Source organism: Taudactylus pleione, unplaced genomic scaffold, assembly GCF_031769625.1.
Source record: "Taudactylus pleione unplaced genomic scaffold, aTauple2 ptg001609l, whole genome shotgun sequence".
Taxonomy (NCBI): domain Eukaryota; kingdom Metazoa; phylum Chordata; class Amphibia; order Anura; family Myobatrachidae; genus Taudactylus; species Taudactylus pleione.
In genome coordinates this window covers 1,508,038-1,580,126 of record NW_028286006.1, presented here as the reverse complement: position 1 = coordinate 1,580,126, position 72,089 = coordinate 1,508,038, and positions in this window count along the sequence as shown.

The following is a 72,089-nucleotide window of genomic DNA, read 5'->3' as shown; positions in this document are numbered from 1 at the left end:
CATTGGTTTCAATGCATTTTGGCCCTAAAATGAGCATTTGCTGTTTTCTGTTAAACACAACATGGGAGAAAAACCATTTCACATAATGTTTGTGGGTCTTGGTCTTCAACACAATCTGTGAAATTTTGAGATGTCTGTGTTTGCTACAAGAGGAGATATCACAAACTATGAGCTTTTGTTGTTTCCATTGGTTTCAATGCATTTTGACATAAAACGAGCATTTGCTGTTTTCTGTTAAACACAACAAGGGAGAAAAACCATTTCACATCACATTTGTGGTTCTTGGTCTTCAACACAATCTGTGAAATTTTGAGCTGTCTGTGTTTGCTACAAGAGGAGATATCACAAAGTATGCTCTTTTGTTGTTTCCATTGGTTTCAATGCATTTTGGACTAAAATGAGCATTTGCTGTTTTCTCTTAAACGCAACATGGGAGAAAAACCATTTCACATTACATTTGTGGGTCTTCATCTTCAACACAATCTGTGAAATTTTGAGCAGTCTGTGTTTGCTACAAGAGGAGATATCACAAAGTATGCGCTTTTGTTGTTTCCATTAGTTTCAAAGCATTTTGGTCTAAAACGAGCATTTGCTCTTTTCTCTTAAACGCAACATGGGAGAAAGACAATTTCACATCACATTTGTGGGTCTTGGTCTTCAACACAATCTGTGAAATTTTGAATGTCTGTGTTTGCTACAAGAGGAGTTATCACAAAGTATGCATTATTGTTGTTTACATTGGTTTCAATGCATTCTGGCTTAAAACGAGCATTTGCTGTTTTCTCTTAAACGCAACATGGGAGAAAAACCATTTCACATCTCATTTGTGGGTCTTGGTCTTCAACACAATCTGTGAAATTTTGAGCTGTCTGTGTTTGCTACAAGAGGAGTTATCACAAAGTATGCATTATTGTTGTTTACATTGCTTTCAATGCATTTTGGCCTAAAATGAGCATTTGCTGTTTTCTCTTAAAAGCAACATGGGAGAAAAACCAATTCACATCACATTTGTGGGTCTTGGTCTTCAACACAATCTGTGAAATTTTGAGCTGTCTGTGTTTGCTACAAGAGGAGTTATCACAAAGTATGCATTATTGTTGTTTACATTGGTTTCAATGCATTTTGGCCTAAAACGAGCATTTGCTGTTTTCTCTTAAAAGCAACATGGGAGAAAAACCATTTCACATCACATTTGTGGGTCTTGGTCTTCAACACAATCTGTGAAATTTTGAGCTGTCTGTGTTTGCTACAAGAGGAGATATCACAAAGTATGCGCTTTTGTTGTTTCCATTGGTTTCAATGCATTTTGGCCTAAAATGAGCATTTGCTGTTTTCTGTTAAACACAACATGGGAGAAAAACCATTTCACATAACGTTTGTGGGTCTTGGTCTTCAACACAATCTGTGAAATTTTGAGATGTCTGTGTTTGCTACAAGAGGAGATATCACAAACTATGCGCTTTTGTTGTTTCCATTGGTTTCAATGCATTTTGGCCTAAAATGAGCTTTGCTATTTTCTCTTAAATGCAACATGGGAGAAAAACCATTTCACATCACATTTGTGGAACTTGGTCTTCAACACAATTTGTGAAATTTTGTGTTGTCTGTGTTTGCTACAAGAGGAGACATCACAAAGATTGCACTTTTTGTTGTTTCCATTGGTTTCAATGCATTTTGGCCTAAAATGAGCATTTGCTGTTTTCTGTTAAACACAACATGGGAGAAAAACCATTTCACATAATGTTTGTGGGTCTTGGTCTTCAACACAATCTGTGAAATTTTGAGATGTCTGTGTTTGCTACAAGAGGAGATATCACAAACTATGAGCTTTTGTTGTTTCCATTGGTTTCAATGCATTTTGACATAAAACGAGCATTTGCTGTTTTCTGTTAAACACAACAAGGGAGAAAAACCATTTCACATCACATTTGTGGTTCTTGGTCTTCAACACAATCTGTGAAATTTTGAGCTGTCTGTGTTTGCTACAAGAGGAGATATCACAAAGTATGCTCTTTTGTTGTTTCCATTGGTTTCAATGCATTTTGGACTAAAATGAGCATTTGCTGTTTTCTCTTAAACGCAACATGGAGAAAAACCATTTCACATCACATTTGTGGGTCTTGGTCTTCAACACAATCTGTGAAATTTTGTGGTGTCTGTGTTTGCTACAAGAGGAGATATCACAAAGATTGCACTTTTTGTTGTTTCCATTGGTTTCAATGCATTTTGGCCTAAAATGAGCATTTGCTGTTTTCTCTTAAAAGCAACATGGGAGAAAAAACATTTCACATCACATTTGTGGGTCTTGGTCTTCAACACAATCTGTGAAATTTTGAGCTGTCTGTGTTTGCTACAAGAGGAGATATCACAAAGTATGCTCTTTTGTTGTTTCCATTGGTTTCAATGCATTTTGGACTAAAACGAGCATTTGCTGTTTTCTCTTAAACGTAACAAGGGAGAAAAACCATTTCACATCACATTTGTGGGTCTTGGTCTTCAACACAATCTGTGAAATTTTGTGCTGTCTGTGTTTGCTACAAGAGGAGATATCACAAAGATTGCGCTTTTTGTTGTTTCCATTGGTTTCAATGCATTTTGGCCTAAAATGAGCATTTGCTGTTTTCTGTTAAACACAACATGGGAGAAAAACCATTTCACATAATGTTTGTGGGTCTTGGTCTTCAACACAATCTGTGAAATTTTGAGATGTCTGTGTTTGCTACAAGAGGAGATATCACAAACGATGCGCTTTTGTTGTTTCCATTGGTTTCAATGCATTTTGACATAAAACGAGCATTTGCTGTTTTCTGTTAAACACAACAAGGGAGAAAAACCATTTCACATCACATTTGTGGTTCTTGGTCTTCAACACAATCTGTGAAATTTTGAGCTGTCTGTGTTTGCTACAAGAGGAGATATCACAAAGTATGCTCTTTTGTTGTTTCCATTGGTTTCAATGCATTTTGGACTAAAATGAGCATTTGCTGTTTTCTCTTAAACGCAACATGGGAGAAAAACCATTTCACATTACATTTGTGGGTCTTCATCTTCAACACAATCTGTGAAATTTTGAGCAGTCTGTGTTTGCTACAAGAGGAGATATCACAAAGTATGCGCTTTTGTTGTTTCCATTAGTTTCAAAGCATTTTGGTCTAAAACGAGCATTTGCTCTTTTCTCTTAAACGCAACATGGGAGAAAGACAATTTCACATCACATTTGTGGGTCTTGGTCTTCAACACAATCTGTGAAATTTTGAGCTGTCTGTGTTTGCTACAAGAGGAGTTATCACAAAGTATGCATTATTGTTGTTTACATTGGTTTCAATGCATTTTGGCCTAAAACTTGCATTTGCTGTTTTCTCTTAAACGCAACATGGGAGAAAAACCATTTCACATCACATTTGTGGGTCTTGGTCTTCAACACAATCTGTGAAATTTTGAGCTGTCTGTGTTTGCTACAAGAGGAGTTATCACAAAGTATGCATTATTGTTGTTTACATTGCTTTCAATGCATTTTGGCCTAAAACGAGCATTTGCTGTTTTCTCTTAAACGCAACATGGGAGAAAAACCATTTCACATCACATTTGTGAGTCTTGGTCTTCAACACAATCTGTGAAATTTTGAGCTGTCTGTGTTTGCTACAAGAGGAGATATCACAAAGTATGCGCTTTTGTTTCCATTGGCTTCAATGCATTTTAGTCTAAAACGAGCATTTGCTGTTTTCTCTAAAAAGCAACAAGGGAGAAAAACCATTTCACATCACATTTGTGGGTCTTGGTCTTCAACACAATCTGTGAAATTTTGTGCTGTCTGTGTTTGCTACAAGAGGAGATATCACAAAGATTGCGCTTTTTGTTGTTTCCATTGGTTTCAATGCATTTTGGCCTAAACTGAGCATTTGCTGTTTTCTCTTAAAAGCAACATGGGAGAAAAACCATTTCACATCACATTTGTGGGTCTTGGTCTTCAGCACAATCTGTGAAATTTTGAGCTGTCTGTGTTTGCTACAAGAGGAGATATCACAAAGTATGCGCTTTTGTTGTTTCCATTGGTTTCAATGCATTTTGGCCTAAAATGAGCTTTTGCTGTTTTCTCTTAAATGCAACATGAGAGAAAAACCATTTCACATCACATTTGTGGAACTTGGTCTTCAACACAATTTGTGAAATTTTGTGTTGTCTGTGTTTGCTACAAGAGGAGACATCACAAAGATTGCACTTTTTGTTGTTTCCATTGGTTTCAATGCATTTTGGCCTAAAATGAGCATTTGCTGTTTTCTGTTAAACACAACATGGGAGAAAAACCATTTCACATAATGTTTGTGGGTCTTGGTCTTCAACACAATCTGTGAAATTTTGAGATGTCTGTGTTTGCTACAAGAGGAGATATCACAAACTATGAGCTTTTGTTGTTTCCATTGGTTTCAATGCATTTTGACATAAAACGAGCATTTGCTGTTTTCTGTTAAACACAACAAGGGAGAAAAACCATTTCACATCACATTTGTGGTTCTTGGTCTTCAACACAATCTGTGAAATTTTGAGCTGTCTGTGTTTGCTACAAGAGGAGATATCACAAAGTATGCTCTTTTGTTGTTTCCATTGGTTTCAATGCATTTTGGACTAAAATGAGCATTTGCTGTTTTCTCTTAAACGCAACATGGGAGAAAAACCATTTCACATTACATTTGTGGGTCTTCATCTTCAACACAATCTGTGAAATTTTGAGCAGTCTGTGTTTGCTACAAGAGGAGATATCACAAAGTATGCGCTTTTGTTGTTTCCATTAGTTTCAAAGCATTTTGGTCTAAAACGAGCATTTGCTCTTTTCTCTTAAACGCAACATGGGAGAAAGACAATTTCACATCACATTTGTGGGTCTTGGTCTTCAACACAATCTGTGAAATTTTGAATGTCTGTGTTTGCTACAAGAGGAGTTATCACAAAGTATGCATTATTGTTGTTTACATTGGTTTCAATGCATTCTGGCTTAAAACGAGCATTTGCTGTTTTCTCTTAAACGCAACATGGGAGAAAAACCATTTCACATCTCATTTGTGGGTCTTGGTCTTCAACACAATCTGTGAAATTTTGAGCTGTCTGTGTTTGCTACAAGAGGAGTTATCACAAAGTATGCATTATTGATGTTTACATTGCTTTCAATGCATTTTGGCCTAAAATGAGCATTTGCTGTTTTCTCTTAAAAGCAACATGGGAGAAAAACCAATTCACATCACATTTGTGGGTCTTGGTCTTCAACACAATCTGTGAAATTTTGAGCTGTCTGTGTTTGCTACAAGAGGAGTTATCACAAAGTATGCATTATTGTTGTTTACATTGGTTTCAATGCATTTTGGCCTAAAACGAGCATTTGCTGTTTTCTCTTAAACGCAACATGGGAGAAAAACCATTTCACATCACATTTGTGGGTCTTGGTCTTCAACACAATCTGTGAAATTTTCAGCTGTCTGTGTTTGCTACAAGAGGAGTTATCACAAAGTATGCATTATTGTTGTTTACATTGCTTTCAATGCATTTTGGACTAAAACGAGCATTTGCTGTTTTCTCTTAAACGCAACATGGGAGAAAAACCATTTCACATCACATTTGTGGGTCTTGGTCTTCAACACAATCTGTGAAATTTTGAGCTGTCTGTGTTTGCTACAAGAGGAGTTATCACAAAGTATGCATTATTGTTGTTTACATTGCTTTCAATGCATTTTGGCCTAAAACGAGCATTTGCTGTTTTCTCTTAAAAGCAACATGGGAGAAAAACCATTTCACATCACATTTGTGGGTCTTGGTCTTCAACACAATCTGTGAAATTTTGAGCTGTCTGTGTTTGCTACAAGAGGAGATATCACAAAGTATGCGCTTTTGTTGTTTCCATTGGTTTCAATGCATTTTGGCCTAAAATGAGCATTTGCTGTTTTCTGTTAAACACAACATGGGAGAAAAACCATTTCACATAACGTTTGTGGGTCTTGGTCTTCAACACAATCTGTGAAATTTTGAGATGTCTGTGTTTGCTACAAGAGGAGATATCACAAACTATGCGCTTTTGTTGTTTCCATTGGTTTCAATGCATTTTGGCCTAAAATGAGCTTTTGCTATTTTCTCTTAAATGCAACATGGGAGAAAAACCATTTCACATCACATTTGTGGAACTTGGTCTTCAACACAATTTGTGAAATTTTGTGTTGTCTGTGTTTGCTACAAGAGGAGACATCACAAAGATTGCACTTTTTGTTGTTTCCATTGGTTTCAATGCATTTTGGCCTAAAATGAGCATTTGCTGTTTTCTGTTAAACACAACATGGGAGAAAAACCATTTCACATAATGTTTGTGGGTCTTGGTCTTCAACACAATCTGTGAAATTTTGAGATGTCTGTGTTTGCTACAAGAGGAGATATCACAAACTATGAGCTTTTGTTGTTTCCATTGGTTTCAATGCATTTTGACATAAAACGAGCATTTGCTGTTTTCTGTTAAACACAACAAGGGAGAAAAACCATTTCACATCACATTTGTGGTTCTTGGTCTTCAACACAATCTGTGAAATTTTGAGCTGTCTGTGTTTGCTACAAGAGGAGATATCACAAAGTATGCTCTTTTGTTGTTTCCATTGGTTTCAATGCATTTTGGACTAAAATGAGCATTTGCTGTTTTCTCTTAAACGCAACATGGGAGAAAAACCATTTCACATTACATTTGTGGGTCTTCATCTTCAACACAATCTGTGAAATTTTGAGCAGTCTGTGTTTGCTACAAGAGGAGATATCACAAAGTATGCGCTTTTGTTGTTTCCATTAGTTTCAAAGCATTTTGGTCTAAAACGAGCATTTGCTCTTTTCTCTTAAACGCAACATGGGAGAAAGACAATTTCACATCACATTTGTGGGTCTTGGTCTTCAACACAATCTGTGAAATTTTGAATGTCTGTGTTTGCTACAAGAGGAGTTATCACAAAGTATGCATTATTGTTGTTTACATTGGTTTCAATGCATTCTGGCTTAAAACGAGCATTTGCTGTTTTCTCTTAAACGCAACATGGGAGAAAAACCATTTCACATCTCATTTGTGGGTCTTGGTCTTCAACACAATCTGTGAAATTTTGAGCTGTCTGTGTTTGCTACAAGAGGAGTTATCACAAAGTATGCATTATTGTTGTTTACATTGCTTTCAATGCATTTTGGCCTAAAATGAGCATTTGCTGTTTTCTCTTAAAAGCAACATGGGAGAAAAACCAATTCACATCACATTTGTGGGTCTTGGTCTTCAACACAATCTGTGAAATTTTGAGCTGTCTGTGTTTGCTACAAGAGGAGTTATCACAAAGTATGCATTATTGTTGTTTACATTGGTTTCAATGCATTTTGGCCTAAAACGAGCATTTGCTGTTTTCTCTTAAACGCAACATGGGAGAAAAACCATTTCACATCACATTTGTGGGTCTTGGTCTTCAACACAATCTGTGAAATTTTCAGCTGTCTGTGTTTGCTACAAGAGGAGTTATCACAAAGTATGCATTATTGTTGTTTACATTGCTTTCAATGCATTTTGGACTAAAACGAGCATTTGCTGTTTTCTCTTAAACGCAACATGGGAGAAAAACCATTTCACATCACATTTGTGGGTCTTGGTCTTCAACACAATCTGTGAAATTTTGAGCTGTCTGTGTTTGCTACAAGAGGAGTTATCACAAAGTATGCATTATTGTTGTTTACATTGCTTTCAATGCATTTTGGCCTAAAACGAGCATTTGCTGTTTTCTCTTAAAAGCAACATGGGAGAAAAACCATTTCACATCACATTTGTGGGTCTTGGTCTTCAACACAATCTGTGAAATTTTGAGCTGTCTGTGTTTGCTACAAGAGGAGATATCACAAAGTATGCGCTTTTGTTGTTTCCATTGGTTTCAATGCATTTTGGCCTAAAATGAGCATTTGCTGTTTTCTGTTAAACACAACATGGGAGAAAAACCATTTCACATAACGTTTGTGGGTCTTGGTCTTCAACACAATCTGTGAAATTTTGAGATGTCTGTGTTTGCTACAAGAGGAGATATCACAAACTATGCGCTTTTGTTGTTTCCATTGGTTTCAATGCATTTTGGCCTAAAATGAGCTTTTGCTATTTTCTCTTAAATGCAACATGGGAGAAAAACCATTTCACATCACATTTGTGGAACTTGGTCTTCAACACAATTTGTGAAATTTTGTGTTGTCTGTGTTTGCTACAAGAGGAGACATCACAAAGATTGCACTTTTTGTTGTTTCCATTGGTTTCAATGCATTTTGGCCTAAAATGAGCAATTGCTGTTTTCTGTTAAACACAACATGGGAGAAAAACCATTTCACATAATGTTTGTGGGTCTTAGTCTTCAACACAATCTGTGAAATTTTGAGATGTCTGTGTTTGCTACAAGAGGAGATATCACAAACTATGAGCTTTTGTTGTTTCCATTGGTTTCAATGCATTTTGACATAAAACGAGCATTTGCTGTTTTCTGTTAAACACAACAAGGGAGAAAAACCATTTCACATCACATTTGTGGTTCTTGGTCTTCAACACAATCTGTGAAATTTTGAGCTGTCTGTGTTTGCTACAAGAGGAGATATCACAAAGTATGCTCTTTTGTTGTTTCCATTGGTTTCAATGCATTTTGGACTAAAATGAGCATTTGCTGTTTTCTCTTAAACGCAACATGGGAGAAAAACCATTTCACATTACATTTGTGGGTCTTCATCTTCAACACAATCTGTGAAATTTTGAGCAGTCTGTGTTTGCTACAAGAGGAGATATCACAAAGTATGCGCTTTTGTTGTTTCCATTAGTTTCAAAGCATTTTGGTCTAAAACGAGCATTTGCTCTTTTCTCTTAAACGCAACATGGGAGAAAGACAATTTCACATCACATTTGTGGGTCTTGGTCTTCAACACAATCTGTGAAATTTTGAATGTCTGTGTTTGCTACAAGAGGAGTTATCACAAAGTATGCATTATTGTTGTTTACATTGGTTTCAATGCATTCTGGCTTAAAACGAGCATTTGCTGTTTTCTCTTAAACGCAACATGGGAGAAAAACCATTTCACATCACATTTGTGGGTCTTGGTCTTCAACACAATCTGTGAAATTTTGAGCTGTCTGTGTATGCTACAAGAGGAGATATCACAAAGTATGCATTATTGTTGTTTCCATTGCTTTCAATGCATTTTGGACTAAAACGAGCATTTGCCGTTTTCTCTTAAACGCAACATGGGAGAAAAACCATTTCACATCACATTTGTGGGTCTTGGTCTTCAACACAATCTGTGAAATTTTGTGTTGTCTGTGTTTGCTACAAGAGGAGTTATCACAAAGTATGCATTATTGTTGTTTACATTGCTTTCAATGCATTTTGGACTAAAACGAGCATTTGCTGTTTTCTCTTAAAAGCAACATGGGAGAAAAACCATTTCACATCACATTTGTGGGTCTTGGTCTTCAACACAATCTGTGAAATTTTGAGCTGTCTGTGTTTGCTACAAGAGGAGATATCACAAAGTATGTGCTTTTGTTGTTTCCATCGGTTTCAATGCATTTTGGCCTAAAATGAGCATTTGCTGTTTTCTGTTAAATGCAACATGGGAGAAAAACCATTTCAAATCACATTTGTGGATCTTGGTCTTCAACACAATTTGTGAAATTTTGTGTTGTCTGTGTTTGCTACAAGAGGAAATATCACAAAGATTGCGCTTTTTGTTGTTTCAATTGGTTTCAATGCATTTTGGCCTAAAATGAGCATTTGCTGTTTTCTCTTAAAAGCAACATGGGAGCAAAAACATTTCACATCACATTTGTTGGTCTTGGTCTTCAACACAATCTGTGAAATTTTGAGCTGTCTGTGTTTGCTACAAGAGGAGATATCACAAAGTATGCTCTTTTGTTGTTTCCATTGGTTTAATGCATTTTGGACTAAAACGAGCATTTGCTGTTTTCTCTTAAACGCAACAAGGGAGAAAAACCATTTCACATCACATTTGTGGGTCTTGGTCTTCAACACAATCTGTGAAATTTTGTACTGTCTGTGTTTGCTACAAGAGGAGATATCACAAAGTATGCGCTTTTGTTTCCATTGGCTTCAATGCATTTTAGTCTAAAACGAGCATTTGCTCTTTTCTCTAAAAAGCAACATGGGAGAAAAACCATTTCACATCACATTTGTGGGTCTTGGTCTTCAACACAATCTGTGAAATTTTGAGCTGTCTGTGTTTGCTACAAGAGGAGATGTCACAAAGTATGCGCTTTTGTTGTTTCCATTGGTTTCAATGCATTTTGGCCTAAAATGAGCATTTGCTGTTTTCTCTTAAATGCAACATGGGAGAAAAACCATTTCACATCACATTTGTGGATCTTGGTCTTCAACACAATCTGTGAAATTTTGAGATGTCTGTGTTTGCTACAAGAGGAGATATCACAAACTATGCGCTTTTGTTGTTTCCATTGGTTTCAATGCATTTTGACATAAAATGAGCATTTGCTGTTTTCTGTTAAACACAACAAGGGAGAAAAACCATTTCACATCACATTTGTGGTTCTTGGTCTTCAACACAATCTGTGAAATTTTGTACTGTCTGTGTTTGCTACAAGAGGAGATATCACAAAGATTGCGCTTTTTGTTGTTTCCATTGGTTTCAATGCATTTTGGCCTAAAATGAGCATTTGCTGTTTTCTCTTAAAAGCAACATGGGAGAAAAACCATTTCACATCACATTTGTGGGTCTTGGTCTTCAACACAATCTGTGAAATTTTGAGCTGTCTGTGTTTGCTACAAGAGGAGTTATCACAATGTATGCATTTTTGTTGTTTACATGGCTTTCAATGCATTTTGGACTAAAACGAGCATTTGCTGTTTTCTCTTAAACAAAACATGGGAGAAAAACCATTTCACATCACATTTGTGGGTCTTGGTCTTCAACACAATCTGTGAAATTTTGAGCTGTCTGTGTTTGCTACAAGAGGAGTTATCAAACAGTATGCATTATTGTTGTTTACATTGGTTTCAATGCATTTTGGCCTAAAACGAGCATTTGCTGTTTTCTCTTAAACGCAACATGGGAGAAAAACCATTTCATATCACATTTGTGGGTCTTGGTCTTCAACACAATCTGTGAAATTTTGAGCTGTCTGTGTTTGCTACAAAAGGAGATATCACAAAGATTGCGCTTTTTGTTGTTTCCATTGGTTTCAATGCATTTTGGCCTAAAATGAGCATTTGCTGTTTTCTCTTAAAAGCAACATGGGAGAAAAACCATTTCACATCACATTTGTGGGTCTTGGTCTTCAACACAATCTGTGAAATTTTGAGCTGTCTGTGTTTGCTACAAGAGGAGATATCACAAAGGTTGCGCTTTTTGTTGTTTCCATTGGTTTCAATGCATTTTGGCCTAAAATGAGCATTTGCTGTTTTCTCTTAAAAGCAACATGGGAGAAAAAACATTTCACATCACATTTGTTGGTCTTGGTCTTCAACACAATCTGTGAAATTTTGAGCTGTCTGTGTTTGCTACAAGAGGAGTTATCACAAAGTATGCATTATTGTTGTTTACATTGGTTTCAATGCATTTTGGCCTAAAATGAGCATTTGCTGTTTTCTCTTAAACGCAACATGGGAGAAAAACCATTTCACATCACATTTGTGGGTCTTGGTCTTCAACACAATCTGTGAAATTTTGAGCTGTCTGTGTTTGCTACAAGAGGAGATATCACAAAGTATGCGCTTTTGTTTCCATTGGCTTCAATGCATTTTAGTCTAAAACGAGCATTTGCTCTTTTCTCTAAAAAGCAACATGGGAGAAAAACCATTTCACATCACATTTGTGGGTCTTGGTCTTCAACACAATCTGTGAAATTTTGTGCTGTCTGTGTTTGCTACAAGAGGAGATATCACAAAGATTGCACTTTTTGTTGTTTCCATTGGTTTCAATGCATTTTGGCCTAAAATGAGCATTTGCTGTTTTCTCTTAAAAGCAACATGGGAGAAAAAACATTTCACATCACATTTGTGGGTCTTGGTCTTCAACACAATCTGTGAAATTTTGAGCTGTCTGTGTTTGCTACAAGAGGAGATATCACAAAGTATGCTCTTTTGTTGTTTCCATTGGTTTCAATGCATTTTGGACTAAAACGAGCATTTGCTATTTTCTCTTAAACGTAACAAGGGAGAAAAACCATTTCACATCACATTTGTGGGTCTTGGTCTTCAACACAATCTGTGAAATTTTGTGCTGTCTGTGTTTGCTACAAGAGGAGATATCACAAAGATTGCGCTTTTTGTTGTTTCCATTGGTTTCAATGCATTTTGGCCTAAAATGAGCATTTGCTGTTTTCTGTTAAACACAACATGGGAGAAAAACCATTTCACATAATGTTTGTGGGTCTTGGTCTTCAACACAATCTGTGAAATTTTGAGATGTCTGTGTTTGCTACAAGAGGAGATATCACAAACGATGCGCTTTTGTTGTTTCCATTGGTTTCAATGCATTTTGACATAAAACGAGCATTTGCTGTTTTCTGTTAAACACAACAAGGGAGAAAAACCATTTCACATCACATTTGTGGTTCTTGGTCTTCAACACAATCTGTGAAATTTTGAGCTGTCTGTGTTTGCTACAAGAGGAGATATCACAAAGTATGCTCTTTTGTTGTTTCCATTGGTTTCAATGCATTTTGGACTAAAATGAGCATTTGCTGTTTTCTCTTAAACGCAACATGGGAGAAAAACCATTTCACATTACATTTGTGGGTCTTCATCTTCAACACAATCTGTGAAATTTTGAGCAGTCTGTGTTTGCTACAAGAGGAGATATCACAAAGTATGCGCTTTTGTTGTTTCCATTAGTTTCAAAGCATTTTGGTCTAAAACGAGCATTTGCTCTTTTCTCTTAAACGCAACATGGGAGAAAGACAATTTCACATCACATTTGTGGGTCTTGGTCTTCAACACAATCTGTGAAATTTTGAGCTGTCTGTGTTTGCTACAAGAGGAGTTATCACAAAGTATGCATTATTGTTGTTTACATTGGTTTCAATGCATTTTGGCCTAAAACGAGCATTTGCTGTTTTCTCTTAAACGCAACATGGGAGAAAAACCATTTCACATCACATTTGTGGGTCTTGGTCTTCAACACAATCTGTGAAATTTTGAGCTGTCTGTGTTTGCTACAAGAGGAGTTATCACAAAGTATGCATTATTGTTGTTTACATTGCTTTCAATGCATTTTGGCCTAAAACGAGCATTTGCTGTTTTCTCTTAAACGCAACATGGGAGAAAAACCATTTCACATCACATTTGTGAGTCTTGGTCTTCAACACAATCTGTGAAATTTTGAGCTGTCTGTGTTTGCTACAAGAGGAGTTATCACAAAGTATGCATTATTGTTGTTTACATTGGTTTCAATGCATTTTGGCCTAAAATGAGCATTTGCTGTTTTCTCTTAAACGCAACATGGGAGAAAAACCATTTCACATCACATTTGTGGGTCTTGGTCTTCAACACAATCTGTGAAATTTTGAGCTGTCTGTGTTTGCTACAAGAGGAGATATCACAAAGTATGCGCTTTTGTTTCCATTGGCTTCAATGCATTTTAGTCTAAAACGAGCATTTGCTCTTTTCTCTAAAAAGCAACATGGGAGAAAAACCATTTCACATCACATTTGTGGGTCTTGGTCTTCAACACAATCTGTGAAATTTTGTGGTGTCTGTGTTTGCTACAAGAGGAGATATCACAAAGATTGCACTTTTTGTTGTTTCCATTGGTTTCAATGCATTTTGGCCTAAAATGAGCATTTGCTGTTTTCTCTTAAAAGCAACATGGGAGAAAAAACATTTCACATCACATTTGTGGGTCTTGGTCTTCAACACAATCTGTGAAATTTTGAGCTGTCTGTGTTTGCTACAAGAGGAGATATCACAAAGTATGCTCTTTTGTTGTTTCCATTGGTTTCAATGCATTTTGGACTAAAACGAGCATTTGCTGTTTTCTCTTAAACGTAACAAGGGAGAAAAACCATTTCACATCACATTTGTGGGTCTTGGTCTTCAACACAATCTGTGAAATTTTGTGCTGTCTGTGTTTGCTACAAGAGGAGATATCACAAAGATTGCGCTTTTTGTTGTTTCCATTGGTTTCAATGCATTTTGGCCTAAAATGAGCATTTGCTGTTTTCTGTTAAACACAACATGGGAGAAAAACCATTTCACATAATGTTTGTGGGTCTTGGTCTTCAACACAATCTGTGAAATTTTGAGATGTCTGTGTTTGCTACAAGAGGAGATATCACAAACGATGCGCTTTTGTTGTTTCCATTGGTTTCAATGCATTTTGACATAAAACGAGCATTTGCTGTTTTCTGTTAAACACAACAAGGGAGAAAAACCATTTCACATCACATTTGTGGTTCTTGGTCTTCAACACAATCTGTGAAATTTTGAGCTGTCTGTGTTTGCTACAAGAGGAGATATCACAAAGTATGCTCTTTTGTTGTTTCCATTGGTTTCAATGCATTTTGGACTAAAATGAGCATTTGCTGTTTTCTCTTAAACGCAACATGGGAGAAAAACCATTTCACATTACATTTGTGGGTCTTCATCTTCAACACAATCTGTGAAATTTTGAGCAGTCTGTGTTTGCTACAAGAGGAGATATCACAAAGTATGCGCTTTTGTTGTTTCCATTAGTTTCAAAGCATTTTGGTCTAAAACGAGCATTTGCTCTTTTCTCTTAAACGCAACATGGGAGAAAGACAATTTCACATCACATTTGTGGGTCTTGGTCTTCAACACAATCTGTGAAATTTTGAGCTGTCTGTGTTTGCTACAAGAGGAGTTATCACAAAGTATGCATTATTGTTGTTTACATTGGTTTCAATGCATTTTGGCCTAAAACTTGCATTTGCTGTTTTCTCTTAAACGCAACATGGGAGAAAAACCATTTCACATCACATTTGTGGGTCTTGGTCTTCAACACAATCTGTGAAATTTTGAGCTGTCTGTGTTTGCTACAAGAGGAGTTATCACAAAGTATGCATTATTGTTGTTTACATTGCTTTCAATGCATTTTGGCCTAAAACGAGCATTTGCTGTTTTCTCTTAAACGCAACATGGGAGAAAAACCATTTCACATCACATTTGTGAGTCTTGGTCTTCAACACAATCTGTGAAATTTTGAGCTGTCTGTGTTTGCTACAAGAGGAGATATCACAAAGTATGCGCTTTTGTTTCCATTGGCTTCAATGCATTTTAGTCTAAAACGAGCATTTGCTGTTTTCTCTAAAAAGCAACAAGGGAGAAAAACCATTTCACATCACATTTGTGGGTCTTGGTCTTCAACACAATCTGTGAAATTTTGTGCTGTCTGTGTTTGCTACAAGAGGAGATATCACAAAGATTGCGCTTTTTGTTGTTTCCATTGGTTTCAATGCATTTTGGCCTAAACTGAGCATTTGCTGTTTTCTCTTAAAAGCAACATGGGAGAAAAACCATTTCACATCACATTTGTGGGTCTTGGTCTTCAGCACAATCTGTGAAATTTTGAGCTGTCTGTGTTTGCTACAAGAGGAGATATCACAAAGTATGCGCTTTTGTTGTTTCCATTGGTTTCAATGCATTTTGGCCTAAAATGAGCTTTTGCTGTTTTCTCTTAAATGCAACATGAGAGAAAAACCATTTCACATCACATTTGTGGAACTTGGTCTTCAACACAATTTGTGAAATTTTGTGTTGTCTGTGTTTGCTACAAGAGGAGACATCACAAAGATTGCACTTTTTGTTGTTTCCATTGGTTTCAATGCATTTTGGCCTAAAATGAGCATTTGCTGTTTTCTGTTAAACACAACATGGGAGAAAAACCATTTCACATAATGTTTGTGGGTCTTGGTCTTCAACACAATCTGTGAAATTTTGAGATGTCTGTGTTTGCTACAAGAGGAGATATCACAAACTATGAGCTTTTGTTGTTTCCATTGGTTTCAATGCATTTTGACATAAAACGAGCATTTGCTGTTTTCTGTTAAACACAACAAGGGAGAAAAACCATTTCACATCACATTTGTGGTTCTTGGTCTTCAACACAATCTGTGAAATTTTGAGCTGTCTGTGTTTGCTACAAGAGGAGATATCACAAAGTATGCTCTTTTGTTGTTTCCATTGGTTTCAATGCATTTTGGACTAAAATGAGCATTTGCTGTTTTCTCTTAAACGCAACATGGGAGAAAAACCATTTCACATTACATTTGTGGGTCTTCATCTTCAACACAATCTGTGAAATTTTGAGCAGTCTGTGTTTGCTACAAGAGGAGATATCACAAAGTATGCGCTTTTGTTGTTTCCATTAGTTTCAAAGCATTTTGGTCTAAAACGAGCATTTGCTCTTTTCTCTTAAACGCAACATGGGAGAAAGACAATTTCACATCACATTTGTGGGTCTTGGTCTTCAACACAATCTGTGAAATTTTGAATGTCTGTGTTTGCTACAAGAGGAGTTATCACAAAGTATGCATTATTGTTGTTTACATTGGTTTCAATGCATTCTGGCTTAAAACGAGCATTTGCTGTTTTCTCTTAAACGCAACATGGGAGAAAAACCATTTCACATCTCATTTGTGGGTCTTGGTCTTCAACACAATCTGTGAAATTTTGAGCTGTCTGTGTTTGCTACAAGAGGAGTTATCACAAAGTATGCATTATTGATGTTTACATTGCTTTCAATGCATTTTGGCCTAAAATGAGCATTTGCTGTTTTCTCTTAAAAGCAACATGGGAGAAAAACCAATTCACATCACATTTGTGGGTCTTGGTCTTCAACACAATCTGTGAAATTTTGAGCTGTCTGTGTTTGCTACAAGAGGAGTTATCACAAAGTATGCATTATTGTTGTTTACATTGGTTTCAATGCATTTTGGCCTAAAACGAGCATTTGCTGTTTTCTCTTAAACGCAACATGGGAGAAAAACCATTTCACATCACATTTGTGGGTCTTGGTCTTCAACACAATCTGTGAAATTTTCAGCTGTCTGTGTTTGCTACAAGAGGAGTTATCACAAAGTATGCATTATTGTTGTTTACATTGCTTTCAATGCATTTTGGACTAAAACGAGCATTTGCTGTTTTCTCTTAAACGCAACATGGGAGAAAAACCATTTCACATCACATTTGTGGGTCTTGGTCTTCAACACAATCTGTGAAATTTTGAGCTGTCTGTGTTTGCTACAAGAGGAGTTATCACAAAGTATGCATTATTGTTGTTTACATTGCTTTCAATGCATTTTGGCCTAAAACGAGCATTTGCTGTTTTCTCTTAAAAGCAACATGGGAGAAAAACCATTTCACATCACATTTGTGGGTCTTGGTCTTCAACACAATCTGTGAAATTTTGAGCTGTCTGTGTTTGCTACAAGAGGAGATATCACAAAGTATGCGCTTTTGTTGTTTCCATTGGTTTCAATGCATTTTGGCCTAAAATGAGCATTTGCTGTTTTCTGTTAAACACAACATGGGAGAAAAACCATTTCACATAACGTTTGTGGGTCTTGGTCTTCAACACAATCTGTGAAATTTTGAGATGTCTGTGTTTGCTACAAGAGGAGATATCACAAACGATGCGCTTTTGTTGTTTCCATTGGTTTCAATGCATTTTGACATAAAACGAGCATTTGCTGTTTTCTGTTAAACACAACAAGGGAGAAAAACCATTTCACATCACATTTGTGGTTCTTGGTCTTCAACACAATCTGTGAAATTTTGAGCTGTCTGTGTTTGCTACAAGAGGAGTTATCACAAAGTATGCATTATTGTTGTTTACATTGCTTTCAATGCATTTTGGCCTAAAACGAGCATTTGCTGTTTTCTCTTAAACGCAACATGGGAGAAAAACCATTTCACATCACATTTGTGAGTCTTGGTCTTCAACACAATCTGTGAAATTTTGAGCTGTCTGTGTTTGCTACAAGAGGAGTTATCACAAAGTATGCATTATTGTTGTTTACATTGGTTTCAATGCATTTTGGCCTAAAATGAGCATTTGCTGTTTTCTCTTAAACGCAACATGGGAGAAAAACCATTTCACATCACATTTGTGGGTCTTGGTCTTCAACACAATCTGTGAAATTTTGAGCTGTCTGTGTTTGCTACAAGAGGAGATATCACAAAGTATGCGCTTTTGTTTCCATTGGCTTCAATGCATTTTAGTCTAAAACGAGCATTTGCTCTTTTCTCTAAAAAGCAACATGGGAGAAAAACCATTTCACATCACATTTGTGGGTCTTGGTCTTCAACACAATCTGTGAAATTTTGTGGTGTCTGTGTTTGCTACAAGAGGAGATATCACAAAGATTGCACTTTTTGTTGTTTCCATTGGTTTCAATGCATTTTGGCCTAAAATGAGCATTTGCTGTTTTCTCTTAAAAGCAACATGGGAGAAAAAACATTTCACATCACATTTGTGGGTCTTGGTCTTCAACACAATCTGTGAAATTTTGAGCTGTCTGTGTTTGCTACAAGAGGAGATATCACAAAGTATGCTCTTTTGTTGTTTCCATTGGTTTCAATGCATTTTGGACTAAAACGAGCATTTGCTGTTTTCTCTTAAACGTAACAAGGGAGAAAAACCATTTCACATCACATTTGTGGGTCTTGGTCTTCAACACAATCTGTGAAATTTTGTGCTGTCTGTGTTTGCTACAAGAGGAGATATCACAAAGATTGCGCTTTTTGTTGTTTCCATTGGTTTCAATGCATTTTGGCCTAAAATGAGCATTTGCTGTTTTCTGTTAAACACAACATGGGAGAAAAACCATTTCACATAATGTTTGTGGGTCTTGGTCTTCAACACAATCTGTGAAATTTTGAGATGTCTGTGTTTGCTACAAGAGGAGATATCACAAACGATGCGCTTTTGTTGTTTCCATTGGTTTCAATGCATTTTGACATAAAACGAGCATTTGCTGTTTTCTGTTAAACACAACAAGGGAGAAAAACCATTTCACATCACATTTGTGGTTCTTGGTCTTCAACACAATCTGTGAAATTTTGAGCTGTCTGTGTTTGCTACAAGAGGAGATATCACAAAGTATGCTCTTTTGTTGTTTCCATTGGTTTCAATGCATTTTGGACTAAAATGAGCATTTGCTGTTTTCTCTTAAACGCAACATGGGAGAAAAACCATTTCACATTACATTTGTGGGTCTTCATCTTCAACACAATCTGTGAAATTTTGAGCAGTCTGTGTTTGCTACAAGAGGAGATATCACAAAGTATGCGCTTTTGTTGTTTCCATTAGTTTCAAAGCATTTTGGTCTAAAACGAGCATTTGCTCTTTTCTCTTAAACGCAACATGGGAGAAAGACAATTTCACATCACATTTGTGGGTCTTGGTCTTCAACACAATCTGTGAAATTTTGAGCTGTCTGTGTTTGCTACAAGAGGAGTTATCACAAAGTATGCATTATTGTTGTTTACATTGGTTTCAATGCATTTTGGCCTAAAACTTGCATTTGCTGTTTTCTCTTAAACGCAACATGGGAGAAAAACCATTTCACATCACATTTGTGGGTCTTGGTCTTCAACACAATCTGTGAAATTTTGAGCTGTCTGTGTTTGCTACAAGAGGAGTTATCACAAAGTATGCATTATTGTTGTTTACATTGCTTTCAATGCATTTTGGCCTAAAACGAGCATTTGCTGTTTTCTCTTAAACGCAACATGGGAGAAAAACCATTTCACATCACATTTGTGAGTCTTGGTCTTCAACACAATCTGTGAAATTTTGAGCTGTCTGTGTTTGCTACAAGAGGAGATATCACAAAGTATGCGCTTTTGTTTCCATTGGCTTCAATGCATTTTAGTCTAAAACGAGCATTTGCTGTTTTCTCTAAAAAGCAACAAGGGAGAAAAACCATTTCACATCACATTTGTGGGTCTTGGTCTTCAACACAATCTGTGAAATTTTGTGCTGTCTGTGTTTGCTACAAGAGGAGATATCACAAAGATTGCGCTTTTTGTTGTTTCCATTGGTTTCAATGCATTTTGGCCTAAACTGAGCATTTGCTGTTTTCTCTTAAAAGCAACATGGGAGAAAAACCATTTCACATCACATTTGTGGGTCTTGGTCTTCAGCACAATCTGTGAAATTTTGAGCTGTCTGTGTTTGCTACAAGAGGAGATATCACAAAGTATGCGCTTTTGTTGTTTCCATTGGTTTCAATGCATTTTGGCCTAAAATGAGCTTTTGCTGTTTTCTCTTAAATGCAACATGAGAGAAAAACCATTTCACATCACATTTGTGGAACTTGGTCTTCAACACAATTTGTGAAATTTTGTGTTGTCTGTGTTTGCTACAAGAGGAGACATCACAAAGATTGCACTTTTTGTTGTTTCCATTGGTTTCAATGCATTTTGGCCTAAAATGAGCATTTGCTGTTTTCTGTTAAACACAACATGGGAGAAAAACCATTTCACATAATGTTTGTGGGTCTTGGTCTTCAACACAATCTGTGAAATTTTGAGATGTCTGTGTTTGCTACAAGAGGAGATATCACAAACTATGAGCTTTTGTTGTTTCCATTGGTTTCAATGCATTTTGACATAAAACGAGCATTTGCTGTTTTCTGTTAAACACAACAAGGGAGAAAAACCATTTCACATCACATTTGTGGTTCTTGGTCTTCAACACAATCTGTGAAATTTTGAGCTGTCTGTGTTTGCTACAAGAGGAGATATCACAAAGTATGCTCTTTTGTTGTTTCCATTGGTTTCAATGCATTTTGGACTAAAATGAGCATTTGCTGTTTTCTCTTAAACGCAACATGGGAGAAAAACCATTTCACATTACATTTGTGGGTCTTCATCTTCAACACAATCTGTGAAATTTTGAGCAGTCTGTGTTTGCTACAAGAGGAGATATCACAAAGTATGCGCTTTTGTTGTTTCCATTAGTTTCAAAGCATTTTGGTCTAAAACGAGCATTTGCTCTTTTCTCTTAAACGCAACATGGGAGAAAGACAATTTCACATCACATTTGTGGGTCTTGGTCTTCAACACAATCTGTGAAATTTTGAATGTCTGTGTTTGCTACAAGAGGAGTTATCACAAAGTATGCATTATTGTTGTTTACATTGGTTTCAATGCATTCTGGCTTAAAACGAGCATTTGCTGTTTTCTCTTAAACGCAACATGGGAGAAAAACCATTTCACATCTCATTTGTGGGTCTTGGTCTTCAACACAATCTGTGAAATTTTGAGCTGTCTGTGTTTGCTACAAGAGGAGTTATCACAAAGTATGCATTATTGATGTTTACATTGCTTTCAATGCATTTTGGCCTAAAATGAGCATTTGCTGTTTTCTCTTAAAAGCAACATGGGAGAAAAACCAATTCACATCACATTTGTGGGTCTTGGTCTTCAACACAATCTGTGAAATTTTGAGCTGTCTGTGTTTGCTACAAGAGGAGTTATCACAAAGTATGCATTATTGTTGTTTACATTGGTTTCAATGCATTTTGGCCTAAAACGAGCATTTGCTGTTTTCTCTTAAACGCAACATGGGAGAAAAACCATTTCACATCACATTTGTGGGTCTTGGTCTTCAACACAATCTGTGAAATTTTCAGCTGTCTGTGTTTGCTACAAGAGGAGTTATCACAAAGTATGCATTATTGTTGTTTACATTGCTTTCAATGCATTTTGGACTAAAACGAGCATTTGCTGTTTTCTCTTAAACGCAACATGGGAGAAAAACCATTTCACATCACATTTGTGGGTCTTGGTCTTCAACACAATCTGTGAAATTTTGAGCTGTCTGTGTTTGCTACAAGAGGAGTTATCACAAAGTATGCATTATTGTTGTTTACATTGCTTTCAATGCATTTTGGCCTAAAACGAGCATTTGCTGTTTTCTCTTAAAAGCAACATGGGAGAAAAACCATTTCACATCACATTTGTGGGTCTTGGTCTTCAACACAATCTGTGAAATTTTGAGCTGTCTGTGTTTGCTACAAGAGGAGATATCACAAAGTATGCGCTTTTGTTGTTTCCATTGGTTTCAATGCATTTTGGCCTAAAATGAGCATTTGCTGTTTTCTGTTAAACACAACATGGGAGAAAAACCATTTCACATAACGTTTGTGGGTCTTGGTCTTCAACACAATCTGTGAAATTTTGAGATGTCTGTGTTTGCTACAAGAGGAGATATCACAAACTATGCGCTTTTGTTGTTTCCATTGGTTTCAATGCATTTTGGCCTAAAATGAGCTTTTGCTATTTTCTCTTAAATGCAACATGGGAGAAAAACCATTTCACATCACATTTGTGGAACTTGGTCTTCAACACAATTTGTGAAATTTTGTGTTGTCTGTGTTTGCTACAAGAGGAGACATCACAAAGATTGCACTTTTTGTTGTTTCCATTGGTTTCAATGCATTTTGGCCTAAAATGAGCATTTGCTGTTTTCTGTTAAACACAACATGGGAGAAAAACCATTTCACATAATGTTTGTGGGTCTTGGTCTTCAACACAATCTGTGAAATTTTGAGATGTCTGTGTTTGCTACAAGAGGAGATATCACAAACTATGAGCTTTTGTTGTTTCCATTGGTTTCAATGCATTTTGACATAAAACGAGCATTTGCTGTTTTCTGTTAAACACAACAAGGGAGAAAAACCATTTCACATCACATTTGTGGTTCTTGGTCTTCAACACAATCTGTGAAATTTTGAGCTGTCTGTGTTTGCTACAAGAGGAGATATCACAAAGTATGCTCTTTTGTTGTTTCCATTGGTTTCAATGCATTTTGGACTAAAATGAGCATTTGCTGTTTTCTCTTAAACGCAACATGGGAGAAAAACCATTTCACATTACATTTGTGGGTCTTCATCTTCAACACAATCTGTGAAATTTTGAGCAGTCTGTGTTTGCTACAAGAGGAGATATCACAAAGTATGCGCTTTTGTTGTTTCCATTAGTTTCAAAGCATTTTGGTCTAAAACGAGCATTTGCTCTTTTCTCTTAAACGCAACATGGGAGAAAGACAATTTCACATCACATTTGTGGGTCTTGGTCTTCAACACAATCTGTGAAATTTTGAATGTCTGTGTTTGCTACAAGAGGAGTTATCACAAAGTATGCATTATTGTTGTTTACATTGGTTTCAATGCATTCTGGCTTAAAACGAGCATTTGCTGTTTTCTCTTAAACGCAACATGGGAGAAAAACCATTTCACATCTCATTTGTGGGTCTTGGTCTTCAACACAATCTGTGAAATTTTGAGCTGTCTGTGTTTGCTACAAGAGGAGTTATCACAAAGTATGCATTATTGTTGTTTACATTGCTTTCAATGCATTTTGGCCTAAAATGAGCATTTGCTGTTTTCTCTTAAAAGCAACATGGGAGAAAAACCAATTCACATCACATTTGTGGGTCTTGGTCTTCAACACAATCTGTGAAATTTTGAGCTGTCTGTGTTTGCTACAAGAGGAGTTATCACAAAGTATGCATTATTGTTGTTTACATTGGTTTCAATGCATTTTGGCCTAAAACGAGCATTTGCTGTTTTCTCTTAAACGCAACATGGGAGAAAAACCATTTCACATCACATTTGTGGGTCTTGGTCTTCAACACAATCTGTGAAATTTTCAGCTGTCTGTGTTTGCTACAAGAGGAGTTATCACAAAGTATGCATTATTGTTGTTTACATTGCTTTCAATGCATTTTGGACTAAAACGAGCATTTGCTGTTTTCTCTTAAACGCAACATGGGAGAAAAACCATTTCACATCACATTTGTGGGTCTTGGTCTTCAACACAATCTGTGAAATTTTGAGCTGTCTGTGTTTGCTACAAGAGGAGTTATCACAAAGTATGCATTATTGTTGTTTACATTGCTTTCAATGCATTTTGGCCTAAAACGAGCATTTGCTGTTTTCTCTTAAAAGCAACATGGGAGAAAAACCATTTCACATCACATTTGTGGGTCTTGGTCTTCAACACAATCTGTGAAATTTTGAGCTGTCTGTGTTTGCTACAAGAGGAGATATCACAAAGTATGCGCTTTTGTTGTTTCCATTGGTTTCAATGCATTTTGGCCTAAAATGAGCATTTGCTGTTTTCTGTTAAACACAACATGGGAGAAAAACCATTTCACATAACGTTTGTGGGTCTTGGTCTTCAACACAATCTGTGAAATTTTGAGATGTCTGTGTTTGCTACAAGAGGAGATATCACAAACTATGCGCTTTTGTTGTTTCCATTGGTTTCAATGCATTTTGGCCTAAAATGAGCTTTTGCTATTTTCTCTTAAATGCAACATGGGAGAAAAACCATTTCACATCACATTTGTGGAACTTGGTCTTCAACACAATTTGTGAAATTTTGTGTTGTCTGTGTTTGCTACAAGAGGAGACATCACAAAGATTGCACTTTTTGTTGTTTCCATTGGTTTCAATGCATTTTGGCCTAAAATGAGCATTTGCTGTTTTCTGTTAAACACAACATGGGAGAAAAACCATTTCACATAATGTTTGTGGGTCTTGGTCTTCAACACAATCTGTGAAATTTTGAGATGTCTGTGTTTGCTACAAGAGGAGATATCACAAACTATGAGCTTTTGTTGTTTCCATTGGTTTCAATGCATTTTGACATAAAACGAGCATTTGCTGTTTTCTGTTAAACACAACAAGGGAGAAAAACCATTTCACATCACATTTGTGGTTCTTGGTCTTCAACACAATCTGTGAAATTTTGAGCTGTCTGTGTTTGCTACAAGAGGAGATATCACAAAGTATGCTCTTTTGTTGTTTCCATTGGTTTCAATGCATTTTGGACTAAAATGAGCATTTGCTGTTTTCTCTTAAACGCAACATGGGAGAAAAACCATTTCACATTACATTTGTGGGTCTTCATCTTCAACACAATCTGTGAAATTTTGAGCAGTCTGTGTTTGCTACAAGAGGAGATATCACAAAGTATGCGCTTTTGTTGTTTCCATTAGTTTCAAAGCATTTTGGTCTAAAACGAGCATTTGCTCTTTTCTCTTAAACGCAACATGGGAGAAAGACAATTTCACATCACATTTGTGGGTCTTGGTCTTCAACACAATCTGTGAAATTTTGAATGTCTGTGTTTGCTACAAGAGGAGTTATCACAAAGTATGCATTATTGTTGTTTACATTGGTTTCAATGCATTCTGGCTTAAAACGAGCATTTGCTGTTTTCTCTTAAACGCAACATGGGAGAAAAACCATTTCACATCACATTTGTGGGTCTTGGTCTTCAACACAATCTGTGAAATTTTGAGCTGTCTGTGTTTGCTACAAGAGGAGTTATCACAAAGTATGCATTATTGTTGTTTACATTGCTTTCAATGCATTTTGGCCTAAAATGAGCATTTGCTGTTTTCTCTTAAAAGCAACATGGGAGAAAAACCAATTCACATCACATTTGTGGGTCTTGGTCTTCAACACAATCTTTGAAATTTTGAGCTGTCTGTGTTTGCTACAAGAGAAGTTATCACAAAGTATGCATTATTGTTGTTTACATTGGTTTCAATGCATTTTGGCATAAAACGAGCATTTGCTGTTTTCTCTTAAATGCAACATGGGAGAAAAACCATTTCACATCACATTTGTGGGTCTTGGTCTTCAACACAATCTGTGAAATTTTCAGCTGTCTGTGTTTGCTACAAGAGGAGATATCACAAAGTATGCGCTTTTGTTGTTTCCATTGGTTTCAATGCATTTTGGCCTAAAATGAGCATTTGCTGTTTTCTGTTAAACACAACATGGGAGAAAAACCATTTCACATAACGTTTGTGGGTCTTGGTCTTCAACACAATCTGTGAAATTTTGAGATGTCTGTGTTTGCTACAAGAGGAGATATCACAAACTATGCGCTTTTGTTGTTTCCATTGGTTTCAATGCATTTTGATATAAAACGAGCATTTGCTGTTTTCTGTTAAACACAACAAGGGAGAAAAACCATTTCACATTACATTTGTGGGTCTTGGTCTTCAACACAATCTGTGAAATTTTGAGCAGTCTGTGTTTGCTACAAGAGGAGATATCACAAAGTATGCGCTTTTGTTGTTTCCATTCATTTCAAAGCATTTTGGTCTAAAACGAGCATTTGCTCTTTTCTCTTAAACGCAACATGGGAGAAAGACAATTTCACATCACATTTGTGGGTCTTGGTCTTCAATACAATCTGTGAAATTTTGAGCTGTCTGTGTTTGCTACAAGAGGAGTTATCACAAAGTATGCATTATTGTTGTTTACATTGGTTTCAATGCATTTTGGCCTAAAATGAGCATTTGCTGTTTTCTCTTAAAAGCAACATGGGAGAAAAAACCTTTCACATCACATTTGTGGGTCTTGGTCTTCAACACAATCTGTGAAATTTTGAGATGTCTGTGTTTGCTACAAGAGGAGATATCACAAACTATGCGCTTTTGTTGTTTCCATTGGTTTCAATGCATTTTGACATAAAACGAGCATTTGCTGTTTTCTGTTAAACACAACAAGGGAGAAAAACCATTTCACATCACATTTGTGGTTCTTGGTCTTCAACACAATCTGTGAAATTTTGAGCTGTCTGTGTTTGCTACAAGAGGAGATATCACAAAGTATGCTCTTTTGTTGTTTCCATTGGTTTCAATGCATTTTGGACTAAAACGAGCATTTGCTGTTTTCTCTTAAAAGCAACATGGGAGAAAAACCATTTCACATCACATTTGTGGGTCTTGGTCTTCAACACAATCTGTGAAATTTTGAGCTGTCTGTGTTTGCTACAAGATGAGATATCACAAAGTATGCGCTTTTGTTGTTTCCATTGGTTTCAATGCATTTTGGCCTAAAATGAGCATTTGCTGTTTTCTGTTAAACACAACATGGGAGAAAAACCATTTCACATAACGTTTGTGGGTCTTGGTCTTCAACACAATCTGTGAAATTTTGAGATGTCTGTGTTTGCTACAAGAGGAGATATCACAAACTATGCGCTTTTGTTGTTTCCATTGGTTTCAATGCATTTTGATATAAAACGAGCATTTGCTGTTTTCTGTTAAACACAACAAGGGAGAAAAACCATTTCACATTACATTTGTGGGTCTTGGTCTTCAACACAATCTGTGAAATTTTGAGCAGTCTGTGTTTGCTACAAGAGGAGATATCACAAAGTATGCGCTTTTGTTGTTTCCATTCATTTCAAAGCATTTTGGTCTAAAACGAGCATTTGCTCTTTTCTCTTAAACGCAACATGGGAGAAAGACAATTTCACATCACATTTGTGGGTCTTGGTCTTCAATACAATCTGTGAAATTTTGAGCTGTCTGTGTTTGCTACAAGAGGAGTTATCACAAAGTATGCATTATTGTTGTTTACATTGGTTTCAATGCATTTTGGCCTAAAATGAGCATTTGCTGTTTTCTCTTAAAAGCAACATGGGAGAAAAAACCTTTCACATCACATTTGTGGGTCTTGGTCTTCAACACAATCTGTGAAATTTTGAGATGTCTGTGTTTGCTACAAGAGGAGATATCACAAACTATGCGCTTTTGTTGTTTCCATTGGTTTCAATGCATTTTGACATAAAACGAGCATTTGCTGTTTTCTGTTAAACACAACAAGGGAGAAAAACCATTTCACATCACATTTGTGGTTCTTGGTCTTCAACACAATCTGTGAAATTTTGAGCTGTCTGTGTTTGCTACAAGAGGAGATATCACAAAGTATGCTCTTTTGTTGTTTCCATTGGTTTCAATGCATTTTGGACTAAAATGAGCATTTGCTGTTTTCTCTTAAACACAACATGGGAGAAAAACCATTTCACATTACATTTGTGGGTCTTGGTCTTCAACACAATCTGTGAAATTTTGTACTGTCTGTGTTTGCTACAAGAGGAGATATCACAAAGATTGCGCTTTTTGTTGTTTCCATTGGTTTCAATGCATTTTGGCCTAAAATGAGCATTTGCTGTTTTCTCTTAAAAGCAACATGGGAGAAAAACCATTTCACATCACATTTGTGAGTCTTGGTCTTCAACACAATCTGTGAAATTTTGAGCTGTCTGTGTTTGCTACAAGAGGAGTTATCACAAAGTATGCATTATTGTTGTTTACATTGCTTTCAATGCATTTTGGACTAAAACGAGCATTTGCTGTTTTCTCTTAAAAGCAACATGGGAGAAAAACCATTTCACATCACATTTGTGGGTCTTGGTTTTCAACACAATCTGTGAAATTTTGAGCTGTCTGTGTTTGCTACAAGAGGAGATATCACAAAGTATGCGCTTTTGTTGTTTCCATTGGTTTCAATGCATTTTGGCCTAAAATGAGCATTTGATGTTTTCTCTTAAATGCAACATGGGAGATTAACCATTTCACATCACATTTGTGGATCTTGGTCTTCAACACAATTTGTGAAATTTTGTGTTTTCTGTGTTTGCTACAAGAGGAGATATCACAAAGATTGCGCTTTTTGTTGTTTCCATTGGTTTCAATGCATTTTGGCCTAAAATGAGCATTTGCTGTTTTCTGTTAAACACAACATGGGAGAAAAACCATTTCACATAACGTTTGTGGGTCTTGGTCTTCAACACAATCTGTGAAATTTTGAGATGTCTGTGTTTGCTACAAGAGGAGATATCACAAACTATGCGCTTTTGTTGTTTCCATTGGTTTCAATGCATTTTGAAATAAAACGAGCATTTGCTGTTTTCTCTTAAACGCAACAAGGGAGAAAAACCATTTCACATCACATTTGTGGGACTTGTTCTTCAACACAATCTGTGAAATTTTGAGCTGTCTGTGTTTGCTACAAGAGGAGATATCACAAAGTATGCGCTTTTGTTTCCATTGGCTTCAATGCATTTTAGTCTAAAACGAGCATTTGCTCTTTTCTCTAAACAGCAACATGGGAGAAAAACCATTTCACATCACATTTGTGGGTCTTGGTCTTCAACACAATCTGTGAAATTTTGTGCTGTCTGTGTTTGCTACAAGAGGAGATATCACAAAGATTGCGCTTTTTGTTGTTTCCATTGGTTTCAATGCATTTTGGCCTAAAATGAGCATTTGCTGTTTTCTCTTAAAAGCAACATGGGAGAAAAACCATTTCACATCACATTTGTGGGTCTTGGTCTTCAACACAATCTGTGAAATTTTGAGCTGTCTGTGTTTGCTACAAGAGGAGTTATCACAAAGTATGCATTATTGTTGTTTACATTGCTTTCAATGCATTTTGGACTAAAACGAGCATTTGCTGTTTTCTCTTAAAAGCAACATGGGAGAAAAACCATTTCACATCACATTTGTGGGTCTTGGTCTTCAACACAATCTGTGAAATTTTGAGCTGTCTGTGTATGCTACAAGAGGAGATATCACAAAGTATGCATTATTGTTGTTTCCATTGCTTTCAATGCATTTTGGACTAAAACGAGCATTTGCCGTTTTCTCTTAAACGCAACATGGGAGAAAAACCATTTCACATCACATTTGTGGGTCTTGGTCTTCAACACAATCTGTGAAATTTTGTGTTGTCTGTGTTTGCTACAAGAGGAGTTATCACAAAGTATGCATTATTGTTGTTTACATTGCTTTCAATGCATTTTGGACTAAAACGAGCATTTGCTGTTTTCTCTTAAAAGCAACATGGGAGAAAAACCATTTCACATCACATTTGTGGGTCTTGGTCTTCAACACAATCTGTGAAATTTTGAGCTGTCTGTGTTTGCTACAAGAGGAGATATCACAAAGTATGTGCTTTTGTTGTTTCCATCGGTTTCAATGCATTTTGGCCTAAAATGAGCATTTGCTGTTTTCTGTTAAATGCAACATGGGAGAAAAACCATTTCAAATCACATTTGTGGATCTTGGTCTTCAACACAATTTGTGAAATTTTGTGTTGTCTGTGTTTGCTACAAGAGGAAATATCACAAAGATTGCGCTTTTTGTTGTTTCAATTGGTTTCAATGCATTTTGGCCTAAAATGAGCATTTGCTGTTTTCTCTTAAAAGCAACATGGGAGCAAAAACATTTCACATCACATTTGTTGGTCTTGGTCTTCAACACAATCTGTGAAATTTTGAGCTGTCTGTGTTTGCTACAAGAGGAGATATCACAAAGTATGCTCTTTTGTTGTTTCCATTGGTTTAATGCATTTTGGACTAAAACGAGCATTTGCTGTTTTCTCTTAAACGCAACAAGGGAGAAAAACCATTTCACATCACATTTGTGGGTCTTGGTCTTCAACACAATCTGTGAAATTTTGTACTGTCTGTGTTTGCTACAAGAGGAGATATCACAAAGTATGCGCTTTTGTTTCCATTGGCTTCAATGCATTTTAGTCTAAAACGAGCATTTGCTCTTTTCTCTAAAAAGCAACATGGGAGAAAAACCATTTCACATCACATTTGTGGGTCTTGGTCTTCAACACAATCTGTGAAATTTTGAGCTGTCTGTGTTTGCTACAAGAGGAGATGTCACAAAGTATGCGCTTTTGTTGTTTCCATTGGTTTCAATGCATTTTGGCCTAAAATGAGCATTTGCTGTTTTCTCTTAAATGCAACATGGGAGAAAAACCATTTCACATCACATTTGTGGATCTTGGTCTTCAACACAATCTGTGAAATTTTGAGATGTCTGTGTTTGCTACAAGAGGAGATATCACAAACTATGCGCTTTTGTTGTTTCCATTGGTTTCAATGCATTTTGACATAAAATGAGCATTTGCTGTTTTCTGTTAAACACAACAAGGGAGAAAAACCATTTCACATCACATTTGTGGTTCTTGGTCTTCAACACAATCTGTGAAATTTTGTACTGTCTGTGTTTGCTACAAGAGGAGATATCACAAAGATTGCGCTTTTTGTTGTTTCCATTGGTTTCAATGCATTTTGGCCTAAAATGAGCATTTGCTGTTTTCTCTTAAAAGCAACATGGGAGAAAAACCATTTCACATCACATTTGTGGGTCTTGGTCTTCAACACAATCTGTGAAATTTTGAGCTGTCTGTGTTTGCTACAAGAGGAGTTATCACAATGTATGCATTTTTGTTGTTTACATGGCTTTCAATGCATTTTGGACTAAAACGAGCATTTGCTGTTTTCTCTTAAACAAAACATGGGAGAAAAACCATTTCACATCACATTTGTGGGTCTTGGTCTTCAACACAATCTGTGAAATTTTGAGCTGTCTGTGTTTGCTACAAGAGGAGTTATCAAACAGTATGCATTATTGTTGTTTACATTGGTTTCAATGCATTTTGGCCTAAAACGAGCATTTGCTGTTTTCTCTTAAACGCAACATGGGAGAAAAACCATTTCATATCACATTTGTGGGTCTTGGTCTTCAACACAATCTGTGAAATTTTGAGCTGTCTGTGTTTGCTACAAAAGGAGATATCACAAAGATTGCGCTTTTTGTTGTTTCCATTGGTTTCAATGCATTTTGGCCTAAAATGAGCATTTGCTGTTTTCTCTTAAAAGCAACATGGGAGAAAAACCATTTCACATCACATTTGTGGGTCTTGGTCTTCAACACAATCTGTGAAATTTTGAGCTGTCTGTGTTTGCTACAAAAGGAGTTATCACAAAGTATGCATTTGTGTTGTTTACATTGGTTTCAATGCATTTTGGCCTAAAACGAGCATTTGCTGTTTTCTCTTAAACGCAACATGGGAGAAAAACCATTTCACATCACATTTGTGGGTCTTGGTCTTCAACACAATCTGTGAAATTTTGAGCTGTCTGTGTTTGCTACAAGAGGAGATATCACAAAGGTTGCGCTTTTTGTTGTTTCCATTGGTTTCAATGCATTTTGGCCTAAAATGAGCATTTGCTGTTTTCTCTTAAAAGCAACATGGGAGAAAAAACATTTCACATCACATTTGTTGGTCTTGGTCTTCAACACAATCTGTGAAATTTTGAGCTGTCTGTGTTTGCTACAAGAGGAGTTATCACAAAGTATGCATTATTGTTGTTTACATTGGTTTCAATGCATTTTGGCCTAAAATGAGCATTTGCTGTTTTCTCTTAAACGCAACATGGGAGAAAAACCATTTCACATCACATTTGTGGGTCTTGGTCTTCAACACAATCTGTGAAATTTTGAGCTGTCTGTGTTTGCTACAAGAGGAGATATCACAAAGTATGCACTTTTGTTTCCATTGGCTTCAATGCATTTTAGTCTAAAACGAGCATTTGCTCTTTTCTCTAAAAAGCAACATGGGAGAAAAACCATTTCACATCACATTTGTGGGTCTTGGTCTTCAACACAATCTGTGAAATTTTGTGCTGTCTGTGTTTGCTACAAGAGGAGATATCACAAAGATTGCACTTTTTGTTGTTTCCATTGGTTTCAATGCATTTTGGCCTAAAATGAGCATTTGCTGTTTTCTCTTAAAAGCAACATGGGAGAAAAAACATTTCACATCACATTTGTGGGTCTTGGTCTTCAACACAATCTGTGAAATTTTGAGCTGTCTGTGTTTGCTACAAGAGGAGATATCACAAAGTATGCTCTTTTGTTGTTTCCATTGGTTTCAATGCATTTTGGACTAAAACGAGCATTTGCTATTTTCTCTTAAACGTAACAAGGGAGAAAAACCATTTCACATCACATTTGTGGGTCTTGGTCTTCAACACAATCTGTGAAATTTTGTGCTGTCTGTGTTTGCTACAAGAGGAGATATCACAAAGATTGCGCTTTTTGTTGTTTCCATTGGTTTCAATGCATTTTGGCCTAAAATGAGCATTTGCTGTTTTCTGTTAAACACAACATGGGAGAAAAACCATTTCACATAATGTTTGTGGGTCTTGGTCTTCAACACAATCTGTGAAATTTTGAGATGTCTGTGTTTGCTACAAGAGGAGATATCACAAACGATGCGCTTTTGTTGTTTCCATTGGTTTCAATGCATTTTGACATAAAACGAGCATTTGCTGTTTTCTGTTAAACACAACAAGGGAGAAAAACCATTTCACATCACATTTGTGGTTCTTGGTCTTCAACACAATCTGTGAAATTTTGAGCTGTCTGTGTTTGCTACAAGAGGAGATATCACAAAGTATGCTCTTTTGTTGTTTCCATTGGTTTCAATGCATTTTGGACTAAAATGAGCATTTGCTGTTTTCTCTTAAACGCAACATGGGAGAAAAACCATTTCACATTACATTTGTGGGTCTTCATCTTCAACACAATCTGTGAAATTTTGAGCAGTCTGTGTTTGCTACAAGAGGAGATATCACAAAGTATGCGCTTTTGTTGTTTCCATTAGTTTCAAAGCATTTTGGTCTAAAACGAGCATTTGCTCTTTTCTCTTAAACGCAACATGGGAGAAAGACAATTTCACATCACATTTGTGGGTCTTGGTCTTCAACACAATCTGTGAAATTTTGAGCTGTCTGTGTTTGCTACAAGAGGAGTTATCACAAAGTATGCATTATTGTTGTTTACATTGGTTTCAATGCATTTTGGCCTAAAACGAGCATTTGCTGTTTTCTCTTAAACGCAACATGGGAGAAAAACCATTTCACATCACATTTGTGGGTCTTGGTCTTCAACACAATCTGTGAAATTTTGAGCTGTCTGTGTTTGCTACAAGAGGAGTTATCACAAAGTATGCATTATTGTTGTTTACATTGCTTTCAATGCATTTTGGCCTAAAACGAGCATTTGCTGTTTTCTCTTAAACGCAACATGGGAGAAAAACCATTTCACATCACATTTGTGAGTCTTGGTCTTCAACACAATCTGTGAAATTTTGAGCTGTCTGTGTTTGCTACAAGAGGAGATATCACAAAGTATGCGCTTTTGTTTCCATTGGCTTCAATGCATTTTAGTCTAAAACGAGCATTTGCTGTTTTCTCTAAAAAGCAACATGGGAGAAAAACCATTTCACATCACATTTGTGGGTCTTGGTCTTCAACACAATCTGTGAAATTTTGTGCTGTCTGTGTTTGCTACAAGAGGAGATATCACAAAGATTGCGCTGTTTGTTGTTTCCATTGGTTTCAATGCATTTTGGCCTAAACTGAGCATTTGCTGTTTTCTCTTAAAAGCAACATGGGAGAAAAACCATTTCACATCACATTTGTGGGTCTTGGTCTTCAGCACAATCTGTGAAATTTTGAGCTGTCTGTGTTTGCTACAAGAGGAGATATCACAAAGTATGCGCTTTTGTTGTTTCCATTGGTTTCAATGCATTTTGGCCTAAAATGAGCTTTTGCTGTTTTCTCTTAAATGCAACATGGGAGAAAAACCATTTCACATCACATTTGTGGAACTTGGTCTTCAACACAATTTGTGAAATTTTGTGTTGTCTGTGTTTGCTACAAGAGGAGACATCACAAAGATTGCACTTTTTGTTGTTTCCATTGGTTTCAATGCATTTTGGCCTAAAATGAGCATTTGCTGTTTTCTGTTAAACACAACATGGGAGAAAAACCATTTCACATAATGTTTGTGGGTCTTGGTCTTCAACACAATCTGTGAAATTTTGAGATGTCTGTGTTTGCTACAAGAGGAGATATCACAAACTATGAGCTTTTGTTGTTTCCATTGGTTTCAATGCATTTTGACATAAAATGAGCATTTGCTGTTTTCTGTTAAACACAACAAGGGAGAAAAACCATTTCACATCACATTTGTGGTTCTTGGTCTTCAACACAATCTGTGAAATTTTGAGCTGTCTGTGTTTGCTACAAGAGGAGATATCACAAAGTATGCTCTTTTGTTGTTTCCATTGGTTTCAATGCATTTTGGACTAAAATGAGCATTTGCTGTTTTCTCTTAAACGCAACATGGGAGAAAAACCATTTCACATTACATTTGTGGGTCTTCATCTTCAACACAATCTGTGAAATTTTGAGCAGTCTGTGTTTGCTACAAGAGGAGATATCACAAAGTATGCGCTATTGTTGTTTCCATTAGTTTCAAAGCATTTTGGTCTAAAACGAGCATTTGCTCTTTTCTCTTAAACGCAACATGGGAGAAAGACAATTTCACATCACATTTGTGGGTCTTGGTCTTCAACACAATCTGTGAAATTTTGAATGTCTGTGTTTGCTACAAGAGGAGTTATCACAAAGTATGCATTATTGTTGTTTACATTGGTTTCAATGCATTCTGGCTTAAAACGAGCATTTGATGTTTTCTCTTAAACGCAACATGGGAGAAAAACCATTTCACATCACATTTGTGGGTCTTGGTCTTCAACACAATCTGTGAAATTTTGAGCTGTCTGTGTTTGCTACAAGAGGAGTTATCACAAAGTATGCATTATTGTTGTTTACATTGCTTTCAATGCATTTTGGCCTAAAATGAGCATTTGCTGTTTTCTCTTAAAAGCAACATGGGAGAAAAACCAATTCACATCACATTTGTGGGTCTTGGTCTTCAACACAATCTGTGAAATTTTGAGCTGTCTGTGTTTGCTACAAGAGGAGTTATCACAAAGTATGCATTATTGTTGTTTACATTGGTTTCAATGCATTTTGGCCTAAAACGAGCATTTGCTGTTTTCTCTTAAACGCAACATGGGAGAAAAACCATTTCACATCACATTTGTGGGTCTTGGTCTTCAACACAATCTGTGAAATTTTCAGCTGTCTGTGTTTGCTACAAGAGGAGTTATCACAAAGTATGCATTATTGTTGTTTACATTGCTTTCAATGCATTTTGGACTAAAACGAGCATTTGCTGTTTTCTCTTAAACGCAACATGGGAGAAAAACCATTTCACATCACATTTGTGGGTCTTGGTCTTCAACACAATCTGTGAAATTTTGAGCTGTCTGTGTTTGCTACAAGAGGAGTTATCACAAAGTATGCATTATTGTTGTTTACATTGCTTTCAATGCATTTTGGCCTAAAACGAGCATTTGCTGTTTTCTCTTAAAAGCAACATGGGAGAAAAACCATTTCACATCACATTTGTGGGTCTTGGTCTTCAACACAATCTGTGAAATTTTGAGCTGTCTGTGTTTGCTACAAGAGGAGTTATCACAAAGTATGCATTATTGTTGTTTACATTGCTTTCAATGCATTTTGGCCTAAAACGAGCATTTGCTGTTTTCTCTTAAACGCAACATGGGAGAAAAACCATTTCACATCACATTTGTGGTTCTTGGTCTTCAACACAATCTGTGAAATTTTGAGCTGTCTGTGTTTGCTACAAGAGGAGATATCACAAAGTATGCGCTTTTGTTTCCATTGGCTTCAATGCATTTTAGTCTAAAATGCGCATTTGCTGTTTTCTCTAAAAAGCAACATGGGAGAAAAACCATTTCACATCACATTTGTGGGTCTTGGTCTTCAACACAATCTGTGAAATTTTGTGCTGTCTGTGTTTGCTACAAGAGGAGATATCACAAAGATTGCGCTTTTTGTTGTTTCCATTGGTTTCAATGCATTTTGGCCTAAACTGAGCATTTGCTGTTTTCTCTTAAAAGCAACATGGGAGAAAAACCATTTCACATCACATTTGTGGGTCTTGGTCTTCAGCACAATCTGTGAAATTTTGAGCTGTCTGTGTTTGCTACAAGAGGAGATATCACAAAGTATGCGCTTTTGTTGTTTCCATTGGTTTCAATGCATTTTGGCCTAAAATGAGCTTTTGCTGTTTTCTCTTAAATGCAACATGGGAGAAAAACCATTTCACATCACATTTGTGGAACTTGGTCTTCAACACAATTTGTGAAATTTTGTGTTGTCTGTGTTTGCTACAAGAGGAGACATCACAAAGATTGCACTTTTTGTTGTTTCCATTGGTTTCAATGCATTTTGGCCTAAAATGAGCATTTGCTGTTTTCTGTTAAACACAACATGGGAGAAAAACCATTTCACATAATGTTTGTGGGTCTTGGTCTTCAACACAATCTGTGAAATTTTGAGATGTCTGTGTTTGCTACAAGAGGAGATATCACAAACTATGAGCTTTTGTTGTTTCCATTGGTTTCAATGCATTTTGACATAAAACGAGCATTTGCTGTTTTCTGTTAAACACAACAAGGGAGAAAAACCATTTCACATCACATTTGTGGTTCTTGGTCTTCAACACAATCTGTGAAATTTTGAGCTGTCTGTGTTTGCTACAAGAGGAGATATCACAAAGTATGCTCTTTTGTTGTTTCCATTGGTTTCAATGCATTTTGGACTAAAATGAGCATTTGCTGTTTTCTCTTAAACGCAACATGGGAGAAAAACCATTTCACATTACATTTGTGGGTCTTCATCTTCAACACAATCTGTGAAATTTTGAGCAGTCTGTGTTTGCTACAAGAGGAGATATCACAAAGTATGCGCTTTTGTTGTTTCCATTAGTTTCAAAGCATTTTGGTCTAAAACGAGCATTTGCTCTTTTCTCTTAAACGCAACATGGGAGAAAGACAATTTCACATCACATTTGTGGGTCTTGGTCTTCAACACAATCTGTGAAATTTTGAATGTCTGTGTTTGCTACAAGAGGAGTTATCACAAAGTATGCATTATTGTTGTTTACATTGGTTTCAATGCATTCTGGCTTAAAACGAGCATTTGCTGTTTTCTCTTAAACGCAACATGGGAGAAAAACCATTTCACATCACATTTGTGGGTCTTGGTCTTCAACACAATCTGTGAAATTTTGAGCTGTCTGTGTTTGCTACAAGAGGAGTTATCACAAAGTATGCATTATTGTTGTTTACATTGCTTTCAATGCATTTTGGCCTAAAATGAGCATTTGCTGTTTTCTCTTAAAAGCAACATGGGAGAAAAACCAATTCACATCACATTTGTGGGTCTTGGTCTTCAACACAATCTGTGAAATTTTGAGCTGTCTGTGTTTGCTACAAGAGGAGTTATCACAAAGTATGCATTATTGTTGTTTACATTGGTTTCAATGCATTTTGGCCTAAAACGAGCATTTGCTGTTTTCTCTTAAACGCAACATGGGAGAAAAACCATTTCACATCACATTTGTGGGTCTTGGTCTTCAACACAATCTGTGAAATTTTCAGCTGTCTGTGTTTGCTACAAGAGGAGTTATCACAAAGTATGCATTATTGTTGTTTACATTGCTTTCAATGCATTTTGGACTAAAACGAGCATTTGCTGTTTTCTCTTAAACGCAACATGGGAGAAAAACCATTTCACATCACATTTGTGGGTCTTGGTCTTCAACACAATCTGTGAAATTTTGAGCTGTCTGTGTTTGCTACAAGAGGAGTTATCACAAAGTATGCATTATTGTTGTTTACATTGCTTTCAATGCATTTTGGCCTAAAACGAGCATTTGCTGTTTTCTCTTAAAAGCAACATGGGAGAAAAACCATTTCACATCACATTTGTGGGTCTTGGTCTTCAACACAATCTGTGAAATTTTGAGCTGTCTGTGTTTGCTACAAGAGGAGATATCACAAAGTATGCGCTTTTGTTGTTTCCATTGGTTTCAATGCATTTTGGCCTAAAATGAGCATTTGCTGTTTTCTGTTAAACACAACATGGGAGAAAAACCATTTCACATAACGTTTGTGGGTCTTGGTCTTCAACACAATCTGTGAAATTTTGAGATGTCTGTGTTTGCTACAAGAGGAGATATCACAAACTATGCGCTTTTGTTGTTTCCATTGGTTTCAATGCATTTTGATATAAAACGAGCATTTGCTGTTTTCTGTTAAACACAACAAGGGAGAAAAACCATTTCACATTACATTTGTGGGTCTTGGTCTTCAACACAATCTGTGAAATTTTGAGCAGTCTGTGTTTGCTACAAGAGGAGATATCACAAAGTATGCGCTTTTGTTGTTTCCATTCATTTCAAAGCATTTTGGTCTAAAACGAGCATTTGCTCTTTTCTCTTAAACGCAACATGGGAGAAAGACAATTTCACATCACATTTGTGGGTCTTGGTCTTCAATACAATCTGTGAAATTTTGAGCTGTCTGTGTTTGCTACAAGAGGAGTTATCACAAAGTATGCATTATTGTTGTTTACATTGGTTTCAATGCATTTTGGCCTAAAATGAGCATTTGCTGTTTTCTCTTAAAAGCAACATGGGAGAAAAAACCTTTCACATCACATTTGTGGGTCTTGGTCTTCAACACAATCTGTGAAATTTTGAGATGTCTGTGTTTGCTACAAGAGGAGATATCACAAACTATGCGCTTTTGTTGTTTCCATTGGTTTCAATGCATTTTGACATAAAACGAGCATTTGCTGTTTTCTGTTAAACACAACAAGGGAGAAAAACCATTTCACATCACATTTGTGGTTCTTGGTCTTCAACACAATCTGTGAAATTTTGAGCTGTCTGTGTTTGCTACAAGAGGAGATATCACAAAGTATGCTCTTTTGTTGTTTCCATTGGTTTCAATGCATTTTGGACTAAAATGAGCATTTGCTGTTTTCTCTTAAACGCAACATGGGAGAAAAACCATTTCACATTACATTTGTGGGTCTTGGTCTTCAACACAATCTGTGAAATTTTGTACTGTCTGTGTTTGCTACAAGAGGAGATATCACAAAGATTGCGCTTTTTGTTGTTTCCATTGGTTTCAATGCATTTTGGCCTAAAATGAGCATTTGCTGTTTTCTCTTAAAAGCAACATGGGAGAAAAACCATTTCACATCACATTTGTGAGTCTTGGTCTTCAACACAATCTGTGAAATTTTGAGCTGTCTGTGTTTGCTACAAGAGGAGTTATCACAAAGTATGCATTATTGTTGTTTACATTGCTTTCAATGCATTTTGGACTAAAACGAGCATTTGCTGTTTTCTCTTAAAAGCAACATGGGAGAAAAACCATTTCACATCACATTTGTGGGTCTTGGTTTTCAACACAATCTGTGAAATTTTGAGCTGTCTGTGTTTGCTACAAGAGGAGATATCACAAAGTATGCGCTTTTGTTGTTTCCATTGGTTTCAATGCATTTTGTCCTAAAATGAGCATTTGATGTTTTCTCTTAAATGCAACATGGGAGATTAACCATTTCACATCACATTTGTGGATCTTGGTCTTCAACACAATTTGTGAAATTTTGTGTTGTCTGTGTTTGCTACAAGAGGAGATATCACAAAGATTGCGCTTTTTGTTGTTTCCATTGGTTTCAATGCATTTTGGCCTAAAATGAGCATTTGCTGTTTTCTGTTAAACACAACATGGGAGAAAAACCATTTCACATAACGTTTGTGGGTCTTGGTCTTCAACACAATCTGTGAAATTTTGAGATGTCTGTGTTTGCTACAAGAGGAGATATCACAAACTATACGCTTTTGTTGTTTCCATTGGTTTCAATGCATTTTGAAATAAAACGAGCATTTGCTGTTTTCTCTTAAACGCAACAAGGGAGAAAAACCATTTCACATCACATTTGTGGGACTTGTTCTTCAACACAATCTGTGAAATTTTGAGCTGTCTGTGTTTGCTACAAGAGGAGATATCACAAAGTATGCGCTTTTGTTTCCATTGGCTTCAATGCATTTTAGTCTAAAACGAGCATTTGCTCTTTTCTCTAAACAGCAACATGGGAGAAAAACCATTTCACATCACATTTGTGGGTCTTGGTCTTCAACACAATCTGTGAAATTTTGTGCTGTCTGTGTTTGCTACAAGAGGAGATATCACAAAGATTGCGCTTTTTGTTGTTTCCATTGGTTTCAATGCATTTTGGCCTAAAATGAGCATTTGCTGTTTTCTCTTAAAAGCAACATGGGAGAAAAACCATTTCACATCACATTTGTGGGTCTTGGTCTTCAACACAATCTGTGAAATTTTGAGCTGTCTGTGTTTGCTACAAGAGGAGTTTTCACAAAGTATGCAAGATTGTTGTTTACATTGCTTTCAATGCATTTTGGACTAAAACGAGCATTTGCTGTTTTCTCTTAAAAGCAACATGGGAGAAAAACCATTTCACATCACATTTGTGGGTCTTGGTCTTCAACACAATCTGTGAAATTTTGAGCTGTCTGTGTTTGCTACAAGAGGAGATATCACAAAGTATGCATTATTGTTGTTTCCATTGCTTTCAATGCATTTTGGACTAAAACGAGCATTTGCCGTTTTCTCTTAAACGCAACATGGGAGAAAAACCATTTCACATCACATTTGTGGGTCTTGGTCTTCAACACAATCTGTGAAATTTTGTGTTGTCTGTGTTTGCTACAAGAGGAGTTATCACAAAGTATGCATTATTGTTGTTTACATTGCTTTCAATGCATTTTGTCCTAAAATGAGCATTTGATGTTTTCTCTTAAATGCAACATGGGAGATTAACCATTTCACATCACATTTGTGGATCTTGGTCTTCAACACAATTTGTGAAATTTTGTGTTGTCTGTGTTTGCTACAAGAGGAGATATCACAAAGATTGCGCTTTTTGTTGTTTCCATTGGTTTCAATGCATTTTGGCCTAAAATGAGCATTTGCTGTTTTCTGTTAAACACAACATGGGAGAAAAACCATTTCACATAACGTTTGTGGGTCTTGGTCTTCAACACAATCTGTGAAATTTTGAGATGTCTGTGTTTGCTACAAGAGGAGATATCACAAACTATACGCTTTTGTTGTTTCCATTGGTTTCAATGCATTTTGAAATAAAACGAGCATTTGCTGTTTTCTCTTAAACGCAACAAGGGAGAAAAACCATTTCACATCACATTTGTGGGACTTGTTCTTCAACACAATCTGTGAAATTTTGAGCTGTCTGTGTTTGCTACAAGAGGAGATATCACAAAGTATGCGCTTTTGTTTCCATTGGCTTCAATGCATTTTAGTCTAAAACGAGCATTTGCTCTTTTCTCTAAACAGCAACATGGGAGAAAAACCATTTCACATCACATTTGTGGGTCTTGGTCTTCAACACAATCTGTGAAATTTTGTGCTGTCTGTGTTTGCTACAAGAGGAGATATCACAAAGATTGCGCTTTTTGTTGTTTCCATTGGTTTCAATGCATTTTGGCCTAAAATGAGCATTTGCTGTTTTCTCTTAAAAGCAACATGGGAGAAAAACCATTTCACATCACATTTGTGGGTCTTGGTCTTCAACACAATCTGTGAAATTTTGAGCTGTCTGTGTTTGCTACAAGAGGAGTTTTCACAAAGTATGCAAGATTGTTGTTTACATTGCTTTCAATGCATTTTGGACTAAAACGAGCATTTGCTGTTTTCTCTTAAAAGCAACATGGGAGAAAAACCATTTCACATCACATTTGTGGGTCTTGGTCTTCAACACAATCTGTGAAATTTTGAGCTGTCTGTGTTTGCTACAAGAGGAGATATCACAAAGTATGCATTATTGTTGTTTCCATTGCTTTCAATGCATTTTGGACTAAAACGAGCATTTGCCGTTTTCTCTTAAACGCAACATGGGAGAAAAACCATTTCACATCACATTTGTGGGTCTTGGTCTTCAACACAATCTGTGAAATTTTGTGTTGTCTGTGTTTGCTACAAGAGGAGTTATCACAAAGTATGCATTATTGTTGTTTACATTGCTTTCAATGCATTTTGGACTAAAACGAGCATTTGCTGTTTTCTCTTAAAAGCAACATGGGAGAAAAACCATTTCACATCACATTTGTGGGTCTTGGTCTTCAACACAATCTGTGAAATTTTGAGCTGTCTGTGTTTGCTACAAGAGTAGATATCACAAAGTATGTGCTTTTGTTGTTTCCATCGGTTTCAATGCATTTTGGCCTAAAATGAGCATTTGCTGTTTTCTGTTAAATGCAACATGGGAGAAAAACCATTTCAAATCACATTTGTGGATCTTGGTCTTCAACACAATTTGTGAAATTTTGTGTTGTCTGTGTTTGCTACAAGAGGAAATATCACAAAGATTGCGCTTTTTGTTGTTTCAATTGGTTTCAATGCATTTTGGCCTAAAATGAGCATTTGCTGTTTTCTCTTAAAAGCAACATGGGAGCAAAAACATTTCACATCACATTTGTGGGTCTTGGTCTTCAACACAATCTGTGAAATTTTGAGCTGTCTGTGTTTGCTACAAGAGGAGATATCACAAAGTATGCTCTTTTGTTGTTTCCATTGGTTTAATGCATTTTGGACTAAAACGAGCATTTGCTGTTTTCTCTTAAACGCAACAAGGGAGAAAAACCATTTCACATCACATTTGTGGGTCTTGGTCTTCAACACAATCTGTGAAATTTTGTACTGTCTGTGTTTGCTACAAGAGGAGATATCACAAAGTATGCGCTTTTGTTTCCATTGGCTTCAATGCATTTTAGTCTAAAACGAGCATTTGCTCTTTTCTCTAAAAAGCAACATGGGAGAAAAACCATTTCACATCACATTTGTGGGTCTTGGTCTTCAACACAATCTGTGAAATTTTGAGCTGTCTGTGTTTGCTACAAGAGGAGATGTCACAAAGTATGCGCTTTTGTTGTTTCCATTGGTTTCAATGCATTTTGGCCTAAAATGAGCATTTGCTGTTTTCTCTTAAATGCAACATGGGAGAAAAACCATTTCACATCACATTTGTGGATCTTGGTCTTCAACACAATCTGTGAAATTTTGAGATGTCTATGTTTGCTACAAGAGGAGATATCACAAACTATGCGCTTTTGTTGTTTCCATTGGTTTCAATGCATTTTGACATAAAATGAGCATTTGCTGTTTTCTGTTAAACACAACAAGGGAGAAAAACCATTTCACATCACATTTGTGGTTCTTGGTCTTCAACACAATCTGTGAAATTTTGTACTGTCTGTGTTTGCTACAAGAGGAGATATCACAAAGATTGCGCTTTTTGTTGTTTCCATTGGTTTCAATGCATTTTGGCCTAAAATGAGCATTTGCTGTTTTCTCTTAAAAGCAACATGGGAGAAAAACCATTTCACATCACATTTGTGGGTCTTGGTCTTCAACACAATCTGTGAAATTTTGAGCTGTCTGTGTTTGCTACAAGAGGAGTTATCACAATGTATGCATTTTTGTTGTTTACATGGCTTTCAATGCATTTTGGACTAAAACGAGCATTTGCTGTTTTCTCTTAAACAAAACATGGGAGAAAAACCATTTCACATCACATTTGTGGGTCTTGGTCTTCAACACAATCTGTGAAATTTTGAGCTGTCTGTGTTTGCTACAAGAGGAGTTATCAAACAGTATGCATTATTGTTGTTTACATTGCTTTCAATGCATTTTGGCCTAAAACGAGCATTTGCTGTTTTCTCTTAAAAGCAACATGGGAGAAAAACCATTTCACATCACATTTGTGGGTCTTGGTCTTCAACACAATCTGTGAAATTTTGAGCTGTCTGTGTTTGCTACAAGAGGAGAAATCACAAAGTATGCGCTTTTGTTGTTTCCATCGGTTTCAATGCATTTTGGCCTAAAATGAGCATTTGCTGTTTTCTCTTAAATGCAACATGGGAGAAAAACCATTTCACATCACATTTGTGGATCTTGGTCTTCAACACAATTTGTGAAATTTTGTGTTGTCTGTGTTTGCTACAAGAGGAGATATCACAAAGATTGCGCTTTTTGTTGTTTCCATTGGTTTCAATGCATTTTGGCCTAAAATGAGCATTTGCTGTTTTCTGTTAAACACAACATGGGAGAAAAACCATTTCACATAACGTTTGTGGGTCTTGGTCTTCAACACAATCTGTGAAATTTTGAGCTGTCTGTGTTTGCTACAAGAGGAGATATCACAAAGTATGCGCTTTTGTTTCCATTGGCTTCAATGCATTTTAGTCTAAAACGAGCATTTGCTCTTTTCTCTAAAAAGCAACATGGGAGAAAAACCATTTCACATCACATTTGTGGGTCTTGGTCTTCAACACAATCTGTGAAATTTTGTGCTGTCTGTGTTTGCTACAAGAGGAGATATCACAAAGATTGCGCTTTTTGTTGTTTCCATTGGTTTCAATGCATTTAGGCCTAAAATGAGCATTTGCTGTTTTCTCTTTAAAGCAACATGGGAGAAAAAACATTTCACATCACATTTGTGGGTCTTGGTCTTCAACACAATCTGTGAAATTTTGAGCTGTCTGTGTTTCCTACAAGAGGAGTTATCACAAAGTATGCATTATTGTTGTTTACATTGCTTTCAATGCATTTTGGACTAAAACGAGCATTTGCTGTTTTCTCTTAAAAGCAACATGGGAGAAAAACCATTTCACATCACATTTGTGGGTCTTGGTCTTCAACACAATCTGTGAAATTTTGAGCTGTCTGTGTTTGCTACAAGAGGAGATATCACAAAGATTGCGCTTTTTGTTGTTTCCATTGGTTTCAATGCATTTTGGCCTAAAATGAGCATTTGCTGTTTTCTCTTAAAAGCAACATGGGAGAAAAACCATTTCACATCACATTTGTGGGTCTTGGTCTTCAACACAATCTGTGAAATTTTGAGCTGTCTGTGTTTGCTACAAGAGGAGTTATCACAAAGTATGCATTATTGTTGTTTACATTGCTTTCAATGCATTTTGGACTAAAACGAGCATTTGCTGTTTTCTCTTAAAAGCAACATGGGAGAAAAACCATTTCACATCACATTTGTGGGTCTTGGTCTTCAACACAATCTGTGAAATTTTGAGCTGTCTGTGTTTGCTACAAGAGGAGATATCACAAAGTATGCGCTTTTGTTGTTTCCATTTGTTTCAATGCATTTTGGCCTAAAATGAGCATTTGCTGTTTTCTCTTAAATGCAACATGGGAGAAAAACCATTTCACATCACATTTGTGGATCTTTGTCTTCAACACAATTTGTGAATTTTTGTGTTGTCTGTGTTTGCTACAAGAGGAGACATCACAAAGATTGCGCTTTTTGTTGTTTCCATTGGTTTCAATGCATTTTGGCCTAAAATGAGCATTTGCTGTTTTCTCTTAAAAGCAACATGGGAGAAAAACCATTTCACATCACATTTGTGGGTCTTGGTCTTCAACACAATCTGTGAAATTTTGAGCTGTCTGTGTTTGCTACAAGAGGAGTTATCACAAAGTATGCAAGATTGTTGTTTACATTGCTTTCAATGCATTTTGGACTAAAACGAGCATTTGCTGTTTTCTCTTAAAAGCAACATGGGAGAAAAACCATTTCACATCACATTTGTGGGTCTTGGTCTTCAACACAATCTGTGAAATTTTGAGCTGTCTGTGTTTGCTACAAGAGGAGATATCACAAAGTATGCATTATTGTTGTTTCCATTGCTTTCAATGCATTTTGGACTAAAACGAGCATTTGCCGTTTTCTCTTAAACGCAACATGGGAGAAAAACCATTTCACATCACATTTGTGGGTCTTGGTCTTCAACACAATCTGTGAAATTTTGTGTTGTCTGTGTTTGCTACAAGAGGAGTTATCACAAAGTATGCATTATTGTTGTTTACATTGCTTTCAATGCATTTTGGACTAAAACGAGCATTTGCTGTTTTCTCTTAAAAGCAACATGGGAGAAAAACCATTTCACATCACATTTGTGGGTCTTGGTCTTCAACACAATCTGTGAAATTTTGAGCTGTCTGTGTTTGCTACAAGAGTAGATATCACAAAGTATGTGCTTTTGTTGTTTCCATCGGTTTCAATGCATTTTGGCCTAAAATGAGCATTTGCTGTTTTCTGTTAAATGCAACATGGGAGAAAAACCATTTCAAATCACATTTGTGGATCTTGGTCTTCAACACAATTTGTGAAATTTTGTGTTGTCTGTGTTTGCTACAAGAGGAAATATCACAAAGATTGCGCTTTTTGTTGTTTCAATTGGTTTCAATGCATTTTGGCCTAAAATGAGCATTTGCTGTTTTCTCTTAAAAGCAACATGGGAGCAAAAACATTTCACATCACATTTGTGGGTCTTGGTCTTCAACACAATCTGTGAAATTTTGAGCTGTCTGTGTTTGCTACAAGAGGAGATATCACAAAGTATGCTCTTTTGTTGTTTCCATTGGTTTAATGCATTTTGGACTAAAACGAGCATTTGCTGTTTTCTCTTAAACGCAACAAGGGAGAAAAACCATTTCACATCACATTTGTGGGTCTTGGTCTTCAACACAATCTGTGAAATTTTGTACTGTCTGTGTTTGCTACAAGAGGAGATATCACAAAGTATGCGCTTTTGTTTCCATTGGCTTCAATGCATTTTAGTCTAAAACGAGCATTTGCTCTTTTCTCTAAAAAGCAACATGGGAGAAAAACCATTTCACATCACATTTGTGGGTCTTGGTCTTCAACACAATCTGTGAAATTTTGAGCTGTCTGTGTTTGCTACAAGAGGAGATGTCACAAAGTATGCGCTTTTGTTGTTTCCATTGGTTTCAATGCATTTTGGCCTAAAATGAGCATTTGCTGTTTTCTCTTAAATGCAACATGGGAGAAAAACCATTTCACATCACATTTGTGGATCTTGGTCTTCAACACAATCTGTGAAATTTTGAGATGTCTGTGTTTGCTACAAGAGGAGATATCACAAACTATGCGCTTTTGTTGTTTCCATTGGTTTCAATGCATTTTGACATAAAATGAGCATTTGCTGTTTTCTGTTAAACACAACAAGGGAGAAAAACCATTTCACATCACATTTGTGGTTCTTGGTCTTCAACACAATCTGTGAAATTTTGTACTGTCTGTGTTTGCTACAAGAGGAGATATCACAAAGATTGCGCTTTTTGTTGTTTCCATTGGTTTCAATGCATTTTGGCCTAAAATGAGCATTTGCTGTTTTCTCTTAAAAGCAACATGGGAGAAAAACCATTTCACATCACATTTGTGGGTCTTGGTCTTCAACACAATCTGTGAAATTTTGAGCTGTCTGTGTTTGCTACAAGAGGAGTTATCACAATGTATGCATTTTTGTTGTTTACATGGCTTTCAATGCATTTTGGACTAAAACGAGCATTTGCTGTTTTCTCTTAAACAAAACATGGGAGAAAAACCATTTCACATCACATTTGTGGGTCTTGGTCTTCAACACAATCTGTGAAATTTTGAGCTGTCTGTGTTTGCTACAAGAGGAGTTATCAAACAGTATGCATTATTGTTGTTTACATTGCTTTCAATGCATTTTGGCCTAAAACGAGCATTTGCTGTTTTCTCTTAAAAGCAACATGGGAGAAAAACCATTTCACATCACATTTGTGGGTCTTGGTCTTCAACACAATCTGTGAAATTTTGAGCTGTCTGTGTTTGCTACAAGAGGAGAAATCACAAAGTATGCGCTTTTGTTGTTTCCATCGGTTTCAATGCATTTTGGCCTAAAATGAGCATTTGCTGTTTTCTCTTAAATGCAACATGGGAGAAAAACCATTTCACATCACATTTGTGGATCTTGGTCTTCAACACAATTTGTGAAATTTTGTGTTGTCTGTGTTTGCTACAAGAGGAGATATCACAAAGATTGCGCTTTTTGTTGTTTCCATTGGTTTCAATGCATTTTGGCCTAAAATGAGCATTTGCTGTTTTCTGTTAAACACAACATGGGAGAAAAACCATTTCACATAACGTTTGTGGGTCTTGGTCTTCAACACAATCTGTGAAATTTTGAGCTGTCTGTGTTTGCTACAAGAGGAGATATCACAAAGTATGCGCTTTTGTTTCCATTGGCTTCAATGCATTTTAGTCTAAAACGAGCATTTGCTCTTTTCTCTAAAAAGCAACATGGGAGAAAAACCATTTCACATCACATTTGTGGGTCTTGGTCTTCAACACAATCTGTGAAATTTTGAGCTGTCTGTGTTTGCTACAAGAGGAGTTATCACAAAGTATGCATTATTGTTGTTTACATTGGTTTCAATGCATATTGGCCTAAAACGAGCATTTGCTGTTTTCTCTTAAACGCAACATGGGAGAAAAACCATTTCACATCACATTTGTGGGTCTTGGTCTTCAACACAATCTGTGAAATTTTGAGCTGTCTGTGTTTGCTACAAGAGGAGTTATCACAAAGTATGCATTATTGTTGTTTACATTGCTTTCAATGCATTTTGGCCTAAAACGAGCATTTGCTGTTTTCTCTTAAAAGCAACATGGGAGAAAAACCAATTCACATCACTTTTGTGGGTCTTGGTCTTCAACACAATCTGTGAAATTTTGTGCTGTCTGTGTTTGCTACAAGAGGAGATATCACAAAGGTTGCACTTTTTGTTGTTTCCATTGGTTTCAATGCATTTTGGCCTAAAATGAGCATTTGCTGTTTTCTCTTTAAAGCAACATGGGAGAAAAAACATTTCACATCACATTTGTGGGTCTTGGTCTTCAACACAATCTGTGAAATTTTGAGCTGTCTGTGTTTGCTACAAGAGGAGTTATCACAAAGTATGCATTATTGTTGTTTCCATTGGTTTCAATGCATTTTGGCCTAAAACGAGCATTTGCTGTTTTCTCTTAAATGCAACATGGGAGAAAAACCATTTCAAATCACATTTGTGGGTCTTGGTCTTCAACACAATCTGTGAAATTTTGAGCTTTCTGTGTTTGCTACAAGAGGTGTTATCACAAAGTATGCATTATTGTTGTTTACATTGCTTTCAATGCATTTTGGACTAAAACGAGCATTTGCTGTTTTCTCTTAAACGCAACATGGGAGAAAAACCATTTCACATCACATTTGTGGGTCTTGGTCTTCAACACAATCTGTGAAATTTTGAGCTGTCTGTGTTTGCTACAAGAGGAGTTATCACAAAGTATGCATTATTGTTGTTTACATTGCTTTCAATGCATTTTGGCCTAAAACGAGCATTTGCTGTTTTCTCTTAAAAGCAACATGGGAGAAAAACCATTTCACATCACATTTGTGGGTCTTGGTCTTCAACACAATCTGTGAAATTTTGAGCTGTCTGTGTTTGCTACAAGAGGAGATATCACAAAGTATGCGCTTTTGTTGTTTCCATTGGTTTCAATGCATTTTGGCCTAAAATGAGCATTTGCTGTTTTCTCTTAAATGCAACATGGGAGAAAAACCATTTCACATCACATTTGTGGATCTTGGTCTTCAACACAATTTGTGAAATTTTGTGTTGTCTGTGTTTGCTACAAGAGGAGATATCACAAAGATTGCGCTTTTTGTTGTTTCCATTGGTTTCAATGCATTTTGGCCTAAAATGAGCATTTGCTGTTTTCTGTTAAACACAACATGGGAGAAAAACCATTTCACATAACGTTTGTGGGTCTTGGTCTTCAACACAATCTGTGAAATTTTGAGATGTCTGTGTTTGCTACAAGAGGAGATATCACAAACTATGCGCTTTTGTTGTTTCCATTGGTTTCAATGCATTTTGACATAAAACGAGCATTTGCTGTTTTCTCTTAAACGCAACAAGGGAGAAAAACCATTTCACATCACATTTGTGGGTCTTGGTCTTCAACACAATCTGTGAAATTTTGAGCTGTATGTGTTTGCTACAAGAGGAGATATCACAAAGTATGCGCTTTTGATTCCATTGGCTTCAATGCATTTTAGTCTAAAACGAACATTTGCTCTTTTCTCTAAAAAGCAACATGGGAGAAAAACCATTTCACATCACATTTGTGGGTCTTGGTCTTCAACACAATCTGTGAAATTTTGTGCTGTCTGTGTTTGCTACAAGAGGAGATATCACAAAGATTGCGCTTTTTGATGTTTCCATTGGTTTCAATGCATTTTGGCCTAAAATGAGCATTTGCTCTTTTCTCTTAAAAGCAACATGGGAGAAAAACCATTTCACATCACATTTGTGGGTCTTGGTCTTCAACACAATCTGTGAAATTTTTAGCTGTCTGTGTTTGCTACAAGAGGAGTTATCACAAAGTATGCATTATTGTTGTTTACATTGCTTTCAATGCATTTTGGACTAAAACGAGCATTTGCTGTTTTCTCTTAAAAGCAACATGGGAGAAAAACCATTTCACATCACATTTGTGGGTCTTGGTCTTCAACACAATCTGTGAAATTTTGAGCTGTCTGTGTTTGCTACAAGAGGAGATATCAAAAAGTATGCGCTTTTGTTGTTTCCATTGGTTTCAATGCATTTTGGCCTAAAATGAGCATTTGCTGTTTTCTCTTAAATGCAACATGGGAGAAAAACCATTTCACATCACATTTGTGGATCTTGGTCTTCAACACAATTTGTGAAATTTTGTGTTGTCTGTGTTTGCTACAAGAGGAGACATCACAAAGATTGCGCTTTTTGTTGTTTCCATTGGTTTCAATGCACTTTGGCCTAAAATGAGCATTTGCTGTTTTCTGTTAAACACAACATGGGAGAAAAACCATTTCACATAATGTTTGTGGGTCTTGGTCTTCAACACAATCTGTGAAATTTTGAGCAGTCTGTGTTTGCTACAAGAGGAGATATCACAAAGTATGCGCTTTTGTTGTTTCCATTAGTTTCAAAGCATTTTGGTCTAAAACGAGCATTTGCTCTTTTCTCTTAAACGCAACATGGGAGAAAGACAATTTCACATCACATTTGTGGGTCTTGGTCTTCAACACAATCTGTGAAATTTTGAGCTGTCTGTGTTTGCTACAAGAGGAGTTATCACAAAGTATGCATTATTGTTGTTTATATTGCTTTCAATGCATTTTGGACTAAAACGAGCATTTGCTGTTTTCTCTTAAACGCAACATGGGAGAAAAACCATTTCACATCACATTTGTGGGTCTTGGTCTTCAACACAATCTGTGAAATTTTGAGCTGTCTGTGTTTGCTACAAGAGGAGTTATCACAAAGTATGCATTATTGTTGTTTACATTGCTTTCAATGCATTTTGGCCTAAAACGAGCATTTGCTGTTTTCTCTTAAAAGCAACATGGGAGAAAAACCATTTCACATCACATTTGTGGGTCTTGGTCTTCAACACAATCTGTGAAATTTTGAGCTGTCTGTGTTTGCTACAAGAGGAGATATCACAAAGATTGTGCTTTTTGTTGTTTCCATTGGTTTCAATGCATTTTGGCCTAAAATGAGCATTTGCTGTTTTCTCTTAAATGCAACATGGGAGAAAAACCATTTCACATCACATTTGTGGATCTTGGTCTTCAACACAATTTGTGAAATTTTGTGTTGTCTGTGTTTGCTACAAGAGGAGATATCACAAAGATTGCGCTTTTTGTTGTTTCCATTGGTTTCAATGCATTTTGGCCTAAAATGAGCATTTGCTGTTTTCTGTTAAACACAACATGGGAGAAAAACCATTTCACATAACGTTTGTGGGTCTTGGTCTTCAACACAATCTGTGAAATTTTGAGATGTCTGTGTTTGCTACAAGAGGAGATATCACAAACTATGCGCTTTTGTTGTTTCCATTGGTTTCAATGCATTTTGACATAAAATGAGCATTTGCTGTTTTCTCTTAAACGCAACAAGGGAGAAAAACCATTTCACATCACATTTGTGGGTCTTGGTCTTCAACACAATCTGTGAAATTTTGAGCTGTATGTGTTTGCTACAAGAGGAGATATCACAAAGTATGCGCTTTTGTTTCCATTGGCTTCAATGCATTTTAGTCTAAAACGAACATTTGCTCTTTTCTCTAAAAAGCAACATGGGAGAAAAACCATTTCACATCACATTTGTGGGTCTTGGTCTTCAACACAATCTGTGAAATTTTGTGCTGTCTGTGTTTGCTACAAGAGGAGATATCACAAAGATTGCGCTTTTTGATGTTTCCATTGGTTTCAATGCATTTTGGCCTAAAATGAGCATTTGCTCTTTTCTCTTAAAAGCAACATGGGAGAAAAACCATTTCACATCACATTTGTGGGTCTTGGTCTTCAACACAATCTGTGAAATTTTTAGCTGTCTGTGTTTGCTACAAGAGGAGTTATCACAAAGTATGCATTATTGTTGTTTACATTGCTTTCAATGCATTTTGGACTAAAACGAGCATTTGCTGTTTTCTCTTAAAAGCAACATGGGAGAAAAACCATTTCACATCACATTTGTGGGTCTTGGTCTTCAACACAATCTGTGAAATTTTGAGCTGTCTGTGTTTGCTACAAGAGGAGATATCAAAAAGTATGCGCTTTTGTTGTTTCCATTGGTTTCAATGCATTTTGGCCTAAAATGAGCATTTGCTGTTTTCTCTTAAATGCAACATGGGAGAAAAACCATTTCACATCACATTTGTGGATCTTGGTCTTCAACACAATTTGTGAAATTTTGTGTTGTCTGTGTTTGCTACAAGAGGAGACATCACAAAGATTGCGCTTTTTGTTGTTTCCATTGGTTTCAATGCACTTTGGCCTAAAATGAGCATTTGCTGTTTTCTGTTAAACACAACATGGGAGAAAAACCATTTCACATAATGTTTGTGGGTCTTGGTCTTCAACACAATCTGTGAAATTTTGAGCAGTCTGTGTTTGCTACAAGAGGAGATATCACAAAGTATGCGCTTTTGTTGTTTCCATTAGTTTCAAAGCATTTTGGTCTAAAACGAGCATTTGCTCTTTTCTCTTAAACGCAACATGGGAGAAAGACAATTTCACATCACATTTGTGGGTCTTGGTCTTCAACACAATCTGAGAAATTTTGAGCTGTCTGTGTTTGCTACAAGAGGAGTTATCACAAAGTATGCATTATTGTTGTTTATATTGCTTTCAATGCATTTTGGACTAAAACGAGCATTTGCTGTTTTCTCTTAAACGCAACATGGGAGAAAAACCATTTCACATCACATTTGTGGGTCTTGGTCTTCAACACAATCTGTGAAATTTTGAGCTGTCTGTGTTTGCTACAAGAGGAGTTATCACAAAGTATGCATTATTGTTGTTTACATTGCTTTCAATGCATTTTGGCCTAAAACGAGCATTTGCTGTTTTCTCTTAAAAGCAACATGGGAGAAAAACCATTTCACATCACATTTGTGGGTCTTGGTCTTCAACACAATCTGTGAAATTTTGAGCTGTCTGTGTTTGCTACAAGAGGAGATATCACAAAGATTGTGCTTTTTGTTGTTTCCATTGGTTTCAATGCATTTTGGCCTAAAATGAGCATTTGCTGTTTTCTGTTAAACACAACATGGGAGAAAAACCATTTCACATATCGTTTGTGGGTCTTGGTCTTCAACACAATCTGTGAAATTTTGAGCTGTCTGTGTTTGCTACAAGAGGAGATATCACAAAGTATGCTCTTTTGTTGTTTCCATTGGTTTAATGCATTTTGGACTAAAACGAGCATTTGCTGTTTTCTCTTAAACGCAACAAGGGAGAAAAACCATTTCACATCACATTTGTGGGTCTTGGTCTTCAACACAATCTGTGAAATTTTGTACTGTCTGTGTTTGCTACAAGAGGAGATATCACAAAGTATGCGCTTTTGTTTCCATTGGCTTCAATGCATTTTAGTCTAAAACGAGCATTTGCTCTTTTCTCTAAAAAGCAACATGGGAGAAAAACCATTTCACATCACATTTGTGGGTCTTGGTCTTCAACACAATCTGTGAAATTTTGAGCTGTCTGTGTTTGCTACAAGAGGAGATGTCACAAAGTATGCGCTTTTGTTGTTTCCATTGGTTTCAATGCATTTTGGCCTAAAATGAGCATTTGCTGTTTTCTCTTAAATGCAACATGGGAGAAAAACCATTTCACATCACATTTGTGGATCTTGGTCTTCAACACAATCTGTGAAATTTTGAGATGTCTGTGTTTGCTACAAGAGGAGATATCACAAACTATGCGCTTTTGTTGTTTCCATTGGTTTCAATGCATTTTGACATAAAATGAGCATTTGCTGTTTTCTGTTAAACACAACAAGGGAGAAAAACCATTTCACATCACATTTGTGGTTCTTGGTCTTCAACACAATCTGTGAAATTTTGTACTGTCTGTGTTTGCTACAAGAGGAGATATCACAAAGATTGCGCTTTTTGTTGTTTCCATTGGTTTCAATGCATTTTGGCCTAAAATGAGCATTTGCTGTTTTCTCTTAAAAGCAACATGGGAGAAAAACCATTTCACATCACATTTGTGGGTCTTGGTCTTCAACACAATCTGTGAAATTTTGAGCTGTCTGTGTTTGCTACAAGAGGAGTTATCACAATGTATGCATTTTTGTTGTTTACATGGCTTTCAATGCATTTTGGACTAAAACGAGCATTTGCTGTTTTCTCTTAAACAAAACATGGGAGAAAAACCATTTCACATCACATTTGTGGGTCTTGGTCTTCAACACAATCTGTGAAATTTTGAGCTGTCTGTGTTTGCTACAAGAGGAGTTATCAAACAGTATGCATTATTGTTGTTTACATTGCTTTCAATGCATTTTGGCCTAAAACGAGCATTTGCTGTTTTCTCTTAAAAGCAACATGGGAGAAAAACCATTTCACATCACATTTGTGGGTCTTGGTCTTCAACACAATCTGTGAAATTTTGAGCTGTCTGTGTTTGCTACAAGAGGAGAAATCACAAAGTATGCGCTTTTGTTGTTTCCATCGGTTTCAATGCATTTTGGCCTAAAATGAGCATTTGCTGTTTTCTCTTAAATGCAACATGGGAGAAAAACCATTTCACATCACATTTGTGGATCTTGGTCTTCAACACAATTTGTGAAATTTTGTGTTGTCTGTGTTTGCTACAAGAGGAGATATCACAAAGATTGCGCTTTTTGTTGTTTCCATTGGTTTCAATGCATTTTGGCCTAAAATGAGCATTTGCTGTTTTCTGTTAAACACAACATGGGAGAAAAACCATTTCACATAACGTTTGTGGGTCTTGGTCTTCAACACAATCTGTGAAATTTTGAGCTGTCTGTGTTTGCTACAAGAGGAGATATCACAAAGTATGCGCTTTTGTTTCCATTGGCTTCAATGCATTTTAGTCTAAAACGAGCATTTGCTCTTTTCTCTAAAAAGCAACATGGGAGAAAAACCATTTCACATCACATTTGTGGGTCTTGGTCTTCAACACAATCTGTGAAATTTTGTGCTGTCTGTGTTTGCTACAAGAGGAGATATCACAAAGATTGCGCTTTTTGTTGTTTCCATTGGTTTCAATGCATTTTGGCCTAAAATGAGCATTTGCTGTTTTCTCTTTAAAGCAATATGGGAGAAAAAACATTTCACATCACATTTGTGGGTCTTGGTCTTCAACACAATCTGTGAAATTTTGAGCTGTCTGTGTTTCCTACAAGAGGAGTTATCACAAAGTATGCATTATTGTTGTTTACATTGCTTTCAATGCATTTTGGACTAAAACGAGCATTTGCTGTTTTCTCTTAAAAGCAACATGGGAGAAAAACCATTTCACATCACATTTGTGGGTCTTGGTCTTCAACACAATCTGTGAAATTTTGAGCTGTCTGTGTTTGCTACAAGAGGAGATATCACAAAGATTGCGCTTTTTGTTGTTTCCATTGGTTTCAATGCATTTTGGCCTAAAATGAGCATTTGCTGTTTTCTCTTAAAAGCAACATGGGAGAAAAACCATTTCACATCACATTTGTGGGTCTTGGTCTTCAACACAATCTGTGAAATTTTGAGCTGTCTGTGTTTGCTACAAGAGGAGTTATCACAAAGTATGCATTATTGTTGTTTACATTGCTTTCAATGCATTTTGGACTAAAACGAGCATTTGCTGTTTTCTCTTAAAAGCAACATGGGAGAAAAACCATTTCACATCACATTTGTGGGTCTTGGTCTTCAACACAATCTGTGAAATTTTGAGCTGTCTGTGTTTGCTACAAGAGGAGATATCACAAAGTATGCGCTTTTGTTGTTTCCATTTGTTTCAATGCATTTTGGCCTAAAATGAGCATTTGCTGTTTTCTCTTAAATGCAACATGGGAGAAAAACCATTTCACATCACATTTGTGGATCTTGGTCTTCAACACAATTTGTGAATTTTTGTGTTGTCTGTGTTTGCTACAAGAGGAGACATCACAAAGATTGCGCTTTTTGTTGTTTCCATTGGTTTCAATGCATTTTGGCCTAAAATGAGCATTTGCTGTTTTCTGTTAAACACAACATGGGAGAAAAACCATTTCACATTACTTTTGTGGGTCTTCATCTTCAACACAATCTGTGAAATTTTGAGCAGTCTGTGTTTGCTACAAGAGGAGATATCACAAAGTATGTGCTTTTGTTGTTTCCATTAGTTTCAAAGCATTTTGGTCTAAAACGAGCATTTGCTCTTTTCTCTTAAACGCAACATGGGAGAAAGACAATTTCACATCACATTTGTGGGTCTTGGTCTTCAACACAATCTGTGAAATTTTGAGCTGTCTGTGTTTGCTACAAGAGGAGTTATCACAAAGTATGCATTATTGTTGTTTACATTGGTTTCAATGCATATTGGCCTAAAACGAGCATTTGCTGTTTTCTCTTAAACGCAACATGGGAGAAAAACCATTTCACATCACATTTGTGGGTCTTGGTCTTCAACACAATCTGTGAAATTTTGAGCTGTCTGTGTTTGCTACAAGAGGAGTTATCACAAAGTATGCATTATTGTTGTTTACATTGCTTTCAATGCATTTTGGCCTAAAACGAGCATTTGCTGTTTTCTCTTAAAAGCAACATGGGAGAAAAACCAATTCACATCACATTTGTGGGTCTTGGTCTTCAACACAATCTGTGAAATTTTGTGCTGTCTGTGTTTGCTACAAGAGGAGATATCACAAAGGTTGCACTTTTTGTTGTTTCCATTGGTTTCAATGCATTTTGGCCTAAAATGAGCATTTGCTGTTTTCTCTTAAAAGCAACATGGGAGAAAAAACATTTCACATCACATTTGTGGGTCTTGGTCTTCAACACAATCTGTGAAATTTTGAGCTGTCTGTGTTTGCTACAAGAGGAGTTATCACAAAGTATGCATTATTGTTGTTTCCATTGGTTTCAATGCATTTTGGCCTAAAACGAGCATTTGCTGTTTTCTCTTAAATGCAACATGGGAGAAAAACCATTTCAAATCACATTTGTGGGTCTTGGTCTTCAACACAATCTGTGAAATTTTGAGCTTTCTGTGTTTGCTACAAGAGGTGTTATCACAAAGTATGCATTATTGTTGTTTACATTGCTTTCAATGCATTTTGGACTAAAACGAGCATTTGCTGTTTTCTCTTAAACGCAACATGGGAGAAAAACCATTTCACATCACATTTGTGGGTCTTGGTCTTCAACACAATCTGTGAAATTTTGAGCTGTCTGTGTTTGCTACAAGAGGAGTTATCACAAAGTATGCATTATTGTTGTTTACATTGCTTTCAATGCATTTTGGCCTAAAACGAGCATTTGCTGTTTTCTCTTAAAAGCAACATGGGAGAAAAACCATTTCACATCACATTTGTAGGTCTTGGTCTTCAACACAATCTGTGAAATTTTGAGCTGTCTGTGTTTGCTACAAGAGGAGATATCACAAAGTATGCGCTTTTGTTGTTTCCATTGGTTTCAATGCATTTTGGCCTAAAATGAGCATTTGCTGTTTTCTCTTAAATGCAACATGGGAGAAAAACCATTTCACATCACATTTGTGGATCTTGGTCTTCAACACAATTTGTGAAATTTTGTGTTGTCTGTGTTTGCTACAAGAGGAGATATCACAAAGATTGCGCTTTTTGTTGTTTCCATTGGTTTCAATGCATTTTGGCCTAAAATGAGCATTTGCTGTTTTCTGTTAAACACAACATGGGAGAAAAACCATTTCACATAACGTTTGTGGGTCTTGGTCTTCAACACAATCTGTGAAATTTTGAGATGTCTGTGTTTGCTACAAGAGGAGATATCACAAACTATGCGCTTTTGTTGTTTCCATTGGTTTCAATGCATTTTGACATAAAACGAGCATTTGCTGTTTTCTCTTAAACGCAACAAGGGAGAAAAACCATTTCACATCACATTTGTGGGTCTTGGTCTTCAACACAATCTGTGAAATTTTGAGCTGTATGTGTTTGCTACAAGAGGAGATATCACAAAGTATGCGCTTTTGTTTCCATTGGCTTCAATGCATTTTAGTCTAAAACGAGCATTTGCTCTTTTCTCTAAAAAGCAACATGGGAGAAAAACCATTTCACATCACATTTGTGGGTCTTGGTCTTCAACACAATCTGTGAAATTTTGTGCTGTCTGTGTTTGCTACAAGAGGAGATATCACAAATATTGCGCTTTTTGATGTTTCCATTGGTTTCAATGCATTTTGGCCTAAAATGAGCATTTGCTCTTTTCTCTTAAAAGCAACATGGGAGAAAAACCATTTCACATCACATTTGTGGGTCTTGGTCTTCAACACAATCTGTGAAATTTTTAGCTGTCTGTGTTTGCTACAAGAGGAGTTATCACAAAGTATGCATTATTGTTGTTTACATTGCTTTCAATGCATTTTGGACTAAAACGAGCATTTGCTGTTTTCTCTTAAAAGCAACATGGGAGAAAAACCATTTCACATCACATTTGTGGGTCTTGGTCTTCAACACAATCTGTGAAATTTTGAGCTGTCTGTGTTTGCTACAAGAGGAGATATCAAAAAGTATGCGCTTTTGTTGTTTCCATTGGTTTCAATGCATTTTGGCCTAAAATGAGCATTTGCTGTTTTCTCTTAAATGCAACATGGGAGAAAAACCATTTCACATCACATTTGTGGATCTTGGTCTTCAACACAATTTGTGAAATTTTGTGTTGTCTGTGTTTGCTACAAGAGGAGACATCACAAAGATTGCGCTTTTTGTTGTTTCCATTGGTTTCAATGCACTTTGGCCTAAAATGAGCATTTGCTGTTTTCTGTTAAACACAACATGGGAGAAAAACCATTTCACATAATGTTTGTGGGTCTTGGTCTTCAACACAATCTGTGAAATTTTGAGCAGTCTGTGTTTGCTACAAGAGGAGATATCACAAAGTATGCGCTTTTGTTGTTTCCATTAGTTTCAAAGCATTTTGGTCTAAAACGAGCATTTGCTCTTTTCTCTTAAACGCAACATGGGAGAAAGACAATTTCACATCACATTTGTGGGTCTTGGTCTTCAACACAATCTGTGAAATTTTGAGCTGTCTGTGTTTGCTACAAGAGGAGTTATCACAAAGTATGCATTATTGTTGTTTATATTGCTTTCAATGCATTTTGGACTAAAACGAGCATTTGCTGTTTTCTCTTAAACGCAACATGGGAGAAAAACCATTTCACATCACATTTGTGGGTCTTGGTCTTCAACACAATCTGTGAAATTTTGAGCTGTCTGTGTTTGCTACAAGAGGAGTTATCACAAAGTATGCATTATTGTTGTTTACATTGCTTTCAATGCATTTTGGCCTAAAACGAGCATTTGCTGTTTTCTCTTAAAAGCAACATGGGAGAAAAACCATTTCACATCACATTTGTGGGTCTTGGTCTTCAACACAATCTGTGAAATTTTGAGCTGTCTGTGTTTGCTACAAGAGGAGATATCACAAAGATTGTGCTTTTTGTTGTTTCCATTGGTTTCAATGCATTTTGGCCTAAAATGAGCATTTGCTGTTTTCTGTTAAACACAACATGGGAGAAAAACCATTTCACATATCGTTTGTGGGTCTTGGTCTTCAACACAATCTGTGAAAATTTGAGATGTCTGTGTTTGCTACAAGAGGAGATATCACAAACTATGCGCTTTTGTTGTTTCCATTGGCTTCAATGCATTTTGACATAAAACGAGCATTTGCTGTTTTCTGTTAAACACAACAAGGGAGAAAAACCATTTCACATTACATTTGTGGGTCTTCATCTTCAACACAATCTGTGAAATTTTGAGATGTCTGTGTTTGCTACAAGAGGAGATATCACATAGTATGCGCTTTTGTTGTTTCCATTCGTTTCAAAGCATTTTGGTCTAAAACGAGCATTTGCTCTTTTCTCTTAAACGCAACATGGGAGAAAGACAATTTCACATCACATTTGTGGGTCTTGGTCTTCAACACAATCTGTGATATTTTGTGCTGTCTGTGTTTGCTACAAGAGGAGATATCACAAAGGTTGCACTTTTTGTTGTTTCCATTGGTTTCAATGAATTTTGGCCTAAAATGAGCATTTGCTGTTTTCTCTTAAAAGCAACATGGGAGAAAAAACATTTCACATCACATTTGTGGGTCTTGGTCTTCAACACAATCTGTGAAATTTTGAGCTGTCTGTGTTTGCTACAAGAGGAGTTATCACAAAGTATGCATTATTGTTGTTTACATTGGTTTCAATGCATTTTGGCCTAAAACGAGCATTTGCTGTTTTCTCTTAAATGCAACATGGGAGAAAAACCATTTCACATCACATTTGTGGGTCTTGGTCTTCAACACAATCTGTGAAATTTTGAGCTGTCTGTGTTTGCTACAAGAGGTGTTATCACAAAGTATGCATTATTGTTGTTTACATTGCTTTCAATGCATTTTGGACTAAAACGAGCATTTGCTGTTTTCTCTTAAACGCAACATGGGAGAAAAACCATTTCACATCACATTTGTGGGTCTTGGTCTTCAACACAATCTGTGAAATTTTGAGCTGTCTGTGTTTGCTACAAGAGGAGTTATCACAAAGTATGCATTATTGTTGTTTACATTGCTTTCAATGCATTTTGGCCTAAAACGAGCATTTGCTGTTTTCTCTTAAAAGCAACATGGGAGAAAAACCATTTCACATCACATTTGTGGGTCTTGGTCTTCAACACAATCTGTGAAATTTTGAGCTGTCTGTGTTTGCTACAAGAGGAGATATCACAAAGTATGCGCTTTTGTTGTTTCCATTGGTTTCAATGCATTTTGGCCTAAAATGAGCATTTGCTGTTTTCTCTTAAATGCAACATGGGAGAAAAACCATTTCACATCACATTTGTGGATCTTGGTCTTCAACACAATTTGTGAAATTTTGTGTTGTCTGTGTTTGCTACAAGAGGAGATATCACAAAGATTGCGCTTTTTGTTGTTTCCATTGGTTTCAATGCATTTTGGCCTAAAATGAGCATTTGCTGTTTTCTGTTAAACACAACATGGGAGAAAAACCATTTCACATAACGTTTGTGGGTCTTGGTCTTCAACACAATCTGTGAAATTTTGAGATGTCTGTGTTTGCTACAAGAGGAGATATCACAAACTATGCGCTTTTGTTGTTTCCATTGGTTTCAATGCATTTTGACATAAAACGAGCATTTGCTGTTTTCTCTTAAACGCAACAAGGGAGAAAAACCATTTCACATCACATTTGTGGGTCTTGGTCTTCAACACAATCTGTGAAATTTTGAGCTGTCTGTGTTTGCTACAAGAGGAGATATCACAAAGTATGCGCTTTTGTTTCCATTGGCTTCAATGCATTTTAGTCTAAAACGAGCATTTGCTCTTTTCTCTAAAAAGCAACATGGGAGAAAAACCATTTCACATCACATTTGTGGGTCTTGGTCTTCAACACAATCTGTGAAATTTTGGGCTGTCTGTGTTTGCTACAAGAGGAGATATCACAAAGATTGCGCTTTTTGATGTTTCCATTGGTTTCAATGCATTTTGGCCTAAAATGAGCATTTGCTCTTTTCTCTTAAAAGCAACATGGGAGAAAAACCATTTCACATCACATTTGTGGGTCTTGGTCTTCAACACAATCTGTGAAATTTTTAGCTGTCTGTGTTTGCTACAAGAGGAGTTATCACAAAGTATGCATTATTGTTGTTTACATTGCTTTCAATGCATTTTGGACTAAAACGAGCATTTGCTGTTTTCTCTTAAAAGCAACATGGGAGAAAAACCATTTCACATCACATTTGTGGGTCTTGGTCTTCAACACAATCTGTGAAATTTTGAGCTGTCTGTGTTTGCTACAAGAGGAGATATCAAAAAGTATGCGCTTTTGTTGTTTCCATTGGTTTCAATGCATTTTGGCCTAAAATGAGCATTTGCTGTTTTCTCTTAAATGCAACATGGGAGAAAAACCATTTCACATCACATTTGTGGATCTTGGTCTTCAACACAATTTGTGAAATTTTGTGTTGTCTGTGTTTGCTACAAGAGGAGACATCACAAAGATTGCGCTTTTTGTTGTTTCCATTGGTTTCAATGCACTTTGGCCTAAAATGAGCATTTGCTGTTTTCTGTTAAACACAACATGGGAGAAAAACCATTTCACATAATGTTTGTGGGTCTTGGTCTTCAACACAATCTGTGAAATTTTGAGCAGTCTGTGTTTGCTACAAGAGGAGATATCACAAAGTATGCGCTTTTGTTGTTTCCATTAGTTTCAAAGCATTTTGGTCTAAAACGAGCATTTGCTCTTTTCTCTTAAACGCAACATGGGAGAAAGACAATTTCACATCACATTTGTGGGTCTTGGTCTTCAACACAATCTGTGAAATTTTGAGCTGTCTGTGTTTGCTACAAGAGGAGTTATCACAAAGTATGCATTATTGTTGTTTATATTGCTTTCAATGCATTTTGGACTAAAACGAGCATTTGCTGTTTTCTCTTAAACGCAACATGGGAGAAAAACCATTTCACATCACATTTGTGGGTCTTGGTCTTCAACACAATCTGTGAAATTTTGAGCTGTCTGTGTTTGCTACAAGAGGAGTTATCACAAAGTATACATTATTGTTGTTTACATTGCTTTCAATGCATTTTGGCCTAAAACGAGCATTTGCTGTTTTCTCTTAAAAGCAACATGGGAGAAAAACCATTTCACATCACATTTGTGGGTCTTGGTCTTCAACACAATCTGTGAAATTTTGAGCTGTCTGTGTTTGCTACAAGAGGAGATATCACAAAGATTGTGCTTTTTGTTGTTTCCATTGGTTTCAATGCATTTTGGCCTAAAATGAGCATTTGCTGTTTTCTGTTAAACACAACATGGGAGAAAAACCATTTCACATATCGTTTGTGGGTCTTGGTCTTCAACACAATCTGTGAAAATTTGAGATGTCTGTGTTTGCTACAAGAGGAGATATCACAAACTATGCGCTTTTGTTGTTTCCATTGGCTTCAATGCATTTTGACATAAAACGAGCATTTGCTGTTTTCTGTTAAACACAACAAGGGAGAAAAACCATTTCACATTACATTTGTGGGTCTTCATCTTCAACACAATCTGTGAAATTTTGAGATGTCTGTGTTTGCTACAAGAGGAGATATCACATAGTATGCGCTTTTGTTGTTTCCATTCGTTTCAAAGCATTTTGGTCTAAAACGAGCATTTGCTCTTTTCTCTTAAACGCAACATGGGAGAAAGACAATTTCACATCACATTTGTGGGTCTTGGTCTTCAATACAATCTCTGAAATTTTGAGCTGTCTGTGTTTGCTACAAGAGGAGTTATCACAAAGTATGCATTATTGTTGTTTACATAGGTTTCAATGCATTTTGGCCTAAAACGAGCATTTGCTGTTTTCTCTTAAACGCAACATGGGAGAAAAACCATTTCACATCACATTTGTGGGTCTTGGTCTTCAACACAATCTGTGAAATTTTGAGCTGTCTCTGTTTGCTACAAGAGGAGTTATCACAAAGTATGCATTATTGTTGTTTACATTGCTTTCAATGCATTTTGGCCTAAAATGAGCATTTGCTGTTTTCTCTTAAATGCAACATGGGAGAAAAACCATTTCACATCACATTTGTGGATCTTGGTCTTCAACACAATCTGTGAAATTTTGTGTTGTCTGTGTTTGCTACAAGAGGAGATATCACAAAGATTGCGCTTTTTGTTGTTTCCATTGGTTTCAAAGCATTTTGGCCTAAAATGAGCATTTGCTGTTTTCTGTTAAACACAACATGGGAGAAAAACCATTTCACATAACGTTTGTGGGTCTTTTCTTCAACACAATCTGTGAAATTTTGAGATGTCTGTGTTTGCTACAAGAGGAGACATCACAAAGATTGTGCTTTTTGTTGTTTCCATTGGTTTCAATGCATTTTGGCCTAAAATGAGCATTTGCTGTTTTCTGTTAAACACAACATGGGAGAAAAACCATTTCCCATGACGTTTGTGGGTCTTGGTCTTCAACACAATCTGTGAAATTTTGAGGTGTCTGTGTTTGCTACAAGAGGAGATATCACAAACTGTGCGCTTTTGTTGTTTCCATTGGTTTCAATGCATTTTGACATAAAACGAGCATTTGCTGTTTTCTGTTAAACACAACAAAGGAGAAAAACCATTTCACATCACATTTGTGGTTCTTGGTCTTCAACACAATCTGTGAAATTTTGAGCTGTCTGTGTTTGCTACAAGAGGAGATATCACAAAGTATGCTCTTTTGTTGTTTCCATTGGTTTCAATGCATTTTGGACTAAAATGAGCAGTTGCTGTTTTCTGTTAAACACAACATGGGAGAAAAACCATTTCACATTACATTTGTGGGTCTTCATCTTCAACACAATCTGTGAAATTTTGAGCAGTCTGTGTTTGCTACAAGAGGAGATATCACAAAGTATGTGCTTTTGTTGTTTCCATTAGTTTCAAAGCATTTTGGTCTAAAACGAGCATTTGCTCTTTTCTCTTAAACACAACATGGGAGAAAAACCATTTCACATTAGATTTGTGGGTCTTCATCTTCAACACAATCTGTGAAATTTTGAGCAGTCTGTGTTTGCTACAAGAGGAGATATCACAAAGTATGTGCTTTTGTTGTTTCCATTAGTTTCAAAGCATTTTGGTCTAAAACGAGCATTTGCTCTTTTCTCTTAAAAGCAACATGGGAGAAAAACCATTTCACATCACATTTGTGGGTCTTGGTCTTCAACACAATCTGTGTAATTTTGAGCTGTCTGTGTTTGCTACAAGAGGAGTTATCACAAAGTATGCATTATTGTTGTTTACATTGCTTTCAATGCATTTTGGACTAAAACGAGCATTTGCTGTTTTCTCTTAAAAGCAACATGGGAGAAAAACCATTTCACATCACATTTGTGGGTCTTGGTCTTCAACACAATCTGTGGAATTTTGAGCTGTCTGTGTTTGCTACAAGAGGAGTTATCACAAAGAATGCATTATTGTTGTTTACATTGCTTTCAATGCATTTTGGACTAAAACGAGCATTTGCTGTTTTCTCTTAAAAGCAACATGGGAGAAAAACCATTTCACATCACATTTGTGGGTCTTGGTCTTCAACACAATCTGTGAAATTTTGAGCTGTCTGTGTTTGCTACAAGAGGAGTTATCACAAAGTATGCATTATTGTTGTTTACATTGGTTTCAATGCATTTTGGCCTAAAACGAGCATTTGCTGTTTTCTCTTAAACGCAACATGGGAGAAAAACCATTTCACATCACATTTGTGGGTCTTGGTCTTCAACACAATCTGTGAAATTTTGAGCTGTCTGTGTTTGCTACAAGAGGAGTTATCACAAAGTATGCATTATTGTTGTTTACATTGGTTTCAATGCATTTTGGCCTAAAACGAGCATTTGTTGTTTTCTCTTAAATGCAAAATGGGAGAAAAACCATTTCACATCACATTTGTGGGTCTTGGTCTTCAACACAATCTGTGAAATTTTGAGCTGTCTGTGTTTGCTACAAGAGGAGATATCTCAAAGTATGCTCTTTTGTTGTTTCCATTGGTTTCAATGCATTTTGGACTAAAATGAGCATTTGCTGTTTTCTCTTAAATGCAACATGGGAGAAAAACCATTTCACATTACATTTGTGGGTCTTCATCTTCAACACAATCTGTGAAATTTTGAGCTGTCTGTGTTTGCTACAAGAGGAGTTATCACAAAGATTGCGCTTTTAGTTGTTTCCATTGGTTTCAATGCATTTTGGCCTAAAATGAGCATTTGCTGTTTTCTGTTAAACACAACATGGGAGAAAAACCATTTCACATAACGTTTGTGGGTCTTGGTCTTCAACACAATCTGTGAAATTTTGAGATGTCTGTGTTTGCTACAAGAGGAGATATCACAAACTAGACGCTTTTGTTGTTTCCATTGGTTTCAATGCATTTTGACATAAAACGAGTATTTGCTGTTTTCTGTTAAACACAACAAGGGAGAAAAACCATTTCACATCACGTTTGTGGTTCTTGATCTTCAACACAATCTGTGAAATTTTGAGCTGTCTGTGTTTGCTACAAGAGGAGATATCACAAAGTATGCTCTTTTGTTGTTTCCATTGGTTTCAATGCATTTTGGACTAAAATGAGCATTTGCTGTTTTCTCTTAAACGCAACAAGGGAGAAAAACCATTTCACATCACTTTTGTGGGTCTTGGTCTTCAACACAATCTGTGAAATTTTGAGCTGTCTGTGTTTGCTACAAGAGGAGATATCACAAAGATTGCGCTTTTTGTTGTTTCCATTGGTTTCAATGCATTTTGGCCTAAAATGAGCATTTGCTGTTTTCTCTTAAAAGCAACATGGGAGAAAAACCATTTCACATCACATTTGTGGGTCTTGGTCTTCAACACAATCTGTGAAATTTTGAGCTGTCTGTGTTTGCTACAAGAGGAGTTATCACAAAGTATGCATTATTGTTGTTTACATTGCTTTCAATGCATTTTGGCCTAAAACGAGCATTTGCTGTTTTCTCTTAAAAGCAACATGGGAGAAAAACCATTTCACATCACATTTGTGAGTCTTGGTCTTCAACACAATCTGTGAAATTTTGAGCTGTCTGTGTTTGCTACAAGAGGAGATATCACAAAGTATGCGCTTTTGTTGTTTCCATTGGTTTCAATGCATTTTGGCCTAAAATGAGCATTTGCTGTTTTCTCTTAAATGCAACATGGGAGAAAAACCATTTCACATCACATTTGTGGATCTTGGTCTTCAACACAATTTGTGAAATTTTGTGTTGTCTGTGTTTGCTACAAGAGGAGATATCACAAAGATTGCGCTTTTTGTTGTTTCCATTGGTTTCAATGCATTTTGGCCTAAAATGAGCATTTGCTGTTTTCTGTTAAACACAACATGGGAGAAAAACCATTTCACGTAATGTTTGTGGGTCTTGGTCTTCAACACAATCTGTGAAATTTTGAGATGTCTGTGTTTGCTACAAGAGGAGATATCACAAACTATGCGCTTTTGTTGTTTCCATTGGTTTCAATGCATTTTGACATAAAACGAGCATTTGCTGTTTTCTGTTAAACACAACAAGGGAGAAAAACCATTTCACATTACATTTGTGGGTCTTCATCTTCAACACAATCTGTGAAATTTTGAGCAGTCTGTGTTTGCTACAAGAGGAGATATCACAAAGTATGCGCTTTTGTTGTTTCCATTCGTTTCAAAGCATTTTGGTCTAAAACGAGCATTTGCTTTTTTCTCTTAAACGCAACTTGGGAGAAAGACAATTTCACATCACATTTGTGGGTCTTGGTCTTCAATACAATCTGTGAAATTTTGAGCTGTCTGTGTTTGCTACAAGAGGAGTTATCACAAAGTATGCATTATTGTTGTTTACATTGGTTTCCATGCATTTTGGCCTAAAACGAGCATTTGCTGTTTTCTCTTAAACGCAACATGGGAGAAAAACCATTTCACATCACATTTGTGGGTCTTGGTCTTCAACACAATCTGTGAAATTTTGAGCTGTCTCTGTTTGCTACAAGAGGAGTTATCACAAAGTATGCATTATTGTTGTTTACATTGCTTTCAATGCATTTTGGCCTAAAACGAGCATTTGCTGTTTTCTCTTAAAAGCAACGTGGGAGAAAAACCATTTCATATCACATTAGTGGGTCTTGGTCTTCAACACAATCTGTGAAATTTTGAGCTGTCTGTGTTTTCTACAAGAGGAGATATCACAAACTATGCGCTTTTGTTGTTTCCATTGGTTTCAATGCATTTTGACATAAAACGAGTATTTGCTGTTTTCTGTTAAACACAACAAGGGAGAAAAACCATTTCACATCACGTTTGTGGTTCTTGATCTTCAACACAATCTGTGAAATTTTGAGCTGTCTGTGTTTGCTACAAGAGGAGATATCACAAAGTATGCTCTTTTGTTGTTTCCATTGGTTTCAATGCATTTTGGACTAAAATGAGCATTTGCTGTTTTCTCTTAAAAGCAACAAGGGAGAAAAACCATTTCACATCACTTTTGTGGGTCTTGGTCTTCAACACAATCTGTGAAATTTTGAGCTGTCTGTGTTTGCTACAAGAGGAGATATCACAAAGATTGCGCTTTTTGTTGTTTCCATTGGTTTCAATGCATTTTGGCCTAAAATGAGCATTTGCTGTTTTCTCTTAAAAGCAACATGGGAGAAAAACCATTTCACATCACATTTGTGGGTCTTGGTCTTCAACACAATCTGTGAAATTTTGAGCTGTCTGTGTTTGCTACAAGAGGAGTTATCACAAAGTATGCATTATTGTTGTTTACATTGCTTTCAATGCATTTTGGCCTAAAACGAGCATTTGCTGTTTTCTCTTAAAAGCAACATGGGAGAAAAACCATTTCACATCACATTTGTGAGTCTTGGTCTTCAACACAATCTGTGAAATTTTGAGCTGTCTGTGTTTGCTACAAGAGGAGATATCACAAAGTATGCCCTTTTGTTGTTTCCATTGGTTTCAATGCATTTTGGCCTAAAATGAGCATTTGCTGTTTTCTCTTAAATGCAACATGGGAGAAAAACCATTTCACATCACATTTGTGGATCTTGGTCTTCAACACAATTTGTGAAATTTTGTGTTGTCTGTGTTTGCTACAAGAGGAGATATCACAAAGATTGCGCTTTTTGTTGTTTCCATTGGTTTCAATGCATTTTGGCCTAAAATGAGCATTTGCTGTTTTCTGTTAAACACAACATGGGAGAAAAACCATTTCACGTAATGTTTGTGGGTCTTGGTCTTCAACACAATCTGTGAAATTTTGAGATGTCTGTGTTTGCTACAAGAGGAGATATCACAAACTATGCGCTTTTGTTGTTTCCATTGGTTTCAATGCATTTTGACATAAAACGAGCATTTGCTGTTTTCTGTTAAACACAACAAGGGAGAAAAACCATTTCACATTACATTTGTGGGTCTTCATCTTCAACACAATCTGTGAAATTTTGAGCAGTCTGTGTTTGCTACAAGAGGAGATATCACAAAGTATGCGCTTTTGTTGTTTCCATTCGTTTCAAAGCATTTTGGTCTAAAACGAGCATTTGCTTTTTTCTCTTAAACGCAACTTGGGAGAAAGACAATTTCACATCACATTTGTTGGTCTTGGTCTTCAATACAATCTGTGAAATTTTGAGCTGTCTGTGTTTGCTACAAGAGGAGTTATCACAAAGTATGCATTATTGTTGTTTACATTGGTTTCCATGCATTTTGGCCTAAAACGAGCATTTGCTGTTTTCTCTTAAACGCAACATGGGAGAAAAACCATTTCACATCACATTTGTGGGTCTTGGTCTTCAACACAATCTGTGAAATTTTGAGCTGTCTCTGTTTGCTACAAGAGGAGTTATCACAAAGTATGCATTATTGTTGTTTACATTGCTTTCAATGCATTTTGGCCTAAAACGAGCATTTGCTGTTTTCTCTTAAAAGCAACGTGGGAGAAAAACCATTTCATATCACATTAGTGGGTCTTGGTCTTCAACACAATCTGTGAAATTTTGAGCTGTCTGTGTTTTCTACAAGAGGAGATATCACAAAGTATGCGCTTTTCTTGTTTCCATTGGTTTCAATGCATTTTGGCCTAAAATGAGCATTTGCTGTTTTCTCTTAATTGCAACATGGGAGAAAAACCATTTCACATCACATTTGTGGATCTTGGTCTTCAACACAATTTGTGAAATTTTGTGTTGTCTGTGTTTGCTACAAGAGGAGATATCACAAAGATTGCGCTTTTAGTTGTTTCCATTGGTTTCAATGCATTTTGGCCTAAAATGAGCATTTGCTGTTTTCTGTTAAACACAACATGGGAGAAAAACCATTTCACATAACGTTTGTGGGTCTTGGTCTTCAACACAATCTGGAAATTTTGAGATGTCTGTGTTTGCTACAAGAGGAGATATCACAAACTATGCGCTTTTGTTGTTTCCATTGGTTTCAATGCATTTTGACATAAAACGAGTATTTGCTGTTTTCTGTTAAACACAACAAGGGAGAAAAACCATTTCACATCACATTTGTGGGTCTTGGTCTTCAACACAATCTGTGAAATTTTGAGCTGTCTGTGTTTGCTACAAGAGGAGATATCACAAAGTATGCACTCTTGTTTCCATTGGCTTCAATGCATTTTAGTCTAAAATGAGCATTTGCTCTTTTCTCTTAAAAGCAACATCGGAGAAAAACCAATTCACATCACATTTGTGGGTCTTGGTCTTCAACACAATCTGTGAAATTTTGTGCTGTCTGTGTTTGCTACAAGAGGAGATATCACAAAGATTGCGCTTTTTGTTGTTTCCATTGGTTTCAATGCATTTTGGCCTAAAATGAGCATTTGCTGTTTTCTCTTAAAAGCAACATGGGAGTAAAACCATTTCACATCACATTTGTGGGTCTTGGTCTTCAACACAATCTGTGAAATTTTGAGCTGTCTGTGTTTGCTACAAGAGGAGTTATCACAAAGTATGCATTATTGTTGTTTACATTGGTTTCAATGCATTTTGGCCTAAAACGAGCATTTGCTGTTTTCTCTTAAACGCAACATGGGAGAAAAACTATTTCACATCACATTTGTGGGTCTTGGTCTTCAACACAATCTGTGAAATTTTGAGCTGTCTGTGTTTGCTACAAGAGGAATTATCACAAAGTATGCATTATTGTTGTTTACATTGCTTTCAAAGCATTTTGGCCTAAAACGAGCATTTGCTGTTTTCTCTTAAAAGCAACGTGGGAGAAAAACCATTTCATATCACATTAGTGGGTCTTGGTCTTCAACACAATCTGTGAAATTTTGAGCTGTCTGTGTTTGCTACAAGAGGAGATATCACAAAGTATGCGCTTTTGTTGTTTCCATTGGTTTCAATGCATTTTGGCCTAAAATGAGCATTTGCTGTTTTCTCTTAATTGCAACATGGGAGAAAAACCATTTCACATCACATTTGTGGATCTTGGTCTTCAACACAATTTGTGAAATTTTGTGTTGTCTGTGTTTGCTACAAGAGGAGATATCACAAAGTATGCATTATTGTTGTTTACATTGCTTTCAATGCATTTTGGCCTAAAACAAGCATTTGCTGTTTTCTCTTAAAAGCAACATGGGAGAAAAACCATTTCATATCACATTTGTGGGTCTTGGTCTTCAACACAATCTGTGAAATTTTGAGCTGTCTGTGTTTGCTACAAGAGGAGA